This window comes from Silene latifolia, chromosome 1 (assembly GCF_048544455.1).
Source record: "Silene latifolia isolate original U9 population chromosome 1, ASM4854445v1, whole genome shotgun sequence".
In the NCBI taxonomy this organism is placed as follows: domain Eukaryota; kingdom Viridiplantae; phylum Streptophyta; class Magnoliopsida; order Caryophyllales; family Caryophyllaceae; genus Silene; species Silene latifolia.
In genome coordinates, this window is record NC_133526.1 from 95,396,311 (window position 1) to 95,468,399 (window position 72,089).

Consider the following 72,089-nt stretch of genomic DNA (forward strand, 5'->3'; position numbering starts at 1 on the left):
ATGCTTTTAGCTAATTGCTAATCTTTCTAAACGGTGGATAAGCTATATCGTCTGTGATGAAAATTTCAAAGCTATTGGTATGTTGGGTAGTCATGTTTCAAAATAAGTTCTTAATTTTCACATACATTGGTTTGGTAACGCTACGTTTCATGAACTCATTTTTGGGTTGTTTTCACTTGGTGTACTCCTATGCATACATGTCATACAAGTAACATGAATGCGGTAATATGGTAATTGTTGGTCTCATCATATGTTAAATTGTTTCGTAATATCGGGATTATGTGAAGTTATCATTTCATGTAGTGTTTATATCTCGTCTTAAAGGTGAACTTCGGGGACGAAGTTCCTTTTAAGAGGGGAATAGTAATGTCGCACGAGAAAAATGACAAATATATGACAAAATATGACAAAAAAATATCATGTGTTGAGTAGAATGTTGGTAAAATTTTACAATGCTGTTCTCCATTTTGTTAACTTAAAATTTAAACTTTGGTTGCGTGTCGGTAAAGTATGTAATTGTTAAGTAAAAAATTTATTAAGTAATTTGAATTGTTAAATGGTTGTGCAATATAAGTGTTGTGTAAATGCTTTAAATGAATGTTAAATCAGTTGTTGTATAATTGACTGGTAAATTACTATTCATGAGATGTTAATAATTAATTGCCGGTGTGGACATGGGCCACGTGTTATGGGTACATGGGGCACCGCCGATCCGTGGAAGTAGGCCACCTACACGCCAAGCCAATCTGTGGACGTATAGCGGTCGGGAAGCAACGTTTGGAGGCGTAGAAATGCTTTCGACCGGATCGCTTTATATCGGTCGGTTTCATCTCGATAAAGGTCTCGAAACAATGCAGAGATGTTCGGAGTTGCCACCAAGCAGTTATGGGATGCCTGGAAACCGTTCGAATCCACTTTATACTTAGGTCAATCAAGGCAAAACGCATTAGCGGCCTCTACTGATCGATCGTGGTTGTTTATGTGCAAAAGTTGATAAAACGGTTTAAATGCATGAATGCGGATCCAAAAGTTTAACCTAACATGTGAGAATTTCCTAAGTCGGTTTGTTTATCCATGTACCAAGAAATTGGTATCAAAGAGCTTCTGTCTCAGGCCAAAACTCGGTTTTGGCTCATCTAACCTATATTTGAATCGTGTTATGCATTGTTCATGCTTATAAACTCATAAAAACAGTAAAGACATGAAATAAATGGAATATTTACACCCTCAAACTTACGTGTATTGATGTTTGCGAGGTAGACGACTTTAGAGACGGTTTTCTCGTTGTGACTACTCGCGATCAAAGAAGTTTAAAAGAGTGCCATAAAAAAGGATTTTGTTTTGAAAATGAGTTGAAAATATATTGTTGAAAAATATGTTGATTAATGTTGAGTTGGTCGAATGGGTCGGTCAAATGCACGACGACGGTACCAAACAAAATGTGTAAGGCTTGTGTTTTCGATCGGTAGGTCGAAAACACGTGTCGATTTTTTGACTTAGGAAGTCGAGTCTAGAAGTTTAAGGGAGATGTGAGGGGGCAGACGCTCGCGTGGGATTATGGTGTGTGAAGGTTGGTATTTATAGAAAAATGTGAAGTGGTAGGTCGGTTAAGTTTGCTTGGAGGCTAAGGAGGTAGCCCATTCAGGCGCGAGCCATCTAGTGATTCAAAGGGGTGTACTGTCCCTTTCAATTTGGACGTGGCCTTTGCTCCATCTATTATTTGGTTGGTTTGATTTGTGGTAATCAAATAGGTTGTCGTGTAACAACATGGGCACCTAATAAGATGATTTTGGGTGTTACTTGTGGTAGGTATTTTGTGTGCTTGACTCGGGATTGATCCGTGTGAGTCGGGATTTGAATTTTGAGTCGGTTTTTTGCCTGGTGTCGGTTTTGACGCTAGTTAGTGTTATTTTAATGCAAATGGCAAGATAAAACCATTCATGGCATTATTTTCAACATTCGAGATTCGGGTTGACTCGGGTTGAGTCAGGTTGACTCGAGTTGCGGGTTTTTGAGTCGGTTTTGGGTCCGAACACGGTTTTAACTCCAAATGGTGTTGCTTTAATGAAAATGAAGTTAGAAAACCATTTTTGAAATCATTTTTCATATCCGAGTAAGGCATTAAACCGTCTCATGTATAGCCAATCCACGCACGCATATCAAAAACGCGTTATAGTCCGATCATCATGGGTGGTTTCTGAAAGGTGTAGATACTGGGTATCTACAGAGCCCTCACTTTGACTGAGGCTTGGACGGGGCGAAAGTCAAAGTATGGCCTCCAGGTCAATCGAAGATTACAACCTGAAGACCATTGTGACATCGAGGCGACTCAAAAGGGTTTGAGCCGAGGACCTGCCGTCGGGAAGGGCGACGTCGAGACGACTCGGGGATTCGAGTCAAGGACCTGCCGTCGGGAACATTTTAGAGTCTGTCGAGTGTCGATGTGGGTCGTTTAAAGTCCTTTAGACTACGTATAAAGGCTCGCCAGCCATAAGAAGGGGTCATACGTGAGGCATCTTCGGGATATGTCCTTGAATTGTTTCTTATTTGCGCGCAAAGGCTCGCCAGCCGTGTTGAAGGTACATTTTGAGGCTCGCCAGCCATATTGATGGTGCATTTTGAGGCTCGCCAACCATGTTGAAGGTGCGTTTTGAGGCTCGCCGGCCATGTTGAAGGTGCGTTTTAAGGCTCGCCAGCCATCGATGGTCGAATGATCGACTGTGGGAAACAGCCTGAAACATCGGGCTTATTTCAAGATATTTTCTGGTAATGACTTCCAACCAGGTTGACGTTGATTTGTTCGGCTAGAGAGCAACGAACTCCAACTTGATGGAGGTCTTAAATGAACTCTGTGGGGATAAATCATCTAAGCAAGGTGATACGGTCGTTTCTGTACCAAAAATAAACCTAAAAACAACTAACAGAAGCTAGCAGCAAGTAGGGTCGATCTCCACAGGGAGGCTATTTTGCTAATTATCTCTTTAACTTAGTCTGTCAGGATGTCACAGAGATGGGGGTTTAAATGTGATTTTCTAAACTAATAAGAATAAGGAAAAGAGAATAAGAGAAGGGGATTAACCAGATAGAGAGAAACAGCTAAAACAAATAATCATCCGGTCAAGTAATCTAGGTCTCAGGTCAATGCAAATACGGTCTAAGGGGTAACGAACGTCACCTTTCGGTCCTTAATTCACCCTAAAGTGTAAACAGCTTAACTTTCGCCCTCACTGCAATACTCTATTGTTCGCTACTAGTCTCGCCTCTTCCAACCTTTCGGTCCAGGTCGAGGATCACTAAGAAATAAATGCCTAATTGTGTCAACTCAATCAGACGGATACAATTAACTGCAGCATTTAACCAACAAAGACAATACCAGCATTAACCCAATAAATCGATTACTCTCCCTTCATAATTATGGATCCCCTATAGTCTTAGCAGAGGGGAATTAGCTACTCATAACTAACGAATTAATAACAACAAGAAATAGATAATTGAAGTTCAACATTATAAAAGACTAATAAGAATTGAATTAAAATAATTACGATAACTAATATAGGGAAGAAGGATTTAAAGCAATAAAAAGGATTAAAGGATTAAAGAGAGAGAAAGAAATTACAATCCAAGCGAATCCGGCATAAAGAACACAAAATCCGAGTGAAAATAATCCCGAAATAAAGTAACAGTGAAGAGGAATAAAGTCACGTTCTAAAGTTTACAGTAGAGTGTTTGATAATATGAAATATGATCCTAAATAACCTAGTAAAGTGTGCTTAAATAGCAAAAGAAACAAGTTTAGCGAAATAAAACATCACGCGGGCTAATTAAAGCCCAAACCCATCAAAACCACTCGATCGAGTGGATTAAAACCACTCGATCGACCAAACTAGAGCTTAAACCACTCGATCGAGTAGAAAATCTACTCGATCGAGTAAACCATAAATTGAATCTACTCGATCGAGTAGAAAAAGGGCTCGATCGACCAAAATTTTACTCGATCGAGTACTTTCCAGCAACAGTTTCCTGCTTTGCGCACTGAACTTCAAACGGCTGCCATTTCTTCGTTACTTGGGCAAACAGGGTGATTCCGGTGGCGTTGGAAAGATAAGAGGACAAGCTTTCATCTCCAATTAGAATAACCTGGATATCTGTTGTAGAACTCGAGATATGGCTTTCCAAAGTAGGCACTAGCAATTTGAAGTTCTTCCTTTGCTTGCCTAGCTATCTTCCTTCCTTGCGCATCTCAAGATAGCTACATTCCCGCTCCAAATTCACTCTTCCTCCAAATTCATGCTAAAAGGACGGTAAAAGGCCTGATTTCACTACTTTCTGATTCATTCCTGCAAATAAGACAAAACAAACCAAAGTAGCATATTCGGGGCATTTCGTAGCATAAACTACGATAAAAGCATGGAAATACGTGCATAAAATAGGCTAAAAAGGCTATATAAAATGCACGTATCACAAGGCTCTCTGAAAAACCATTTAGGGAGAGCGTTGCGTCGGGATCATGAATGATGTTGTGAGGATCTTTGAACGACCTGTGTGACTTCCATTTGAAAATCGGCACTCGCTGGGGAGTTAGAAACTTCTCAGGACTCGCTGGTGATATGAGTTGTCGCTCGTTGGGAGGTAGCATATGCCATGTAATCGAGCCCTTGGACTTGGCGGGTCGGCGTTTGTTGGGAAGAACCCAGTACTCAGTTGGTGTACGTTTGTCTTCTCAAGATTATATGCATGGTTAGTGACCACACAAATCCGCAGTCGCATAGACAAGCATGTAGCACGCAAGCGTATATGGACATAAGCATGTAAGCAATTAGCACGTAATATCCCACGTGAGGGGAGATAGGAGTTTTGAAAGTTGTGAAGCTTAATATTGAGTCTTGTTGCTTGTAGATCCGTGATTTGATAGATTGGAGACACGTGACCATTACGACATTGACTCACATGGACGCATAATGACAGACTCACAAATAGACGGTCGTGAACGTGATACAAACTTGGTATCGACACGGGGGTGACTTTGATAGACTTTGCTTATATGTGTGCAACTCCTTAGCCAAGAAATAGGTGACAATGCGCATCAGATCATTAGAGTAGAAGGTCCGCTTGGCTGAGGAATACGAATTGTTTATCTTCTCCAGACATCTTTGCCCCTGTTTGCTTGTTTGAGATCCCTTCTCGAGGTATGATGATTCGGAGAGCGGAACCAAGACCTTGTCATCGTCCGAACCAAACACTAGGCTATGGGCGGTTTTATTTTGGACTGTAGTTGAGACTCAAAAGATGTTTGAGGATAAAGGACGGGTGGCATCTCGAAAGAGAAGCCCCCAGAGTGAGAAGGTGAGATTTTGGCAAAAGGAGGAATGGGCGACGTCTTAAGGAAGAAGACCCCAGTAAAGAGGTATAAGATTAATTTTTGCAACTGGGTGGGCTGCTTTTGAGGATTGATGCTGATGGTTGAGATTGAAAGGGATATGCGGTTGCGTCCTCGCTGGGGGACTGTCTACGTATTCGCGTGTTTGCGAAATCAAACCAGATCATAGTTCTGCTGGGTGTGAAATGGATCGCAAATTGAAGGTGTGAAAATTGAATGTGTGTGGGGGTGTGGTTGTGCCCTCGTATTAGGACTGCCTACGTATTCACGTGTTTGCGAAATCAAACCAGATCGTAGTACTTGCGTGTGTGTTGATAATTGATTTTGAGGTATATGGTTGCGTCCTTGAAGGACTGCCTACGTATTCACGTGAAGGGAAATCAAACCAGATTGTAGTTTTGAATATGTGTGCCTAAGCTAACTATTAGGACCTTAAAGTTTGAGAGTCACGACGGTAAATGCCGTTTGTTGACTCGAAAAATTGATTTGAGAGAATCCCTCCTTGATCATGAATCGAAGAGGTGTAATTTGTGAAAATGTTCCTTATCATGTCAGCACACTAAAAAGTGGACCCTAAGGGCAGACTAGGTATGTCCCGTTCTCGGTAGCAAAGCATTCGAGGGCTCCGTATCTGGGTCAGGGTGAAAATGGCTTCGACATTATGGAATGTGAAGCTTGGTAATAATAGGTTTGTTTGACAGATAAAAATCTGGAGCTGAGTGGTGTGATCGGTTTTATATGCTCGTCGTCAAAAGCTACCTAACCAAAACAATATTTATAACTTCACAAACTACTCTTAGTAAAGAGGTAAGTAAAGGTCGGATCCCAAGGGACGGGTATTGATGTAGGATTTTCAATTGCAAATGGTTGTGTCTTAGGGTGTCACAATTTGGGTTGAGATAGGAGATCAACTAAACTAATTAACAATATGAAAGCAAAGTAATAAAAACAAGCAAGGTGATTAAAATGAGATGTAAACAATTGATTAAAAGCACTAGGGTGTCATGGGTTCATAGGGGATTCATGGGAGTTGATCATACAAACATGTTTTCTACTAGATGCAAGCACTTATTGTTGTGATGGGATCGAGTTGGTGTATAAGCTTACAATCCCTAAGAAGGTTTGGGTCCCGGAGCCGAATCAATTAGATTGTACAACACCTACAAGTCGACTTAGTCCTTCCTATTCAACTATATGCATGGTCTAATGAGAATCGAGTTGGTGTATTTGCTTACAAGTCTCATTGAAAAGATAAGTGATGGGTAAAAAATGCAAGGATTCCTAGGCTCGCATTTCATCAAACATAACATGTGCATAAGTTGAAATCACAACAAGCAAGCAAATTAATTATAAAAACATATTAGATTAAGCATGAATCAATCCTCATGTTGGTTTCCCCTAATTCCCCATTAACCCTAGTTAAGGAAACTACTCACTCATTATTAAGTTTAACATGCTAACAAGGTTGTCAATCATATTAGCAAGGCAAAACATGATGAATAAATGAAAATGATTAATAATTAAAACAAGGATTAAGAGAATTATAGCTATGGAGATTCCAAATAATAAAGCAAAGAATAATAGAAGTACTTGATGATTGATGGAAGGTTGTCAATCCTCCAAATAAACCCAAATAATCTTCTAATTACCCAAAATAAATGAAGAACAAAAGAGAAATTAAGGAGAGATTAAGTATTGAGATTTGTATTAAGACTAGATTAAAAGTTGATTACAAGATTAAGGAATGATTAGAACTTGATTGAGAAAGTATTAAGAGAGCATGCCAATCTAATTAGTACAATAGGGTATTTATACTAAAGATTAGGTACAAGGATTAGGGTTACCAAGGGCTTAAATGACTATTAAGTCCTTAAGAAAAGTTGAGGAAATGCTCCTCTCTAAGGAAATGAGCATTTCCGTTTTGCTGGTCCCGTATGGATATGCTCGTCCCGAGCGGCTTGAGTCTTGGCACGGTGGTTTCTGTCCTGTGATCCGAGCAGATCATAGGATAGACGCTCGGATCCTTTGGCTTCAAGACGAGCGTCTTGACTGGAGGACGCTCGGTTAGTGGTCTTTGGGAGACGCCCGAATTGATGGCAATCCGCTCGGATCCTGGGTCAAACAACTTCTTTTCTCTTCGTTCCTCAACAATCCGTGGAGATCTTGTTGAGGATGCAAGGATCCTTTCATCATTGCCCAATCTACTTTATTATCTACGTAGGCTATCTATTATTGTCTTCTCCTTGATGCTTGGTCATTAGATGCGATCAATTTAGCTCCATTTCGCCATGTAAATGCAAGGTTAGCACTCCTTTCCTACCAAGGGGGACAAAACCTCAAAGAATACGCAAAATGGGAAACTAAGGATAGTAAATGACCCAATTATACACTATAAAGCATAGGAACGAAGCTAATTCGGGGACTAAATGTGCTCAAATATGAGTCACATCACTGAGGGTGTAGATACCCAGTATCTTCTCCTTCCAAAAACCACCCGCTGATGATCGGACTATAATGTGTTTTTGATATGCGTGCGTGGATTGGCTATACATGAGACGGTTTAATGCACTACTCGAATATGAAAAATGATTTCATAAATGGTTTACTAACTTCATTTGAATTAAAATAACACTATTTAGAGTTAAAACCGTCTTCGGACCCAAACCCGACTCAGAAACCCGCAACTCGAGTCAACTTGAGTCAACCCAAATCTCGAATGTCGAAAATAATGCCATGAATGTCTTTATCATGTCATTTCCATTAAAATGACCCTATTTAGAGTCTAAACAGACACAGGACCAATAACCGACTCCAAATTCAAATCCCGACTCAACACGGGTCAAACCCCGAGTCAAGGACACAAAATACCTACCCCAAATAACACCCAAGAGCATGCTTACATGGCTAAGCAACCATATAAGACCACAAATCACAACCAACAAAACATTGGTTAGAACAAATGGAAAATCCAAATTTGCGAAAAGGACAGTACACCCATTTGGATCACTAGGTGCCTCGCGCCTAAAGGGGCTATCCTGCTTAGCCTCTAAGCAAACTCAGCCGACCTACCACCCCACATTTCTCTATAAATACCCACCATCACACGACACAATATTCACGCGAGCGTCCGCCCCCTCACATCTCCCTTAAACTTCTATAGTTGACTTCCTAAGTCAAAAAATCGACACGTGTTTTCGACCTACCGATCGAAAACACAAGCCTTACACATTTTGTTTGGTACCGTCGCCGTGCATTCGACCGACCCATTCGACCAACTCAACATTAATTAACATGTTTTTCAACCACATGTTTTCAACTAATTTTCAAAACAAAATCCTTTTCTAAGGCACTCTTTTAAACTTCTTTGATCGCGAGTAGTCACAACGAGAAAACCGTCTCTAAAGTCGTCTACCTTGCAAACATCAATACACGTAAGTTTGAGGGTGTAAACAACTCTCCCTTCATAATTATGGATCCCCTATAGTCTTAGCAGAGGGGAATTAGCTACTCATAACTAACGAATTAATAACAACAAGAAATAGATAATTGAAGTTCAACATTATAAAAGACTAATGAGAATTGAATTAAAATAATTACGATAACTAATATAGGGAAGAAGGATTTAAAGCAATAAAAAGGATTAAAGGATTAAAGAGAGAGAAAGAAATTACAATCCAAGCGAATCCGGCGTAAAGAACACAAAATCCGAGTGAAAATAATCCCGAAATAAAGTAACAGTGAAGAGGAATAAAGTCACGTTCTAAAGTTTACAGTAGAGTGTTTCATAATATGAAAGATGATCCTAATTAACCTAGTAAAGTGTGCTTAAATAGCAAAAGAAACAAGTTTAGCGAAATAAAACATCACGCGGGCTAATTAAAGCCCAAACCCATCAAAACCACTCGATCGAGTCGATTAAAACCACTCGATCGACCAAACTAGAGCTTAAACCACTCGAACGAGTAGAAAATCTACTCGATCGAGTAAACCATAAATTGAATCTACTCGATCGAGTAGAAAAAGGGCTCGATCGACCAAAATTTTACTCGATCGAGTACTTTCCAGCAACAGTTTCCTGCTTTGCGCACTGAACTTCAAACGGCTGCCATTTCTTCGTTACTTGGGCAAACAGGGTGATTCCGGTGGCGTTGGAAAGATAAGAGGACAAGCTTTCATCTCCAATTGGAATCACCTGGATATCTCTTGTATAACTTGAGATATGGCTTTCCAAAGTAGGCACTAGCAATTTGAAGTTCTTCCTTTGCTCGCCTAGCTATCTTCCTTCCTTGCGCATCTCAAGATAGCTACATTCCCGCTCCAAATTCACTCTTCCTCCAAATGCATGCTAAAAGGACGGTAAAAGGCCTGATTTCACTACTTTCTCGTTCATTCCTGCAAATAAGACAAAACAAACCAAAGTAGCATATTCGGGGCATTTCGTAGCATAAACTACGATAAAAGCATGGAAATACGTGCATAAAATAGGCTAAAAAGGCTATATAAAATGCACATATCAAATCTCCCCAAACCAAACCTTTGCTTGTCCCCAAGCAAATATGAATGCAACTAAGAAACAACAGTGGAACGGGACCAACGCATCAGCTACAAATCACCCACTAAAACCAATTTGATGCAACAAAATGACAAAGTGGCAAATGAGAAGTACAAACGAGTTAAATCAATGTTTCAAACTTACTGAACCGTCGACCTTGCAAGATTCAAAAGATATCGGACTCTCACGGGTCGCTCGTCACTCAAAATTAGGCACAAGGTGAGTATATATGTGAAAGATAGAAAGAAGTAAGACACTCACCTAACTCGACCTATAAGAACATGCATGCAGTTAACATGAATAAAGTCTCTACAACCGTACTTATGCATTCCAACCATACTAATGACCAAGACACATGCCGAGGACTTACATTTGGGTAAGTGAGGTAATGGATAAGAAGGGGCTAAAATGAATTTGAATATGTGGGGTTAATAGCCAGGCTAGCAACAGCGAATCCAAATATAAACTGCATCCCAACTTCGTACTCAATATAGCAAGATGAAACGGTGCAAAACTTATGCACTAAACTCACAAAACACCAAGAATCGTCAACTCCCCATAAGATATAAATAAGACTTGGGAGTGAAAATCTTTGTACAATTCTCATTTCTTTTTCACATGATTTTTTCTTTTTTCTTTCTTCTTTTCTTGTTTCGTTTTTTTTCGTTCTCTTTTTTTCATTTTCGTTTCGTTTTTTTTCAACAGTTCTTTCATTTCATTCCCTTCGATTCTTCCACCATCCTCTGAAATCAGATAAAATAACCATATTGCAATAGAACATTCCAAAAACTACTCGTCACTAGCTCGGCTAGGGTAGGAAGTATTATAGAAAGTAGTTAATAGGACAAAAAGGCAATTTGGCTATGTGGGGTTCATGGGTAGAATGAAATAAAGGGAACTGCCTCTCCTAACATGTGTCACCATCCACAGACCGAATGCATACAGGTATTAAGAAGACTAGACTCATGCTTATGCAAATTGATGTTACATGCCTTAAAGAGAGTACTACTCACATCCTAAATGAAACCGGTCATGAATGTCACCAGTTTATAAAGCTCTAACCTCAGAATGTAATGTAGCTTGCCGACACAATGAATCAAGTCTATTCGTTCAGATAAGAGAGAAACAAAAACTCGTAGATTATGCACATAATCATGCCAACTAAATGTCAAGAATATGCAGGGCTCAAGTAAGGGTTCAAAGTAGCGTCAATGTTCAAACGTTCCGACTCAATTTAAACATGAAATTTTTGAAATTTGTTTTGAATTTTATGATTTTTATATGATTTTTTGAATTAATTAAAACAACAATGCATGCGAGAATAAATAAACGTGCAAGCGAAAATGCAAGAAAACATGCAGACATAGATATGGATGCATACCTCCCCAAACCAAACCGTACAATGCCCTCATTGTACCAAAAATAGGGAAGGAAATGCAAACTGAAGAGAAGAGGATAAATGGAGTCAGAAAACTTACAAAACGTCATATAGAGGGACCTCCCCAAACCGACCATGAACATGGGAGGTCAAAGAAAGTCAAACAGTAGCTCCATAGACGGAAAACATCAGCTGGGAGTCAAAACTACTCGATCGAGCACTTGGAACAGCTCGATCGAGTAAACTGGCAATGGGAAGGATTCGATCGAGCAAAAAACCGGTCGATCGAGTAAACTTGCATTTGCTTTTGGTCGATCGAGGACAATTATCACTCGATCGAGTGATAACTGCCCCAAAAAGTGCTCGATCGAGGACAAAACCACTCGATCGAGTACTTGGTCCTGCATAACACGCATGCCAAAGCTAAAAAAGCATAAGGAGTTCATAATACAGCGTCTAAAGTTCAACAAAAAGCTAAAGAGAAATAAATAGTTCAACAAAAGTTCAATAAAACAGTCCGGGCTGCCTCCCGGAGAGCGCTGGTTTATGAGGTCCCGCACGACTTTTTTCCAGATCATCCAAAAGCACAAATCATCGGCCTACTACTAGGCCTCTGACTGGACACGGTAGCTTCAGCAATCGTTAAGCGGACATCCGGCCTCCACAGCTTGGCAATGTAAGAACAGCAGCTTCCTACAGTATCCGGGTCCCAATCTATCACCTCATCACGCAGCTTTTTCCTAGACGGTGTGGCTTTATCAACACCTCCTCCTGGTCGTCTATCCAGGCAGTTCCGGACCTCATGCTAAGAGCACCCATCTCACCTCCCGGGTCTTTGAACTTGTCAAGACCTGTAGAAAGAGAAACAAAGACACGTTCCTCCACCCGCTCCCGAATGGGGCGGAGGTGTCATAAAAGCAAAGAATAATATGTGACTCAAAAGACGGCTCGGACGGAATGTCAACGGAGTCTACAAGGGGAATATCATTGCAAGGTATGATAGGTATGGATTCCCTAGGGTCATCGGACTTAGTAAAAACCAAGTCCTCTCCTCCGACCTGAAAGGTAAGTGTCTCTACCCCGACATCAACAATTGCGCCAGCAGTGCACAAAAATGGTCGTCCCAAAATAATGGGAACATTGCGTTCTTCGGGTATGTTTAAGACAATGAAATCTGCGGGAATATAGAAATTCCCGATCCTAACAGGTACGTCATGTAAAGCTCCTTTGACCCGTACATAAGAGTAATCACCAACCGGGATAGTCGTTTTAGTGCGCGTAAACTTAGTCAATTTCGGTTTCAACGCCAAATGATAAAGATAAAACGTTGACACTAGAATCGAGGTCACATAAAGCATTATCAAACGAATGGGTCCCTATAGAACACGCAGAGGAAAACGACTTGGGTCGGACATATTAGGGGGTCCCATTCCGAAGAAGTGTGCTACACTCTTGATCATAGCTACATTCATTATCGTCTCACTAGCATCCCTCTCGCACCAATCAATTTGAGAAATAAAATTAGCATAAGTGGGTACCGGGTGATCATCTCATCGTAATGAGCAAATGATATTGAAATCTCGTATGCGGTCCGTAAATCTACGGTGTGGCGTGAATCGTTGTGGATAAGGAACTTGAACAGAATAGGAGTTGACCGTATGTTCCTTTGTATCGTCACTTGGAATAGGTGTTGGTGACGATTTAACAGCTTTCCGCAGCTTCCGGGTTGATCGAGCATGTCTATTGGTCGATCGAACTGTTTCCCCTTCGTCTTCAGTCGATCGAGCAGAATTGTTGCTCGATCGACCACTTTCCTCCTGAATTCCACTCGATCGAGCATATTTACTAATCGATAGAGCACTTTCTCCTGGAAAATCACTCGATCGACCAATGTTAGTCACTCGATCGAGTGATTCCTCCTTTACAGGGCTTAAATCTGCGCATAAACTCTTGAAGTACGATAGGAATTCGTCATCCGAGTCATAGAAATCATTATCAACATTGGGTGACACGGTTTCTTCATGAGACGGAATGGTGTCGGTGTCGATAGCATACACCGTCTCACATTGCTCTTGCTTGGTAATTAATTGATCACACCGAGCCTCTAGCTTCTTCATACGGCTATCAATTTCCGCACCAGAATTATGACACTGTAGTGCAAGCGCCAATATCAGTGACTTAACTTCTTCAGCCTCATCATTCCTAGCAAGTGGGGGAATTGGTTGCGGTGAGAAAGAATAACAAGGTGGTGGGTAGCCTTGTTGCAGCAACGGTTGTGGTCTAGGCCTCGGTGGAGGAGCAGCGTCGTAATGATTACCACAACCCCAAGATTCTTTCCTCTCCCAATTAGTAGATCTTTCAGTTTGAAGCTCAAACTGGGCAATAAGTCGAGAGACGGACGTCATCTTGGCAAAAGAGTCGAAGGTACTCAAGCCTTCCCTTCGACAATCTCTTTCTAAAATCTGTCAAATAGACCTGTAGGACCTATCAAAACAGCACTAAAGAAAAAGATTAGAACGGCCTCAAGGTACTTAATCTTCCCTTGAGGCGAAAAACAGACAAAATTAAAACAGATAAAAAGCGTCGCCTCCCCGGCAACGGCGCCAAAATTTGATACGGTCGTTTCTGTACCAAAAATAAACCTAAAAACAACTAACAGAAGCTAGCAGCAAGTAGGGTCGATCTCCACAGGGAGGCTATTTTGCTAATTATCTGTTTAACTTAGTCTGTCAGGATGTCACGGAGATGGGGGTTTAAATGTGATTTTCTAAACTAATAAGAATAAGCAAAAGAGAATAAGAGAAGGGGATTAACCAGATAGAGAGAAACAGCTAAGACAAACGGTTCACCATAATCATCCGGTCAAGTAATCTAGGTCTCAGGTCAATGCAAATACGGTCTAAGGGGTAACGAACGTCACCTTTCGGTCCTTAATTCACCCTAAAGTGTAAACAGCTTAACTTTCGCCCTCACTGCAATACTCTATTGTTCGCTACTAGTCTCGCCTCTTCCAACCTTTCGGTCCAGGTCGAGGATCACTAAGAAATAAATGCCTAATTGTGTCAACTCAATCAGACGGATACAATTAACTGCAGCATTTAACCAACAAAGACAATACCAGCAATAACCCAATAAATCGATTACTCTCCCTTCATAATTATGGATCCCCTATAGTCTTAGCAGAGGGGAATTAGCTACTCATAACTAACGAATTAATAACAACAAGAAATAGATAATTGAAGTTCAACATTATAAAAGACTAATAAGAATTGAATTAAAATAATTACGATAACTAATATAGGGAAGAAGGATTTAAAGCAATAAAAAGGATTAAAGGATTAAAGAGAGAGAAAGAAATTACAATCCAAGCGAATCCGGCATAAAGAACACAAAATCCGAGTGAAAATAATCCCGAAATAAAGTAACAGTGAAGAGGAATAAAGTCACGTTCTAAAGTTTACAGTAGAGTGTTTGATAATATGAAAGATGATCCTAATTAACCTAGTAAAGTGTGCTTAAATAGCAAAAGAAACAAGTTTAGCGAAATAAAACATCACGCGGGCTAATTAAAGCCCAAACCCATCAAAACCACTCGATCGAGTCGATTAAAACCACTCGATCGACCAAACTAGAGCTTAAACCACTCGATCGAGTAGAAAATCTACTCGATCGAGTAAACCATAAATTGAATCTACTCGATCGAGTAGAAAGAGGGCTCGATCGACCAAAATTTTACTCGATCGAGTACTTTCCAGCAACAGTTTCCTGCTTTGCGCACTGAACTTCAAACGGCTGCCATTTCTTCGTTACTTGGGCAAACAGGGTGATTCCGGTGGCGTTGGAAAGATAAGAGGACAAGCTTTCATCTCCAATTAGAATAACCTGGATATCTGTTGTAGAACTCAAGATATGGCTTTCCAAAGTAGGCACTAGCAATTTGAAGTTCTTCCTTTGCTTGCCTAGCTATCTTCCTTCCTTGCGCATCTCAAGATAGCTACATTCCCGCTCCAAATTCACTCTTCCTCCAAATGCAAGCTAAAAGGACGGTAAAAGGCCTGATTTCACTACTTTCTGATTCATTCCTGCAAATAAGACAAAACAAACCAAAGTAGCATATTCGGGGCATTTCGTAGCATAAACTACGATAAAAGCATGGAAATACGTGCATAAAATAGGCTAAAAAGGCTATATAAAATGCACGTATCACAAGGCTCTCTGAAAAACCATTTAGGGAGAGCGCTGCGTCGGGATCATGAATGATGTTGTGAGGATCTTTGAACGACCTGTGTGACTTCCATTTGAAAATCGGAACTCGCTGGGGAGTTAGAAACTTCTCAGGACTCGCTGGTGATATGAGTTGTCGCTCGTTGGGAGGTAGCATATGCCATGTAATCGAGCCCTTGGACTTGGCGGGTCGGCGTTTGTTGGGAAGAACCCAGTACTCAGTTGGTGTACGTTTGTCTTCTCAAGATTATATGCATGGTTAGTGACCACAAAAATCCGCAGTCGCATAGACAAGCATGTAGCACGCAAGCGTATATGGACATAAGCATGTAAGCAATTAGCACGTAATATCCCACGTGAGGGGAGATAGGAGTTTTGAAAGTTGTGAAGCTTAATATTGAGTCTTGTTGCTTGTAGATCCGTGATTTGATAGATTGGAGACACGTGACCGTTACGACATTAACTCACATGGACGCATAATGACAGACTCACAAATAGACGGTCGTGAACGTGATACAAACTTGGTATCGACACGGGGGTGACTTTGATAGACTTTGCTTATATGTGTGCAACTCCTTAGCCAAGAAATAGGTGACAATGCGCATCAGATCATTAGAGTAGAAGGTCCGCTTGGTTGAGGAATACGAATTGTTTATCTTCTCCAGACATCTTTGCCCCTGTTTGCTTGTTTGAGATCCCTTCTCGAGGTATGATGATTCGGAGAGCGGAACCAAGACCTTGTCATCGTCTGAACCAAACACTAGGCTATGGGCGGTTTTATTTTGGACTGTAGTTGAGACTCAAAAGATGTTTGAGGATAAAGGACGGGTGGCACCTCGAAACAGAAGCCCCCAGAGTGAGAAGGTGAGATTTTGGCAAAAGGAGGAATGGGCGACGTCTTAAGGAAGAAGACCCCAGTAAAGAGGTATAAGATTAATTTTTGCAACTGGGTGGGCTGCTTTTGAGGATTGATGCTGATGGTTGAGATTGAAAGGGATATGCGGTTGCGTCCTCGCTGGGGGACTGTCTACGTATTCGCGTGTTTGCGAAATCAAACCAGATCATAGTTCTGCTGGGTGTGAAATGGATCGCAAATTGAAGGTGTGAAAATTGAATGTGTGTGGGGGTGTGGTTGTGCCCTCGTATTAGGACTGCCTACGTATTCACGTGTTTGCGAAATCAAACCAGATCGTAGTACTTGCGTGTGTGTTGATAATTGATTTTGAGGTATATGGTTGCGTCCTTGAAGGACTGCCTACGTATTCACGTGAAGGGAAATCAAACCAGATTGTAGTTTTGAATATGTGTGCCTAAGCTAACTATTAGGACCTTAAAGTTTGAGAGTCACGACGGTAAATGTCGTTTGTTGACTCGAAAAATTGATTTGAGAGAATCCCTCCTTGATCATGAATCGAAGAGGTGTAATTTGTGAAAATGTTCCTTATCATGTCAGCACACTAAAAAGTGGACCCTAAGGGCAGACTAGGTATGTCCCGTTCTCGGTAGCAAAGCATTCGAGGGCTCCGTATCTGGGTCAGGGTGAAAATGGCTTCGACATTATGGAATGTGAAGCTTGGTAATAACAGGTTTGTTTGACAGATAAAAATCTGGAGCTGAGTGGTGTGATCGGTTTTATATGCTCGTCGTCAAAAGCTACCTAACCAAAACAATATTTATAACTTCACAAACTACTCTTAGTAAAGAGGTAAGTAAAGGTCGGATCCCAAGGGACGGGTATTGATGTAGGATTTTCAATTGCAAATGGTTGTGTCTTAGGGTGTCACAATTTGGGTTGAGATAGGAGATCAACTAAACTAATTAACAATATGAAAGCAAAGTAATAAAAACAAGCAAGGTGATTAAAATGAGATGTAAACAATTGATTAAAAGCACTAGGGTGTCATGGGTTCATAGGGGATTCATGGGAGTTGATCATACAAACATGTTTTCTACTAGATGCAAGCACTTATTGTTGTGATGGGATCGAGTTGGTGTATAAGCTTACAATCCCTAAGAAGGTTTGGGTCCCGGAGCCGAATCAATTAGATTGTACAACACCTACAAGTCGACTTAGTCCTTCCTATTCAACTATATGCATGGTCTAATGAGACTCGAGTTGGTGTATAAGCTTACAAGTCTCATTGAAAAGATAAGTGATGGGTAAAAAATGCAAGGATTCATAGGCTCGCATTTCATCAAACATAACATGTGCATAAGTTGAAATCAAAAACAAGCAAGCAAATTAATTATAAAAACATATTAGATTAAGCATGAATCAATCCTCATGTTGGTTTCCCCTAATTCCCCATTAACCCTAGTTAAGGAAACTACTCACTCATTATTAAGTTTAACATGCTAACAAGGTTGTCAATCATATTAGCAAGGCAAAACATGATGAATAAATGAAAATGATTAATAATTAAACCAAGGATTAAGAGAATTATAGCTATGGAGATTCCAAATAATAAAGCAAAGAATAATAGAAGTACTTGATGATTGATGGAAGGTTGTCAATCCTCCAAATAAACCCAAATAATCTTCTAATTACCCAAAATAAATGAAGAACAAAAGAGAAATTAAGGAGAGATTAAGTATTGAGATTTGTATTAAGACTAGATTAAAAGTTGATTACAAGATTAAGGAATGATTAGAACTTGATTGAGAAAGTATTAAGAGAGCATGCCAATCTAAGTAGTACAATAGGGTATTTATACTAAAGATTAGGTACAAGGATTAGGGTTACCAAGGGCTTAAATGACTATTAAGTCCTTAAGAAAAGTTGAGGAAATGCTCCTCTCTAAGGAAATGAGCATTTCCGTTTTGCTGGTCCCGTATGGATATGCTCGTCCCGAGCGGCTTGAGTCTTGGCACGGTGGTTTCTGTCCTGTGATCCGAGCAGATCATAGGATAGACGCTCGGATCCTTTGGCTTCAAGACGAGCGTCTTGACTGGAGGACGCTCGGTTAGTGGTGCTGGGAGACGCCCGGATTGATGGCAATCCGCTCGGATCCTGGGTCAAACAACTTCTTTTCTCTTCGTTCCTCAACAATACGTGGAGATCTTGTTGAGGATGCAAGGATCCTTTCATCATTGCCCAATCTACTTTATTATCTACGTAGGCTATCTATTATTGTCTTCTCCTTGATGCTTGGTCATTAGATGCGATCAATTTAGCTCCATTTCGCCATGTAAATGCAAGGTTAGCACTCCTTTCCTACCAAGGGGGACAAAACCTCAAAGAATATGCAAAATGGGAAACTAAGGATAGTAAATGACCCAATTATACACTATAAAGCATAGGAACGAAGCTAATTCGGGGACTAAATGTGCTCAAATATGAGTCACATCACTGAGGGTGTAGATACCCAGTATCTTCTCCTTCCAAAAACCACCCGCTGATGATCGGACTATAATGTGTTTTTGATATGCGTGCGTGGATTGGCTATACATGAGACGGTTTAATGCACTACTCGAATATGAAAAATGATTTCATAAATGGTTTTCTAACTTCATTTGAATTAAAATAACACTATTTAGAGTTAAAACCGTCTTCGGACCCAAACCCGACTCAGAAACCCGCAACTCGAGTCAACTTGAGTCAACCCAAATCTCGAATGTCGAAAATAATGCCATGAATGTCTTTATCATGTCATTTCCATTAAAATGACCCTATTTAGAGTCTAAACAGACACAGGACCAATAACCGACTCCAAATTCAAATCCCGACTCAACACGGGTCAAACCCCGAGTCAAGGACACAAAATACCTACCCCAAATAACACCCAAGAGCATGCTTACACGGCTAAGCAATCATATAAGACCACAAATCACAACCATCAAAACATTGGTTAGAACAAATGGAAAATCCAAATTTGCGAAAAGGACAGTACACCCATTTGGATCACTAGGTGCCTCGCGCCTAAAGGGGCTATCCTGCTTAGCCTCTAAGCAAACTCAGCCGACCTACCACCCCACATTTCTCTATAAATACCCACCATCACACGACACAATATTCACGCGAGCGTCCGCCCCCTCACATCTCCCTTAAACTTCTATAGTTGACTTCCTAAGTCAAAAATCGACACGTGTTTTCGACCTACCGATCGAAAACACAAGCCTTACACATTTTGTTTGGTACCGTCGCCGTGCATTCGACCGACCCATTCGACCAACTCAACATTAGTTAACATGTTTTTCAACCACATGTTTTCAACTCATTTTCAAAACAAAATCCTTTTCTAAGGCACTCTTTTAAACTTCTTTGATCGCGAGTAGTCACAACGAGAAAACCGTCTCTAAAGTCGTCTACCTTGCAAACATCAATACACGTAAGTTTGAGGGTGTAAACAACTCACTTATTTCATGTCTTTGCTATTTTTATGAGTTTATAAGCATGAACAATGCATAACACGATTCAAATATAGGTTAGATGAGCCAAAACCGAGTTTTGGCATTAGATAGGAGCCCTTTGCTATGCAAAGAGGCTCGCGCCTCAATGGGGTGTCCAGGTCAGACTCAAACGTGGTTGAGTTCGTCTTTCCTTCAAAACTTTCTTTTATTTTTACTTCTTTCCTTTTACGGTTTTTACCATTTTAATTGATTTTTATGTCAAATATTTTGACCATTACGAAAATCATCCTTGGTTCCTTATACCATGACGGTTTATTCCGTGACTCGATGATATTATTGGTTTACTACATTTTAATGGGTATTTTAACACCCTTTTCTTTTATTTACCATTTTTCTTATTTATTTACACTTGCAAATATATTAGTCATAATTCATAATCATCCTTGGTTCTTTATACCATGTCGGTTTAATCCGAGTACGATGACAAACTTGACTAATTACAAATAAATAAACTTAACATAATTAGTTCAAATCAAATATTTTCCTTTCACTTTTATTTCATTTTATTTTTATCTTTGTCTTGGCCATATTGCATGTCACCCTTGGTTTGAATAAATACCATGTCGATTTAATTCGAGTACGGTGATAAAATGGTTAAGCACACATATTTTACATTTTTATTTGTAAACTATGCTTTTCGAACTTGCAAATCCGACAAAGAATATTACTAAGATAATAGTAATTATTCCGAGTCATGCAAATCATTTAATCACAAATACGGTTTTAAACAACCTTTTTAACAACCAGGAGACGCCCCTTGGGTCGTCGTCTGACTCGCGCCCCAAGAGGCCGCCTGTTTTCATATTTTATGACCTGGGCAGAGCCCTTTCCCTCGCCAATAGGCTCACTCCCCAATGGGACTGCCCGACACCGTTCTGTCTCATTTCAGCACTTGTCTAGGACGATCCCGATTACGGTTAACCCGAATCTACATGGATCATATTGACGAGTTAACAATCTTTTAAACATTTTAACATTTTCTTATTCATCCTTTTATTCTTTCATTTTAACAATAAATGGATCGTGTTAAGCATCATAACCCGAATTTGGTAAATGGATGTTTAATTTTCGTTTTCACATGCAAATCAATCTAAATCCAACTTGGACATCAATTTCATGCTACGTGGATAAACAAACCGACTTAGCAAACTTTCACATGTTAGGTTAAACTTTTGGATGCGCATTCATGCATTTAAACCGTTTTATCAACTCTTGCACTTAAACAACCACGATCGATCAGTAGAGGCCGCTAACGCGGGCGGGATTGGGTGTCCGATTAAAGGGCTTCCCAATACGTACCCTCACCCCTTACTCAGAACCTTTGGATAGTGGATGGCCTTATCCAGGGCGTACGAGAGTCATTTTAGGCATAGAATGCTAAAAGGGGGACGAGTCCTTATCTTTAGTACCTATGTCAAACACTTCTTTGTGCTTCGTTTGACCGAGGTATAAAGTGGATTCGAACGGGTTCCAAGCATCCCACAAATTCTTGGTGGTGACTCCGAACATCTCTATATCGTTTCGAGACTTTTGCCGAGACGAAACCGACCGATCTAAAGCGATCCGGTCGAAAGCATTTCTACGCCTCCAAACGTGGCTTTCCGACCGCTATACGTCCACAGGTTGGCTTGGCGTGTAGGTGGCCTATGTCCACGGATCGGCGGTGGCCCATGTACGTGTAATGCGCGGCCCATGTCCACAATTTGGCGACTCTGCTGGGGAAAACTAGGACACTTGTGTCTTTGTGATCCTTAGATGTGAAACTCGAATGAGATCGTGGTTAAAGTGCATTAATTGATATTACGGTTATAAGTCGGGTTCCTTGTCCGGACCCATAACCTAACCTTTACCGACCAATTGGCTCGTCCCGTCGGCGTGAGTTTTCTCATCCCCGCGTGTCAAATCCCGATTGCATCAAGCATACCGTTGACGTTACACATTTTTGTTTCGTCAAAGAGCTTTCACTTCCTTCGTGCACGAGGCTAGGGCACCCTCCTTACACATTTTATTTGGATTGGTATCCCTCTCGAAAATCGGGGTTCGATCGCTTGGTGTGTAACCCACCCTTTTAAGCCAAAACCCGTGTTAGCATTATGCATAATATAATGAACTGTGAGTGCTTATGTGTTATGTGATCATAAGTCCTTCCGTGTCATTTCCAACTTTCAAAATACCCTTTTGCGCCGTTATAATGGCCATTTCAAACCTCGGTCTTTCGCCTACCGTTGCAAACCCTTTTTTATGCCGTGTAAGAAGAAGATGTGCGGATTCATGAACAACGGCATCGGGTGATGCATACAAAGCTTTCTCCTTAAGTATATGACTAGGCTTTCACTGGAGAAAAGGGAATTGATACAATAGTTGGTCGCCGGGCGAGAGCCCAAGCATACTCTTTCCAGAGGGCAGAGTCTCATCAATCCTATCGAGGGGATTGGTCTCGTAGAATAGTCACAGCTCGTCCTGAACTTCATTCTACCACGAAAGGATCAGGGTTTAGCCGCATGAAAATAGGAGAGTAGAATAGGATCAGGGTTTTGACTACTTTCAAAACCGGTTTTCTACAACCGTTTCAAAAACACATTTCGCGCCGTTATAATGGCCGTTTTAAATCTCGGTCTTTCGCCGACCGTTGCACACCTTTTTAGGCCGTCGTAGTGATGTGACCATTATTTGAGCATATTTAGTCCCCGAATTAGCCTTGTTCCCATGCGTTTTAGTGCATATTTGGGTCATTTATTGTCTTTAGTCCTTTGTTTTGCATATTCTTTGAGGTTTTGATCCCTTGGTAGGAAAGGAGTGCAAACCTTGCATTTTCATGGCAAAATGGAGCTAAATTGATTGAATTCAATGACCAAGCATCAAAGAGAAGACAAGACTAGAAGGCCTTTGTACATATTATAGTAGTTGGACAATGATGAGAAAAGATCATTGCATCTCCGATGAAATCCCCAAGGATTGTATGAAGAGAAAGGAAGAAAAGAAGAAAGGAAGAAGCTGATCAAGAATCCGAGCGGATTGCCTACTGGACGCCCGTCCAGCACAAGGAATCCGAGCGTCTTCCTCAGAAGGACGCTCGTCCAAAAGACCCACAATCCGCTCGTCCCGTGCCCTAGACGCTCGGATTGTGTGACAGCTATTTCATTTTCTACTTGTTCTATGAAGGATGCGCATACCTCGGGAAAGACTAGCAAAAAGGAGACTCGCATATTTTTCTGAGAGGAGCGATTCCTCAAGGACTTAATCGTCATTTAAGCCCTTAGTAAACCCTAATTTGTGTACCTAATCCCCACTATAAATACCCCATTAGTCTAATTAGGTTATAAAGTTCTTCTTATCAATCTCTAGTGTAGTTTATATCAATCTAATCTCTCTTTAATCTTGTAATCAACTTTTAATCAAGTCTTAATACAAATCTCATTTCTTTAATCTCTCTTTTGTTCATCTTTTATTTTGGGTAATTGAAGATTATTTGGGTTATTATTGGGAGATTGACAACCTTCCAATCAATCATCAAGTACTTCTATTATTCTTTGCTTTATTATTGGAATCATTAGTAGGTATAATTCTCTTAATCCCTTTTTAATTATTGTTAATCATCTTCATTTATTCATCATGTTTTACTTTGTTGGTATGATTGACAACCTTGCTAGCATTTCAACATGATAATGAGTGAGTAGTTTCCTTAGCTAGGGTTAATGGGTAATTAGGGGAAACCAACATGGGGGATGATTCATGCTTAATTTAATATGTTTTCATAGTTTATTTGTTTTCTTGTTGTGATCTCAACTTATGCACATGTTATGTTTGATGAAATGCGAGCCTATGAATCCTTGCATTTTTTACCCATCACCTATCTTTTCAATGAGACTTGTAAGACATAAACCAACTCGAGTCTCATTAGACCATGCATGTAGTTTAGTAGGGAAGATTAAGTCGACTTGTAGGTGTTGTAAAATCTAATCGATTCGGCTCCGGGACCCAAACTTTCCTAGGATTGTAAGATATAAACCAACTCGATCCATCACAACAATAATTGCTTGCTTATAATTTGAGAATATGTTTGTATGATCTTATTCCCATGAATCCCCTATGACCCCATGACACCCTAGTGCCTTTTATCAATTGTTTACACCCCTTTTCAATCATCTTGCTTGTTTACTTTCATTGCTATTTAGTTTAGTGATCTTCTATTCAAACCTCAAATTGTGACACCCCTAGACACCGCTACTTGCAATTGAAAATCTCACTTCAATACCCGTCCCTTGGGATTCGACCTTTACTTGCCTCTTTACTAATTGTAGAGTTGTTTGTGGAGTTATAAATATTGTTTTGGTCTAGGTGCTCCTAACGACAAGTACCGAAAACTAAACCTCTCAAGAGGTCTCGACCAAAAATGGCGCCGTTGCCGGGGACGGTGTTAACTTGATTTAGATTTTCTTATATTGTTATTAGTTGTGTCTTTCTTTGCCTTGGGGAAGTAAAACTCCTCAAGGTTTGTTCTAATTATTTTCGAGTTGTTTGATATTTTGCATGTCTAGAAGATCACAAGGTAACTTGTTACCCTTTGATCACGAAATTGAAAGGACTTTGACAAACAATAGAAGACTTGCTAGAAGAACTTTGAGAGGTATTGGTGAGGTTTTATATATTCAACCAAACGCTATTGAGTTCGTCAAACCTTTTGCAAGAGAAGGTGAGGAGAACCCAACACAAAATCCAACACAAAATCAACCCACAATGCCTAAGTTTTCATCACATTCCGTACCAACCGAGGAGAACCTACCCAATGGTACTCCCACACCACAACACTTAACCGGAAATTTCATTGCCAAATCCGCATTTATCCAATTAGTCGAAAGAAGCCAATTTGGGGGGATGCCTAGAGAAGACCCTCACTCTCACATGGAGACTTTTTGTGACTATTGTGATGCGATTTCTCAAACCGGTGTAACTCAAGACCAAATTCGATGGGTCTTATTTCCTTTTTCTCTAATTGGCACCGCAAAATAATGGTTGAAAGGCCTTGATAAGGCTACTCTCGGAATTGACTCTTGGAAGAAGTTGGCTCTAGCTTTCTACAAAAAGTTCTACCCACCGGAAAAGACTAACATGCTAAGAGCTCAAATTACGGATTTTAAGCAAAGAGATGAAGAATCCTTGTATGAAGCTTGGGAGCGATTCAAGGGAATTTGTCGCTCATGTCCTCATCATGGACTTAGCGAGTGGTTCTTGGTACAACAATTTTGGAATGGTCTTTATGAAGACTCAAGAAACATTCTCAACATGGGATCAAATGGTATGTTCACCGAAGTTGACGATAATCAAACTTGGAACAAGATTGAGGAAATGGCGGTCCATAATTCACAATATAGTAGACCTCGCAAGGCTACTAGAGGAGGAAAGCATGAAGTGGACTCTATTACTCAATTGGGTGCTCAACTTAGTGCCCACATTGATACCATCAATTTGAAGTTCGAAAAAGCTATGGCTAGACTTGAAGAAGCATCAAAATCACCAAAGCATCATGTTAATGCCATGACGGCATCTTCATCAATCCCAAGTGGGATATGTGAGAATTGTGGAACTTTGGGACATGACCAAAGTGAATGTAGGGGAACAAATGAACAAGTGAATGGTTTTCAAGCATACAAGAGTGGTAACCCTTACTCAAATTATTACAATGAAAACACCAAATTCCACCCAAATCTCTCATACAAAAGCCAAAATGTTCAAAACCCTCAACCAACATACACCCCACCTCCCATGAGAAACCAAAATCAAAGACCCTTTTACAACCAAAACCAAGGTTACCAAAATCAAACTCCATACAATCAACAAAATGACCAAGGTTTTGATGTTCAAAAAGCGGTCCTCCAAATGCAAAAGAATCAACAAGAGTTTTTCACTCAAATGCAAAAGGATAGTCAAGCAAAGGAAATCACCATCAACAACATCCTAGCCCACACCAAAATGTTGGAAACCCAATTGACTCAACTAGCATATTCAAGCTCACAAAGATAAAAAGGGCAATTACCACCTCAAAGTAATCCCCCGAGACATGAAACGGTTAGTGCCATTCACTTGAGGAGTGGTATGAGGTATGAAGCACAAAAAAGGCAAGTTGAGGATGAAGTTGTGGAAGCTAGTGACAAAGAAGAAGTTGTGCAAAACTCCAAGGATGGAGAACCATCAAAAGAAGAAGTTTCAAAGAAAAATGAAGACAAGGCCAAGGAGAAGGAACCCATTGTGATTAGACTTCCTTTTTCAAGTCGTCAAGCTAAGCCCAAATTTGATGACCAACTTGGAAAATTTATGGAAATTGTGAAGAATTTGGAAGTCTTGATTCCTTTCACGGAATTAATCAATCACGTGCCGGCCTATGCAAAGTACATGAAAGACATCCTTACGAAAAAGAAGTCGATCCGGAAGCTTGAAACTATCACCTTCACTAAGGTGAGTAGTGCAATCCTTCAAAGGAGTTCACCTCCGAAACTTAAAGATCCGGGAAGCTTCTCAATACCGTGTACCATTGGCGACACAACGATCAACAAAGCCCTATGTTATCTAGGGGCTAGTGTGAGTGTTATGCCGTATTCGGTGAGTAAAAGGTTAGGGATGGGAGAGCTTAAATGTACCAATATCACACTCTAAATGGCCGATAGATCGACGAAGACACCATTAGGGATATGGGAAGATGTTCCCGTAAGAGTTGGGAAATTTTTCATCCCGGTGGACTTTATCATTGTTGACATGGAAGAAGACTCCAATATTCCAATCATTCTAGGTAGACCTTTCTTGCACACCGCGGGTGCGGTGATAGATGTGAAACATGGAGAGCTCACTCTAGAGGTGGGAGATGAGACCATAACTTTCAATCTCGACAAGACCATGAGAGCTCCCCGTTTGCATGAACCATGTTTTATGGTTGATCATTATAACCGGAAGGATGATAGGAAGAAGTCGGAATTCCAATGAAAAAAGAAAGTTGATGATGCTCCATTCAAAGAGCAAGAGAATAGCAACAAAGAGAGCTTGAAAAGCTCACCCATGACAAGTGAAGAGGATGGCCTCATTGGCCAAAACAAGAAAGAAGGAGAGTTGTCTCTATCAACTAAAGAGATTTTTAATGATCAAGTAGACGAAGTTTGTGGTCTTTGGGACGATGAGTTTGAAGGGATTTTCAATCCCTATATTGGTAATGCTATCGATCAAGACCGACATGAAGGAAAACAAGTGCAAAGATCTATTGAGGATCTTTATCATGATAATGAACAAGCTTTTGACTACTTCTTCAAGGTGTTGAGTAACATCAACAACACCTTGAACATGCCCCCATGACATCTCACTAAGGATGAGAGTTTGGTGGAGTCCTCTCCAAACCACCATTTGTAAATATTTCTAACTCCCTAACTTGCATTTTAATTTTTACATTGCATTTTTGTCATTTTTGGATTTTTGTGCCTTGATCAAGATATTCATCATTTTTGAGAGAAGTGAGGGAGGGACTAATGATTTTATTGATGTGTAGTGCTTTAGCTTAGTGTGGGGATAGCAATTGCCTAGGCTATTCATGCCTTTGTAGTGCCCCTACAATGAAGAACACGGGATTTGAAGAATGGAAATGACACGAGATATGCAAGTGCACGGATGGACCTAAATCCGGGTAGACCAGGTGGAATCTGAGCGGCTTAAAGGTAATCCGCTCGTCTTATAGGAATCCGAGCGTCTGTGGAAGAATCCGTCCGTCCAAATGAGCTGCAAAACGAAAAATTTTGGTCTGTAAGAGAATCCGAGCGTCCTAGCTGAGAAGACGCTCGTCTGAAACTGGCCGCTCGTCTTTGCAGAAAGACGCTCGTCTTTCTGCCAGTGCAGATTTAGAAAAGTTCCTGTAAGAGAATCCGCTCGTCTTTGAGGAAAGCCGCTCATCCTGAATTGCAGAATCCGCTCATCTTCTCTGAAAGACGCTCGTCTTTAGGCGAGTTTTCCTGAAGCCAAATTGAGCAGAATCCGAGCGTCCCGACAGGAATCCGCTCGTCTTCCCCTGCAGGTTTGAATTTTTCGGGTGTTTTAATACCCCTTCCTCAACCAAATTCAACACTACCCATAAACCCCAAAACCCTCATCCTCTCCATCACCAAAAACAAAATTTCCTCAACCAAATTCAACAAAATCAAATTCAAACTTCCTTACAACAACAATTAATCACTCCTTTTGCAACAATAATCAATCCAAGCACCAAAATCTTCAACCTTTGAGTCAAATTTTGAAATACAAAGACAAATCCTTTCATCTTAAATCGATTTGGGTATAATTAGAAATTGAAGATTTTCAATCTTTTATTGGTGTAATCAACAATGGCAAGAACAAAAGGAGCAACAAAGGCACTCAAGGCAAAGACACTTTCGAAAAGGCAACAAAGCCTTCAAGCAAAGAAAGCTTCAATGGCTATGGTGGTTTCTAGTGAAAACTTGGAAGTTCAACAACAACAAGATCCTCCCTTGGAAGCAACAACAACAACAACTCCGGAAATTGCTCAATTATCAAACTATCCGGAGGTAATTTTCATTTCTAACTCCCATAGGGATACATTTGCCAAGTATGCTAAGAAAGCCATTTTGCCCACCAAATTCATTTGTGAAGATGCCTTGAACAAATTGGGTGTCCTTGAACAAACAAAAGCCTTCTTTGAAGCCATGGGGTTAGGTAAATTGTTCACCACAAGAGAATTGACATACCCCTCCCTTACCTTGGAATTCTTAAGTTCATTGAAAGTGACTAAGGTAGAGACTAGAGAATACATCGAGTTTCGTCTTGCCAATGTGAATAGGCGCATCACCTTTGATGTTTTGAGTAAGGTATTAGGCCTTAGTGATACACCATAATATCACAAGATGCCCGAAAAGTATGACCCCGCTCCTCTTTGGGAGGCGATTTCCGGGAAGAAATTTGTGAGCTTTCATGCTTGTTGCGCTCTATTAGTCCACCATCCGGGCATTAGAGTATGGCACAAGGTCATCGGGAATACTATAATAGCAAGAAAAGGCACTAATCACTTTACAAAGCTCGATTGTGTTCTACTTGAGCCGGCCTTAAATGTTGAAAGGGAATTCACTAAGCCCTACAATGTTCTAAGGCTTTTGATGGAAAGATGGCTTAATGTTGATTGTGGCAAGGAAGGCACCGCTCATATTATAAATGGAGGTCTAGTTACTCTCTTGGCCAAGCACTTTGACGCAAATTTCAACAAGGATAACAACTATGTGGCGATCAAAGGGGGTCATCTCATTGACATGGACGCCATGATTTACAAGTAAAAGTGGGTCAAGCATAACTCTCTTGACACCAACTATGGGTGGCTAACCAATGATGCTAGATCTTTCACTTTGCCTTCCAAGATATGCCGATTAAGTGCTCATCGAACAAACTACCTTCTTTCACTCTCCAAGGGCGCCGAGTACATCATCCGTCAACAAAGGGGCGAAATTGAAGAGCCCTCCTCCTACATTATCACACCACCCTACCCATTCAAATATCAAGAGTTCAAACCCAAAGATGTTGAAGTGGGCAATGACTACATGACTCTCCTCATGCAAGAGATGCACAAACAAGCTTATAATGATTGAGTAGATGCATACTTGGCCCAATATCCACCCCTCCTTCATTTAGCTAGGCAAGGACTACTTGATCCATCGTGTCCTTTTCCTAGTTGGGCGGATAGGGAAGTTTTATTTCCAAGCACATCTAGGGGTGAAAGACCGGGTGAAGATGAGGTTGTTGATGATGAGGGTGTTGATGAAGAGGTATATGAAGAAGAAGAGGCTAATGAAGATGATGAAGGAAGTGAGCAAGATCAAGGAAGTGAAGATGAGAGTGGAGATGATTCCACTTCCATGGAGGAAAATGATGACAATGATGATATGGTGGAGGACTAGCAAACTTTGGAGGCTCCTACCCTCTTGAGGTTTGTCTACTTCTTTCTTTGTTTTCTTTATTTTTATCTTGATCATAGTTTGGAGAGTCCTAGCAACATGAGGACTAACACCTCGGCCCCATTGAGGTGTTCTTTTATTGTTCCCACATGAAAAATCCAAAATGACAATATATAGTTTCATGCATTGCATCTTGTGTGCATGAACTACCCCAAAATTTAAGACATTAGAAATAATGTCTATCTCGGTTTGGGGAAGTACATGCATACACAACGGGAGGTAATCTAAATTACGCTCTCCATCATAAACAAAAACCCATGCATCATGTAGTGTAGCCTAGTATAGCTTGCATTTAGTATAGAAATCATGCATCATCTTTGCATAATTTCCTATCATATTGGCCATTGAGGACAATGCCCATATTAGTGTGGGGATGGGAAATTATAACTTAACTTTTATTCAAAAAATCCAAAAAAATCAAAAATTTCGAAAAAATCAAAAAAATTGAAAAATTGAAAATCCAAAAACAAGTTCATTTCCTTTGTAGTGTAGACTTATATATATTGCTTGTATATATTATGTTTGTCTATCCTTGTTCACATTGATCGACTACGCCACATCCGAGACATGAGGATATTGAAGACCGCATGGTATAATCTTTCCAATATCCTTTTTCCTCTTTATGTTAATGACTATGTGGCTTTATTTTGATTGATGCGGTATAAACAATGTGAATCTAGGACTTGCATTTAGTTTATTGGGCATTCTAGTTGGAAGAATCATATGCATTAGGATGTATATATGTTAGTTGCATCATGGCATGTAGTTTACATGTTAGAAAAATTTTGTGAAACCGTCTACTTGGGAAGCTTGACAAGTGTATATAGGCCCTAGTATATGCTTTTTCTTCTTAAGACTTTACTTGTTAGAATACTTGTAAAACACCCTAGGATGTGTCATGCTAGTATCCTTTGGCCCATGGATTAAGGCCTAGTCAAGAGTACCTTGTGGTGTGATAACTCCTTGGCAACCGTTTATTCCAAGGTGACCCTTGAAACCATGCAACCATCATTCATCCATGTTCTACCATATATTTTGTCATCAAAGGGAATGGGCACAAAAAGAAATTGTTCAAAAATTTGAGTTCAAGAAATGAAATGAAAGTAAAAGAAAGTTTGCAAAATGCATCAAAAGAAAAGAGGAGCAAAAATAGAACTCCTATGCTTCAAATATAAGGCACCCTCACTACATATGGGGTGACTTTGAAAATGTTCAAAAGAAAAATGCAAAAAGTTGAAAGTTGTCAAGTATTGAAATGCCAAACATGAAAAGAAATGGCAAAAGAAAGTGTTCTCAAATGTTATATGCCACAAGAAATTGGGGGGAAAAACAAAAACAAAAGCAAACTCCCAAATGAAACTCAAATATCTATTTATCCCTTTATCCATCGTATCCACTTTTGTGCATGGTAGAGAGGGGACGACCCTTCTTCTTGTCTAGGCAAGAGGGGGACTTCCGCGATCCTCCAGTGTTTCTAACACCATAGGGAGTCTATTCTTGACGAAAGCATTTAACGATTGAGGACAAAGGTACCCTAGCTTGACACAACTTGGAGGTGATTTATTGGTATCCTTCTAGGCTTAGTAGTTTGAAGAAATTGCATCTATGAAGGAGTGTGTACCCTTGAATTGCTTCCCTTGTAGATAACTTCCGTCACTTAGATGAGGAAAGTGGCTATTCTTTTGTAGATGCATCCATTACTTGATTTTATGTGCTTTAATATTTGGATGTGTCGCCATTTTGGCAAGACCCACCTTGCCTTGCAAGAAGGCATCCTACCTCATGGTTGTCTTGTTGTGAGTTGAAGGGGCGGAGTGAGACCCGCTAATTGTCTCATATCGGCTATGCTATTAGGTTAGTTTAAATAACGGTCCTAGTCTTTGTCACCTCTTTACTCGGGATGAGCAAAGGTTTGGTTTGGGGATATTTGATGTGACCATTATTTGAGTATATTTAGTCCCCGAATTAGCCTTGTTCTCATGCGTTTTAGTGCATATTTGGGTCATTTATTGTCTTTAGTCCTTTGTTTTGCATATTCTTTGAGGTTTTGATCCCTTGGTAGGAAATGAGTGCAAACCTTGCATTTTCATGGCAAAATGGAGCTAAATTGATTGAATTCAATGACCAAGCATCAAAGAGAAGACAAGACTAGAAGGCGTTTGTACATATTATAGTAGTTGGGCAATGATGAGAAAAGATCCTTGCATCTCCGATGAAATTCCCAAGGATTGTATGAAGAGAAAGGAAGAAAAGAAGAAAGGAAGAAGCTGATCAAGAATCCGAGCGGATTGCCTACTGGACGCCCGTCCAGCACAAGGAATCCGAGCGTCTTCCTCAGAAGGACGCTCGTCCAAAAGACCCACAATCCGCTCGTCCCGTGCCCTGGACGCTCGGATTGTGTGACAGCTATTTCGTTTTCTACTTGTTCTATGAAGGATACGCATACCTCGGGAAAGACTAGCAAAAAGGAGACTCGCATATTTTTCTGAGAGGAGCGATTCCTCAAGGACTTAATCGTCATTTAAGCCCTTAGTAAACCCTAATTTGTGTACCTAATCCCCACTATAAATACCCCATTAGTCTAATTAGGTTATAAAGTTCTTCTTATCAATCTCTAGTGTAGTTTATATCAATCTAATCTCTCTTTAATCTTGTAATCAACTTTTAATCAAGTCTTAATACAAATCTCATTTCTTTATCTCTCTTTTGTTCATCTTTTATTTTGGGTAATTGAAGATTATTTGGGTTATTATTGGGAGATTGACAACCTTCCAATCAATCATCAAGTACTTCTATTATTCTTTGCTTTATTATTGGAATCATTAGTAGGTATAATTCTCTTAATCCCTTTTTAATTATTGTTAATCATCTTCATTTATTCATCATGTTTTACTTTGTTGGTATGATTGACAACCTTGCTAGCATGTTCAACATGATAATGAGTGAGTAGTTTCCTTAGCTAGGGTTAATGGGTAATTAGGGGAAACCAACATGGGGGATGATTCATGCTTAATTTAATATGTTTTCATAGTTTATTTGTTTGCTTGTTGTGATCTTAACTTATGCACATGTTATGTTTGATGAAATGCGAGCCTATGAATCCTTGCATTTTTTACCCATCACCTATCTTTTCAATGAGACTTGTAAGACATAAACCAACTCGAGTCTCATTAGACCATGCATGTAGTTGAGTAGGGAAGATTAAGTCGACTTGTAGGTGTTGTACAATCTAATCGATTCGGCTCCGGGACCCAAACTTTCCTAGGATTGTAAGATATAAACCAACTCGATCCATCACAACAATAATTGCTTGCTTATAATTTGAGAATATGTTTGTATGATCTATTCCCATGAATCCCCTATGACCCCATGACGCCCTAGTGCCTTTTATCAATTGTTTACACCCCTTTTCAATCATCTTGCTTGTTTACTTTCATTGCTATTTAGTTTAGTGATCTTCTATTCAAACCCCAAATTGTGACACCCCTAGACACCGCTACTTGCAATTGAAAATCTCACTTCAATACCCGTCCCTTGGGATCCGACCTTTACTTGCCTCTTTACTAATTGTAGAGTTGTTTGTGGAGTTATAAATATTGTTTTGGTCTAGGTGCTCCTAACGACAAGTACCGAAAACTAAACCTCTCAAGAGGTCTCGACCACGTAGTGACGATTTTTAAAACCGGCTTTTCACCACCGTTTCAGACCTCGGTCTTTTGCCGACCGTTGCACAACTTTTTATGCCGTTATAATGGCCATTTCAAAACCCAGCTTTTATAACCAATTTCAAATGCACCTTTTCATACCATTATAATAACGATTTCAAACCTTGGTTTTCACAAACCATTTCAAAATACCATTTTACGTCGTCGTAATGGCCGTTTCAAACCCCGGTCTCTCGCCGATCGTTGCATTTCTCAAAGCGCCCTTTTACACCGTCGTAATGACGAATTCTACCCTCGAATTTTCAAAATTCGAAATCAGTTTTCAAACAAAAATGTTTTTTAAACCGTCGTAATGACGATTTCAACCCGTGCAACTTTCCAAATTTCAAATCTCGTTTTCGAAATCAAATTTGGCTTTTCTAAGCCGTCGTAATAACGATTTCAATTCTCACACTTTTCGAATTGCATACCGTCTTTCAAAGGTTAAAACGGTTTTCTAACCCATTGTAATGACGAACTCAATCCTCATAATTTCCAATTTCAAATCATTGAAAACAATTTAAACTATTTCCAAATTTCCAATCAACACTTAATCATTTGAAAACAAATTTAACCGTTTTCAAATTTCAATTCAAAATCAAATCTTTGAAAACAAATTTAACCGTTTTCAAATTCTCCAATTTCAAAATTCTTTGAAAACAAAGTTAACCGTTTTCAAATTCCCCAATTTCAAATCATTTGAAAACAAATTTAACCGTTTTCAAATTTCAGTTCAAAATCAATTATTTGAAAACCAATTTAACCGTTTTCAAATTTTCAACCCGATTTTAAATTCTTTGAAAACAAATTTAACCGTTTTCATGGCCATTGTGATGACGTTTCCAAATTTTTCAATTCTCGATTTTCAAATCCGTGATTCGGAATTTCAAAAACCGTCTTCGGAAACAACACATTGTTTTCAGAGCCACCGCAATCTCAACTTAAACCGTCTTTTGAAAACAAACCTAAGACAACCCTTTCAACTGGTCGACCTTCTAAAGATCCCTACTCTTCGGAAGCCGTCCAAAAACGACAAATGAATCTTTTTGAAAATTTCTATTTTTCGAAAACTTCAGTCCACCTTTCTGATTCAGCCTCGAGTCGATTAGAGTCCAGTCGATTTCAAGTCAAGTCGTCTAGATAACGTCGAATCTCCGCCGAAGTTAGTACCTACCTTCTGTTCCAAGTCGTGTCGCCTAATTGACGAGACATCTTCAATGGCGTTAGCATAGTCAAAACCTCTCGGGTATTAAACCCGTCTTTCCCCTACATTACGGGTCAAAGGTCAAGTTTGTGTACGTGTCTTGTCCAACGGCGTCACGCCAGCAACACACATCCAAACCGAGTCAGAAGTCGTCTGTCTAGGCATCACTATGCCAAAGTCAACACTCGAGTCTAAGTTCAAAGTCATGCACCAAGAGTTCAAACACAAGAGGTCATTCACGATCTTTAATGAACTCATAACCTAGTCACACTGTCGCGTCCTCACGACATAACTGCCTTTTGTACATATGTGTCGTACTTGCCTTTGTTTGTGCGATCCCTTACCAAGACATGTTATAACGCCTATCGTTACGTCAATTAGGAATTCCTTGGGTGCCATCGATCGTCAACAAGGAACTCAAGAAGCCGATCAATCTGCGTTTTCCATGACTTCCGCCGAAATCAGCAACATGGTTCTTCGACTCCTAGCTACCGTGGAAAACTTGAGCACTCGTCTCTCCCAAGTTGAGGACAAAATAATATCCGGGAATTTTCTCTCTTAGATATTGAGCAAAGGGTTAAGCTCCTTGAAAGCCGACTACTTGCCAACAACAAAAACAACCCTCCAGAAAACCCTATTGGACACAACCAAGAACTTTCCTTGGATTGCTCTCATCTCACCCCTCCCGACGATGAGAAAATTCGTGCAATTAATGAAGATGGACTACAAAGCGATATACCCACGCTCTCCGTCTCCATCAACTACATATGCTCAAAGCTGCAAGTGGCTATCGATGACTTGAACACTCAGGTAGCTAACTTAGGGAAAAGGATTGGTAATGCCGAAAATGAACCTGACCACCAAGGAGAAGGCCAACACCCAATTCCCCAACAAACAAATGCTGAAAATGAGGAACCGTCTGATGGTTCGCACACCCAAGAACCCACCAACAAAGAACATGAAGTTGCCTCACCGAAATACCCTTCAAAATATCAAGCAACATCCCCAAAACTTTCCATCGGCAAGGACCAAATCTTGTTTCCGCCCGGGGTAAATAAAAATAAAGCTCCCAAAAACATCCCAAAAAACATCCCAAAAAACACCAATGTTGGAACCCTAGGAAAACATCAAAGGGAATTCACAGATCTGGGAGTGACATATGGCACCTCTCTAAGGATACTTTCTTCAGAAAGATTACTGCAACTCATTGGTCCGACTCCGGGCCCACCGGAAGATATGAAAACCCAATTCTGGGATGGTAATGCATACTGCATGTACCACCAAGACCGAGGTCATGACACAGAGACTTGTTTTGATTTAAAACAAGTTATTCAAGATATGATTGAAGCTGGTAGAATCTTAATTGCACCTCGCAGCCTTGACAATCCTCTTGGGTGTCTTAAGTCAAACAACAAAGTGGAACGTCCTCAAAGGATATTCACTAATCTCAGCACAACTTATGGCGTAGCCCTTCGAAGGCTTATGACTGAAGGGAAGCTACAACCTATTGGTCCCACTCCGGATCCAGAACCGGAAAACATAACCCAATTTTGGAATAGCCACGCATACTGTCGATATCACAGAGGCAAGGGGCATAACACTGAAGCGTGCTACGAGCTCAAGCACGCCATACAAGATAGAATTGAGGATGGCAGGTTTTTCTCCTTACTCCTAACCACTCCAGACAAAGAAACTGGGCGGCCTTATAGGAAGTTCATCGATTTGGGTGATCGAGAAGATGAGTATTCTACCAATCATTTGCTAAAAAGGAGAAAGGTAGACTCAACACCATCCTATCAGTCAGGAGATGGAGCTTTAGTTAAACATGTCATTAACTGCCTTCAGCCAAATTATGCATCTCGTTTGAAGGTTTGTAACATCAAAAGCGTCGAGGACCTATCAGCAGAAATTTCTCGCATCGATGAAACCATTAAAGGAGGTTCAACATCTGCGTCCCCTCCCGAAAAGCAAACCTTCCGCATTACCGAAGTAAAATTTGTGGAGCCTTCGCCAGAAAGAGCCACACATCCGCAAAGGCCGTTTTCAGACTTGGGCATGCCTTATGCCATTGCTTTTAGAGTGCTTGTCTCTGAAGGACTAATCCAACCGATTGGCCCCACTCCAGATCTTGCACCCAAGAAAAGAGACCGCTTTTGGGACGGTTCCCAATATTGCCTATTCCATAGGGGTAATGGGCACGACATAGAGATGTGCTGGAAGCTCAAACATATCATCCAAAACATGCTCGATTGTGGCAAGTTGTCTTTATCAACCCTAAATCATTTAATGGAAAATAATAGTCCCCATGGGCGTCTTACTCCTCAAAAACAGGACAACCTTCTAGGAGCTTATCCTTCTGGCGTCCCAAACAACGAGAGTGAAGTGCTCAAGTGGGTCAATGCTCAAGACCGAACATTCAAGCCCCTGGATGCTACGAAAGAGACCTTCGAGGAGGAAAGTGATGATTAGGAGTCCGTATCTACGATTGAGTCCAAGTCCGAGTCCGAGTCTTAGGCTTTCTCATATCTATCGTAGTGTCTATCCTTTTATTCCTAAGTGACAAACTGGGGGCTGTCCTCATGAGTCACATGTATTCATCGAGTCTGTGCTAACATCTTATTTATCTAAATAAAAGCACAATTTCCAACTATCATATATTCTCCCCTTTACCATTTCCCGTTGACAACGAGAATTGATTTGAGAATTGATTTATAACAAACAACATGCTCCAGTTCAATGTGAGTACACTCAAGTGACGTTCCGTACTAAGTAAGCAAAGGACCCGAAACTCCGTGTCCAATTTCTTTACCTATTCCATGTCTGGCAATATAAACCTTTAATTAGCACCCAATCTAGAACGAACTCTTATCAAAGGGATTCTACGAAGAAACCAGATAACAACCCGGAACATCTCTTTGTTTATGATCAATGATGGAAGGCAGGCCCATTCCCCACAAAAAACATCCCATCACCAAAACGTTCCACCAAAAGCACAAAGCTAAAGCAAAAAACCAAAGCTAAGGCGAAAACCAAAGCACAAAGCCAAAGCAAAAAAACTAAAGCTAAGGCGAAAACCAAAGCCAAACCAAAGCCAAAGTCAAGGCCAAAAGCCATTCACCCAGAGCCAAAGCAAAAGGCCAAAACCAAAGGCCCAAGCCAGAAGCCATTCACCCAAAGCTCGAGGCCAAAGCAAAAACAAAAGCTAAGGCGAAAACCAAAGCCAAAGCAAAAACCAAAGCTAAGGCGAAAACCAAAGCACAAAGCCAAAGCAAAACCAAAGCCAAGGCCAAAAGCCATTCACCCAGAGCCAAAGAAAAAAATCAAGGCCAAAGAAAAAACCAAAGCAAAAAGCAATTCACTCAAGGCCAAAGCCAAAGTCAAAGCAAAAACCAAAGCTAATTCACTCAAAGCAAAAGCCAAAGCCAAAGGCTACTCACCCAAGGTCAAGGCCAAAATCAAAAGAAAACCAGATTGAAACCCTTCTTGAAAGGCCGAAATCCAAAGAAAACACCAAACTTGATGTGAAAGAGCTAAAATAAAAGGTCAAGACCAACAAGTACAAAACACAAAGACACCAAAACCTTATGTCAAAGAGCTAAAATGATAGCTCATGACTCGTCAACTAACAACAAACCCAACCTTTCTTCACCCTTAAATCCTTCCAGAGACTGTAATAACGAGACCTATCTAGAATCCTTGGGATTCCCCTCAAGATCATAACCAACACTGCTTCACCCCTAAGTCCTTCTAGAGACTGTTATATGGAGAACTATCTAGGCTTCTGAGGATTCCCCTCAAGCTCGTAATATCACACCTTAACCTTTAAGGTCTAGACATGGGATTCTTATCCCAAATTATTTACCAACCATTTCGTGCTCAGGCCACATCAAGCTTGAGACCCCATTCCGCACCACATTACAAGCCGTAACCCATCGGCCTAAACACCACAAATACAAGCTCCAGATTTTTATCTGTCAAACAAACCTATTATTACCAGGCTCCACATTCCATAATGTCGAAGCCACATTCACCCTGACCCAGATACGGAGTCTTCAAAAACATTGCTCCCCGAATGGGACATGCACATTTCATTCTTAGAGTCTACTTTTTAGTGTGCTCACATAATAAGAAACATCTTTCAAACCATGCCTCTTCGATTCATGATTAAGAGGGATATATCTCCAATCAACCTTCGAGTCACCAAACGGAATTTACCGTCGTGACCCTAAACTCTAGATTTTTATCTATCAAACAAACCTATCATTAGCAAGCTCCACATTCCATAATGTCGAAGCCGTTTTCACCCTGACCCAGATACGGAGTCTTCGAATGCTTTGCTACAGAGAACGGGATATACCTAGTCTACCCTTAGGGTCCACTTTTTAGTGTGGTCACATGATAAGGAACATTTTCACAAATTAGACCTCTTTGATTCATGATCAAGGAGAATTCTCTCAAATCAATTTTCGAGTCACCAAGCGGCATTTACCGTCGTGACCCTCATACTTTAAGGTCCTAGCAGTTAGCCTAGGCACACACACTCAGAACTACGATCTGGTTTGATTTCACATCATGTGAATACGTAGGCAGTCCTTCAAGGACGCAACCATACACCTCAAAATCAATTATCAACATACTCAGAACTACGATCTGGTTTGATTTTACATCACGTGAATACGTAGGCAGTCCTTCAAGGACGCTACCATACATCTCAAAATCAATTATCAACACACACGCAGAACTACGATCTGGTTTGATTTCGCAAACACGCGAATACGTAGGCAATCCCCCAACAAGGACACAACCACATACCCCTTTCACAACCGCATACCCCTTTCACAACCGCATATCCATTTCAATCTCAACCATCAATATCAATCCTCAAAATCAGCCCACCCAGCTGCAAAAATTAATCTTATACCTCTTTACTGGGGGGCTTCTTCCGTAAGACGTCGCCCATTCCTTGTTTTGTCAAATTCCCACCTTCTCACTCTGGGGGCTTCTCTTTCAAGATGCCACCCGTCCTTTATCCTCAAACATCTTTGGAGTCTCAGCTACAGTCCAAAATAAACCGCCCATATCCTAGTGCTCGGTTCGGACGATGACGAGGTCTTGGTTTCGCTCTCCGAATCATCATACCTCGAGAAGGGATCTCAAACAAGCAAATAGGGGCAAAGATGTATGGAGAAGATAATCAATTCGTGTTCACCAGCCGAGCGAACCTCATACTCCAAGGATCTAATGCGCGTTGTCACCCCTTTCATGGCTAAGGAGTCGCACTTACATGTGTAAAGTCTGTCAGAGTCACCCCTGTGTCGTGTCGGTACTGAGTTTGTATCACGTTCACGACCGTCTCTTTGTCAGTCTATCAGTATGTGTCTGTGTGAGTCAATGTCGCAACGGTCACGTGCTTATGTGCTTACATGCTTATATGCTTACATGCTTATATGCTTCGTTCGTTGGTTTTGTTACTCGTCGTCAAAAGTTACCTTGACCAAAACAATATTTATAACTTCACAAACTACTCTACTCTTAGTAAAGAGGTAAGTAAAGGTCGGATCCCAAGGGACGGGTATTGATGTAGGATTTTCAATTGAAAATGGTTGTGTCTAAGGGTGTCACAATTTGGGTTGAGATAGGAGATCAACTAAACTAATCAACAATGTAAATAAAGTAATGAAAACAAGCAAGATGATTAAAATGAGATGTAAACAATTGATTAGAAGCACTAGGGTGTCATGGGTTCATAGGGGATTCATGAGATTTGATCATACAAACATGTTTTCTACTAGATGCAAGCACTTATTGTTGTGATGGGATCGAGTTAGTGTATATCTTACAATCCCTAAGAAGGTTTGGGTCCCGGAGCCGAATCGATTAGATTGTACAACACCTACAAGTCGACTTAATCCTTCCTATCCAAATATATGCATGGTATAATAAGACTCGAGTTGGTTTATGTCTTACAAGTCTCATTGAAAAGGTAAGTGATGGGTAAAAAATACAAGGATTCATAGGCTCGCATTTCATCAAACATAACATGTGCATAAGTTGGAATCACAACAAGCAAGCAAATTAATTATGAAAACATATTAGATTAAGCATGAATCAATCCCCATGTTGGTTTACCCTAATTCCCCATTAACCCTAGCTAAGGAAACTACTCACTCATTATCAAGTTTAACATGCTAACAAGGTTGTCAATCATACTAGCAAGGTAAAACATGATGAACAAATGAAGATGATTAACAATAAATAAAAAGGATTAAGAGAGAATTATACCTATAAAGATGATTCCAAATAATAAAGCAAAGAATAATAGAAGTACTTGATGATTGATGGAAGGTTGTCAATCCTCCAAATAAACCCAAATAATCTTCTAATTACCCAAAATAAATGATGAACAATAGAGAAATTAAGGAAAGATTAAGGAAAGAGATTTGTATTAATACTAGATTAAAAGTTGATTACAAGATTAAGAGAGTATTAAGATAAGATTAAGATTGTATTAAGATGACATGCTAATCTAGGTAGTACAAAGGGGTATTTATACTAAAGATTAGGTACAAAAATTAGGGTTACTAAGGGCTTAAATGACTATTAAGACCCTTAAAAAAAAGTTGAGGAAGTGCTCCTCTCCAAGGAGATGCGCATCTCCGTTTTGCAAGTCCCACGAAAATATGCTCGTCCCGAGCGTCTAGGAAGCTGGCACGGTGGAGTCTGTAAGGGGATCCGAGCGGATCGTGGGGGAGACGCTCGGATTGCTTGGCTTCAAGACGAGCATCTTGGCATCGGGACGCTCGGATTGGTGGGCAGGGAGACGCTCGGCTTGGCTGCAATCCGCTCGGATTGTGAGTCAGGCACTTTTCTTCTCTTCTTTCCTCAACAATCTGCGGGGATCTTGGCAAGGACCCTTTCATCATTGCCCAATCTACTTTATTATCTACATAGGCCTTCTAGTATCGTCTTCCCTTTGATGCTTGGTCATTGAATGTGATCAATTTAGCTCCATTTTGCCACGAAAATGCAAGGTTTGCACTCCTCTCCTACCAAGGAAAAAAACCTCAAAGAATATGCAAAATGGGAAACTAAAGATAGTAAATGACCCAATTACGCACTATAAAGCATAGGAACGAGGCTAATTCGGGGACTAAATGTGCTCAAATATGAGTCACATCAATGCTTGTCTATACGACTGCGGATTTGTGTAGTCACTAACCATGCAAATAATCTTGAGAAGAAAAACGCACTCCAACTGAGTACTGGGTTCTTCCCAACAAATGACGACCCGTCAAGTCCAAGGGCTTTAACGGCGTCGATCACATGGCATACGCTACCTCCCAACGAGCGGCAACTCATAACCCCAGCGAGTGCTGAGAAGATTCTAACTCCCCAGCGAGTGTTGATTTTTAAATGGAAGTCACACAGGTCTTTTAAAGATCCCCGCAACATCATTCATGATCCCTACGCAACGCCCTCCCTAAATTGTTTTCCAGAGAGCTTTTCTTAGATGATTTATCCCCACGGAGTTCATTTAGGACCCCAGCAAGTTGGAGTTCGTTTCTCCCTAGCCGAACCTATCAACGTCAACCTGGTTGGAAGTCATTACCAGACGATATCTTGAAATAAGCCCGATGTTTCAGGCTATTTCCTACAGTCGATCATTCGACATTCAACATGGCTGGCGAGCCTCAAAACGCATCATATTCAATATGGCTGGCGAGCCTCACTACGCACCTTCAACATGGCTGGCGAGCCTCAAAACGCACCTTCAACATGGCTGGCGAGCCTCAAAACGCACCTTCAATACGGCTGGCGAGCCTTTGCGCGCAAATAATTCAAGGACGTATCCCGAAGATGCCTCAGGTATGACTCCTTCTTATGGCTGGCGAGCCTTTATACGTAGTCTAATGGACTTTAAACGACCCGAATCAAATGTCGACAGACTCTAAACTGTTCCCGACATCAATTCCTCTACTCGAATCCCCGAGCCGCCTCGACGTCGCCCTTCCCGACGGCAGGTCCTTGGCTCAAACCCTTTTGAGTCGCCTCGACGTCGCAATGGTCTTCAGGTTGTAATATTCGATTAACCTGGGGGCTATACTTTTACTTTTGCCCCGTCCACGCCTCAGTCAAAGTGGAGGCTCTGTAGATACCCAGTATCTGCACCTTCCAAAAATCACCCGATGATGATCGGACTATAACGTGTTTTTGATATGCGTGCGGTGATTGGCTATACATGAGACGGTTTAATGCACTACTTGGATATAAAAAATGATTTCATAAATGGGTTTCTAACTTCATTTGCATTAAAATAACACTATTTAGAGTTAAAACCGTCTTCGGACCCAAAATCGACTCAGAAACCCGCAACTCGAGTCAACCTGAGTCAACCCGATTCAACCCAAATCTCGAATGTCGAAAATAATGCCATGAATGTCTTTATCATGTTATTTCCATTAAAATGACCCTATTTAGAGTCTAAACAGACACCGGGCCAAAAACCGACTCCTAATTCAAATCCCGACTCAACACGGGTCAAACCCCGAGTCTAGGACACAAAATACCTACCCCAAATAACACCCAAGAGCATGCTTACACGGCTAAGCAACCACATAAGACCACAAATCACAACCGACAAAACATTGGTTAGAACAAATAGAAAATCCAAATTTGCGAAAAGGACAGTACACCCATTTGGATCACTAGGTGCCTCGCGCCTAAAGGGGCTATCCTGCTTAGAGACACGTCTGTCGTGTACCTGTCAAAAATAAACTAACTAAACTAACTATATAGCTAGGGAAGTCAAGTCGATCTCCTCAGGGAGGCAAGATATCTGTAGAAGTCCGTCTATATGGTCACAAATGGAGGGGGGGGGGTTGTTTGAATTATTTTCTAAGCTACGAAGTATAAAGGAAGAGAAATAGAGACAAGAGCAGTAAAGGTAGAGAAATTAGGATTAAACTATCAGATAGAGAGGGACATGTCAGGATTTCGGTTCACTACGGTAGTCCAGTGACTCAGCTGTAAATGACTCAGACGAATTAATGCGAGACGGATACGGGAAAGGTCCTTTCGGTCCACTTTCTATCCTAAAATACCACTAACTTAACTTTCATTTTCGTCAGGGTAGTCTACTGTTCATAGCAGGCCTATTTAGTCCAATCTTTCGATATAGGATTAATTTTAGCCAGATTAAAGAAATAACTCAGAAGCGTGCACTCAACTAAGTCGATAAATACAATTAAATTGCTATGGTGACAGAATCTCACAATTAATTCATCTAATTCATTTACTACATCGTCACATTCCTACCGCAGATCCCCTAATCCCAACATCAAAGGGGTTTAGTTACTCATATCGCTAATTAAACTGTCAAAACTAACAGCAGACAAATTACCAGCATTCAACATATTAAAACTATAATTAAATTGCATAAAGAGTAAATTAGGGCAAAGGAAACAAATGAAGTAAACAAGAAATTAAAGCAAACAAACGATTAATTATTATTAAGAGAAGAGAAAGGAATTACAATCGTGCGAATTCCGGCGTAAAGAACACAAAATCCGAGCAAAGTAAATCCGAGAACAAGGTTACAGTGAAGAGGAAAGTTTAACGCAGTAAAGTTTTGACAGTAGGAAAATTAGATAATGAAAAGATGATAAAAAGATGCCTAATAACCTAGTTAACGTAGGTTTAAATAGGAAAGCAAGTAAGTTTAACGAAATAAAACACTCACGGGCTAAATAAAAGCCCATAACAGCGAAAACCACTCGATCGAGTGGAATAAAACCACTCAATCGAGCAAAACCTCAGCATAATCTACTCGATCGAGTAGATAGTTACTCGATCAAGTAACTGGACTTTCAGCAACTTCAGGATCGAGTAGGAAACTACTCGATCGACCAACAGGGGACGTAAAAACCACTCGATCGAGTGGTAAAACTACTCGATCGAGTCCTTTGCCTTCAAATCAGCTCAAGTCCATGCCCGACTGCCTCGTAAACCGTGCCTTGACGGTTCCCAACGCAATATCTCACTCCATAAAATCCCGTCTCCTCTAAATGCATGCAAAAAGGACGAAAAAGGGTACGATTCCACTACTTTCGCGTTCATTTCTACAAAATGGACAAAACGAACCAAAGTAGCCAATTCGGGGCAAAATACCATAAAAACAGTATAAAAATGCATGGAAATACGTGCTGAAATAGGCTAAAAAGACTATATATTATGCACGTATCAAATCTCCCCAAACCGAACCTTTACACGTCCTCGAGTAAACTAAAATGCAACTAATGGAACGGAAACGAAAACTCAGAGCTAGCTTAACTTGTCTACTTGAACCAATTTAATGCAACAAAACTAACAGTTAAAGCTAATCAGTCAATACGCAAACGAGTTATAAGCTGTTTAGAAATATAGCCAACCTATCGACCTTGCAAGACCAACAAAATCGGACTCTCTCGTGGTCACTCTTCTCTCATGAAGCAAAGGGTGAATGTTATATGTAAAAGAGAGAAGAAAAGACAGTCACTCACCTAACTGCGACCTACATAGCATGCATGCAACAAAAATGAAAGACAATTCAAGTACTAATGCACACACTCCAACCAATAATGTCCGTCACAGCCGAGGGCTTACAAATAATTTGGGAATAGTGAGGTTCAGATGAGAAAGGCAAAACATGTTATGGAAATGTGGAGGTAAAAGCGTCAAGCTAGTTCCTAAACAGGACCATATAAGACCGTCTGAATCTCAACTGACTAAGAAATAAACACAAGTGCCCTTCTTTGGCACAAAACTCACTACCCAAACACAATCTCCTCAAAAATATAGAATAAGAATGGAGGATTCAGACGGTCACAAACTTCCCTTTTTTAATACCGTCTGAATGAACTAACTGAGACAAAACAAACTTTTTTCAACTTTTTTTTTTTCTTTTTTCCTCACGTATCAGCTTCTCTCTTTTTTCTTTTTTTTTTCTTTTTTTTTTCTTTCTTTCTCTTTCTTCTTCCACGTATTTCTTTTTTCTTTTCAATTTTTCAATTTTTTTTCTTTTTCCTCCTTCCTTAATTTTCCAACAACTCCATACAAGAAATACGGACCAAACTGCAGATGGAAACTCATACCACAAAAGACATACTAACTGGCATGACTAGGAAGGCTTAGTTTGGGATGTAGCTAATGGGTCAAAAAGGCAAGTTTTGGCTTATGTGGAGCTAAATGGGTGAAAAATATAAGGAAAGGGAAATTTGCAAGCACCTCCCTGCATGTGACACCAACCACAAACCCGAATATGTGCATTTGACAAGAAATTGAATGTCATAAAAGTGCAAAAAAAGATGAACATGCTATGCAAGGAGTACTACTCTCAATTCCTAATTAACTGGTCATGAATGTCACCAGCTATGGGCTCTAAAACTCAGAATTTATCAAGTAGTTTGCCAATTTATAGGTCAAGTCTAAACAGTCAGCTATATTTGAACAGAAACTCGTAGACTATGCGTATGACAAAGCTAATAACTATCAATAAAGTGCAAGGCTCAAGTAAAATGACAAGTTATAGTGCATTGTCATCATGGAAATCTACCGTTCCGACTCAACCTATATGCAGAAATAAACGTGAATATTTTTTGATTTTTTAAAAATTTTCTAATTTTTTTGGATTTTTGATTTATAATGAAATAAACAACAATGCAAGCGGAAAAATATAAACGTGAATGCAAAAACAAATGCAAATGCAGACTCAAAAGGATGCAATACCCTCCCCAAACCAAAACGGACAACGCCCTCGTTGTCCTCCAGCATACACCAGCAGATATATACAGGGGAACGGGAATATACAACTAAGAGGAAAATAAAAACAATAAATAAAAAGGAGACAAAATAAAAAAGTAAGAGATACATACAAAATACGAACTTCCCCAAACCAGCCAGAAAACTGGGGAAGTGAGTAGACCAGTAGCTACTCGTCAGCGTCGTCGCCGTCGCTGTCACAGATGTCCTCCACCCTGAACTCCGGATCCTCCTCCTCCTCTCTCCTCCTCCGCTCCTCAGCTCGAGCTCTCTCCACTGCCACCTCAGGGTCCTCCTCCTCCTCCTCGTCAGCAGACTCCGGGTACCCCTCAGCTGGGTACCGGAAGAAGGAAGGGTGTGGCCAACCTTCTGGGATGGGACGGTGTCGCCTCAAGTGGTACTCGTACAGAGGGTGCAAGGTAAGCGCTAGGTCCCTCTCCATACGAGCCTGTCGCTCTGCAATCTCAAGCAACAAACCGTCACGGCGCCCTTGGTCCATGACCGCGGACGCCACAAAGGGTGGAGGTGGTACGAAAGTAGCCGGTAGAACCGGCTGAGCCTGTGTCTGGTCAGTGGGAGGTGGAGTGAGAGTAGGAGTGGTAGTAGTAGTGGGAGTAGGGGTCGGGATGGGAGTAGCCGTGGAAGGCTGGGTACTCCCTGAAGGTGTGGACCCCTCTCCAGTCTCAAGGCGCCGCTTCTTGGCGGCGGGTGCAGCGGTAGGTGGTCGTGGTCGGAGTGGAAGGTGAAGGTCAGGCAGTGGTGGCAGACGGGCACCCCTACCAACAGTGGGCAAGGGCTCTAGACGGGGGAGAGTGTCACAAGGTAAGTCCACAGACAAGGAACCGTCTATCTTCCATGTCTGGTAGTCTGGGGTCAGCCAATGCTGAGAAAGCATGGCATCCAGACTCAGTAGCCTCTCTCCCTCGAGGTACTGCAAGTCACGAGGCCAAACGGGGAAGAGGGCACGGGCAAGAATGGTGGCTATGCCACCGCAAGCAATAGTTCCCGTCTCCTTCAGCCCCTGGCTCTGGAGGTACTGGGCGGTCAAGTAAGCTATGTTGAGGGTAAAAGGACCCTCACAGTCGATGTTCAGGTAACCGCCCAGGATGGAGAGCTCGGTTATTGTGATGTTGTTTGGCTCCTTTCGGCCGAAAATAGTGCTCCCCATCAATCTAAGAAAACAACGGACAGGGGGAAGGTGGACCTATTGGAGCTTTCGCTCCCTAAAAGTGGTCTGGGCCAGGGTCCGCCAAAGCTGACGAAAGACCCTCCTAGGGGCGGCAGTCTCGCCCATAGAGGAAAGGCCAAGTATCCTACCAAACTCCCCTAAAGTCATCTGAAAGGTCCGGTTAAACAACCGGAAGGACACTGAAGAACTAGTGGGGTCAGCATCGTGTGCCCCGGAGGAGAAGGTAAAGGAGCAGAGAAACTCAAGGCTCAGCTCCAGAAAGGTACGGCCGCTCATAGTGATGAGTCCGGCCATGCCCGTGCCCCGTAGTAAATCACAAACCGACTCGTAAATGCCGAGTCTCACAAGTGCCGATTTCTCTAGAAATCGGGAAGGTACAAACACGCAGCCTAGCAGGTATTAAAACTTCTTGCGATGTAAAGCGTTAACAAAATGTACCTGCGGATAATCTGGGTGAGAGTCGAGGGAGGTGTCCCCTCGGACTGTGACCGTGCCAGAAGTAGAAGGAGCAGCAGCTGAAGTAGAAGTAGTAGCAGAAGTAGAGGTGGTTGGAGCTGGCGTAGAACGGGACTGTCTACGACCCCGGCCTCTGGAACCCAAAGCAGAAGCCCGTGCAGTGACGGTGTGAGGAACTAGGGCTGCTCTAAAGGCAGTTGCGGCTGCTGGCGAGTCCACCACAGGCGTGAAAACGGCGGCTGGTGTAGAAGTAGTGGCTGCTGTGGCCACCACTGAAGAGAGACTAGCAGCAGTGCTAGTAGTGGTGGTGGCCGTAAAGGAAGTGGCGGCGAAATCGAGCTAGCTAAGAGCTAGGCGGAGTAAAAATTGTACTGCAAATGAAACTAGGAACACCGGGTCATGGTAGTGACTAAAGTGGAGGCGGTGGCAACAGCAGGGGCCACCGTCTCAGTCGAGGATGGGCTAGAAGTGGTACTGGAAGAAGGCAATGAGCTAGACTCCATCCTGTAAACATAGGGCAGGGGGTATGATAAGAAAACAGCGGCTAACAGCATGAAAACCAGCAGGATACAGCATGATAAACCCCTAACCAGTCGAAAAATTCGACTACAGCCCTAAAAATTCCCAAATTTCCTCAGACAAATTCGAATAACAGCATGTAAAAGGCGATAAGGCGGGCATAACAGGTAATGACAATAGCAATTAAGCAACAATAAAGTTACCAGGCAAATTACAGCAACAAGAACCATAATGACAGTCGAAAATTTCGACTGTCCTGAACCCATATCGCAAAAATCGTGTAAAATTCGAAATAAACATGCAACAACAGCGAGGAATGGGGATTGATCATCAAGCAAGACAAGTAAGGGCAGACAAAGATAATTAAAGTCGAAAAATTCGACTAAATCGACAATTTCGAAACCCTAATTCCATTTTACCTTATAAAATTGCAAAAGTAATGAAATCAAAATGCAATGAAGGTAGAGGAATCACTTACTTGATGAGAACAACCTACAAATTGCAAATAATCTTCAAAGAACAAGCAAGAAAAGGCGATTTTTCGATCTAAAAACCGCGAACCCTAACCCGCTTAATAGACCGTGAAAACGAGCACAAATCAAGGGGGAATTAAGGGGCTTTGAAGGATTAAGTAGCAAGCAATAATTTGTAGGAGACGGATTTGGTATTTAGAGCAAGAAAATGGGGATTTGGGGGAGTTTTGATCGCAAATAGGGAAGGGTTCGACGAAAATTGGGGAAAATGAAATTAGAATCAAAACAAAAGAGTTTAAGGAAGAAACTCCCTGCGTCCTCTGCGAAATCACTCGATCGAGTGGTTTAAAACTACTCGATCGAGGACTTTGATGATTCACCTACTCGATCGAGTAGAATTCTACTCGGTCGAGAACTTCCCTTTATTGCTTTACTCGATCGACTGAAAAGAAGCACTCGATCGACCATTTTTCACTCGATCGAGTACAAAAAGTACTCGATCGAGCTCTTTTCTCGCGTAAGCTCTTTAATTTCGTCTTTCTTCCTTTGTATTTGCGTAAAACTTCCCCAAACCTGCATAAAAACACATTCAAAAATATCCCAAAATACCAAATACGCATAAGAACAGTCTATAGTCTTAAATCTACGCTAAAAATTGTCTATAAACTAATTGTCCTAATTAAAAGCAATAAAAGAAATTCAACGGAAATTTAAAAATTGTTTATTACAAGGTGTTACACGGGGCATTTCCCCGCTCACTTCCCAAAGCAATTCAGTAGCCCCTTGAAGGGCTCCTGACTGGAAGACGTCATCTCATCAACATTGATTGTCCTCTTCAACTTCCATGAGCTTGATTTTGAATCATTTAAAACAGTAGGAGGGGAATAGTTCACATCCACATAAGCTCGAACTTTCCTCATCCTTGCTCCTCTATCACCGTCTTTAGCATCCTCACTTCCAATTTGATTGACAGTAATTGCACCATGTCCCTTGACAGCTCCTTCATTGCTTTCATCTGTACCTGCAGCAAGGAAAACAGACGAACTTTCCTCCTTTTTGCTCTCAATCTGAGGCGGAGGGATAACAATAGCAGCACAATACTCCAAATTTTCATCTGGAGTGTCAATAATAGGATCAATAGAAGAGAGGGCATTGCAAGGCTGAGCTTGCATGGGAGCCCTCCGGAACTTAGACTAATGAAAAATCAGCTCCTCATCCCCTACCTGAAAAGTCAACGTCTTACCCCCGACGTCTATTACTGCACGGGAAGTAGACAAAAATGGTCTCCCTAAAATAATAGGGGTATGTGCATCTTCAGGGATGTCTAAAACGACGAAGTCAACGGGAATAAAGAACCTCCGGATCTTCACAGGTACGTCTTCTACTATACCTAATGGCCGTGATATGCTACGGTCGGCCATCTGGACAGTCATGTTGGTGCAACTCAGCTTTGTCAAACCAAGTCTCTTAGCTAGAGACAACGGTAAGACACTCATACTAGCGCCTAAATCGCATAGCGCGTTATCAATCAAATGGGTACCGATATGACACGGAATTGAAAAACTACCCGGATCTGACTATTTGGGAGGTAACTTATTTTGAAATAGGGCTGACCCCACCTCAGTCAAAGCTACCGTCTCATTATCACTAATATTCCTCTTACGCGATAAAATTTCTTTCATAAATTTAAGGTAAGAGGGTACCTTTGTCAGCAACTCGGTGAATGACACAATGACTTCTAAGCTTTTCAGAAGTTCGACAAATTTGCCGAATTGTTGATTGGCTTTAGTATTCTGCAGACGCCTCGGGAAGGGAACCGTGATGGGTATCTCGAGTCCCTTGTTTCTCTCTTCCAATGTGTCACCCGGAGCAAGCTCTGTATCCTTTGGATGCTTCTTACCTCTCGAACGAGGTCTTTTCGGTGATTTCTCGCTTAATCGAGCACTAGCAGGCTCTCGATCAAGCTTCCCGTCATCTAAACTACTCGATCGACCAAAATACCCATTCGATCGAGTAGTTTCTTCAATGATATCACTCGATCGAGTGGAATTTTCACTCGATCGAACAGCTTCACTTTCCTGTTCACTCGATCGAGTAGAAAAACTACTCGATCGACCACTTTCTTCACCAAATCTGCTCGATCGATCTCCAGAAACCAGTCGATCGAGCACTTTCTTTGCCGTGAGCTCATTTCCTTCGTCAGAACACTATTCATCATTAGTTATAGCCTTCCTCGGGTCTGATTTTTGCATTTCCAGTCCCTCATATGAACGACCGCTTCTCAAATTGATGAAATTACCGTCTCATGTGGATTCTTCTCATTTTGGGTCGGTAATTGACCCTGCTTTCTTGTGGATTGATTCGTGGCTAGTTGGGCAACTTGAGTTTCAAGTGCCTTAATGGACGCATCTTTCTGTTGATCACTCAATTGCCACTGCTTCGTAAAGGACTGAAACATAGACTTAAGCTCACCAATTTCACTCACCCCACCGGAAGATGATGCACCGTGATTAGGAGGAGTGAAGGAAGGTGGCTTCTGAAAGCCTTGTTGATTCTTGTGTAGAGGAACATACGGCTGCTGCTGGTGCGGAGGAGGAGTAGGATTGAGCACATTTTGATTAGTCCATCTCAGATTGGGATGAACTGCCCCTTGGTTATTGTAATAGGAACCACCTCCTTGCCTATATTGTTGAAAGGCAAGGACTTGTTCCTTCTCCACAAGACAGCCAACAGCAGTGTGGCCATCATTACTCCCACATCTCTCACATGTGACGGTCTCCCCCCTAGTAAGAACATGGACCGTCTGAGGCTCCCCAGCAGCTTGTAACTCCAACTTGTCAAATCTAGCATTCATGTCTTCCAGCTGAGCCACAACCTGCTTATCGACTGCATGAACTGTTCTAATCCCATCCCTCGGGTTTCCATACTCAGCACTATGATTCACCATCTCTTCAATAAGGGACTATCCCTTATCATCATCTGTATTCTCCTGGAATCTCCCACTAGATGCCACATCAAGTATGGCTCTGTGGTCATCATACAGCCCATTGTAGAACTGATTAGCTATAAACCATGGGTCAAAACCATGGTGAGGAATAGACCTCACCAACTTCTTGAATCGTGACCACGCCTCATATAAAGTCTCATCGGGAGCCTGTCTGAAACTAGTAATCTTGGCCCTCAGCAGATTGGTGCGTTGTGGAGGGAAATATCTCTTGTAAAAGGCAAGAGCAAGAGACTCCCAATCAGAACCCCAAAGAAATGTGTGGTCCAAGTCGATCGACCACTCCCCGGGCCGAGTCGATCAAAGAGAAAGGAAATAGAACCTCCTTAATCTTGTCTTGAGTTACCCCCTTAGTGGCGGGGATAGTAGACCAGTAATCTGTAAAGATCTCCATGTGCTTCCTCGGGTCTTCACCTGCTACACCTCTATAAAGGTTTCTCTCCACCAGATTGATGTAAGAAGGACGGATGTCGAATGTATTCCCATCCTCAGTCTGGAGATTGAAACCATTTGGAATTGAGGTTGTTTTAGGCACTGAATGACTAGAAAGTTTAGGCATCTTTACTGTAGAAATCGGACTGTCTTTTTCAAAAAGAGAGTGATGTAGCTCTGGCTCGAAAGTACTCAAGTCTTCCTTTCGTGATTTCCTCTGCAGACGGAGTCTATGCCTGAATAATCTCTCTGGTTCTGAATCAGCTGAAACTAACTCAAACCTGTCTGACCTGGGCATAAACAACACTGAAAGGAAATAAATAAGAACTGCCTCAAGGAATAGAAATTCCCTGAGGCGGAAAATAAACGAACGAAAACAGATAGGGCAATTGCCTCTCCGGCAACGGCGCCAAAATTTGACACGTCTGTCGTGTACCTGTCAAAAATAAACTAACTAAACTAACTATATAGCTAGGGAAGTCAGGTCGATCTCCTCAGGGAGGCAAGATATCTGTAGAAGTCCGTCTATTTGGTCACAAATGGGGGGGTTGTTTGAATTGTTTTCTATGCTACGAAGTATAAAGGAAGAGAAATAGAGACAAGAGCAGTAAAGGTAGAGAAATTAGGATTAAACTATCAGATAGAGAGGGACATGTCAGGATTTTGGTTCACTACGGTTGATGCGTGTCTTTTATATGATGTTTTACATCCTATTTTCCACGCATTTCAGAGCTCATTCATGTAGTTTATGCTACATTTCTCCCTATTTCCGTCTACTTCCGTATTTTTGTACATTATTGCAGAAATGTGAAGAATTCAGCGGAAATCAAGCTAAATCCGTCCCCGAGTATCCTGCATTGCATTTGACGTGAAGTATTCGCTAAAGGAACGAGCTTGGTGCGCAATCCAAGGCCCAAAAGACAAATCCACGAGATTATAGAAGTCAAGTATCAGCTAAAGCAGTCGATCGACCAGTACCCTTAGTCGATCGACCAACTTGCGGGATCCAGAAGCTACTGTGCACTGCTACTCAGTCGATCGACCACTACCCTTAGTCGATCGACCAAGCCGCTATCCCAGACGAGAATTAAAAGATCGAGGAAACGCAAGCCCATTGTGTTTAGGTTTTGATAATAAGTGTTACGTATATTTCCTATATAACGTAACCTAGAACATCAGATTATTCATCTAGTTTTTACCTAGTTTTACATTCAGTTTAGTTTTATCAAATAATTAGGGTTTGGGAAACTATTTTCGCATTGGATTTTCGTTGTGCTTTCAATCATTCCGTTACAATCCTTCTGCAATTTCGGTATTCACTTACTCTTATTCCAGTTCATCTTTATTGCGTTGATAGTTTAGAAATTGCTAGTTAGTTTCCCGAGACCGTAATCATCGTTTTATGTTAATCGTTTGTTCTATTATTTCAAGCATGAATCCTTCTGTTTATTTCATTAATTTTAGTCGTTATCGTTCTTAGTATGAGTAGCTAATTTATTCGTGCTAGTATGTAGGGGAATTATAGTGTAGGCGGCAATAGAATGAATACGGCCTGAATCGCGTGTCAGTCGATCGACTGCCTTACCTGGTCGATCGACTGACCACGTGAGGTTTACCTTCGTTTTAATTGATTTAAATGTTGTGTTTGACGAATCGAATGCATGCGACTAGTTGAATGCTTAATTTATGACTGACCCATTAGATCGAGAGATAGGGACAGTTGTTAGATCACCAATTAAAATGACTAAACTATGCTGAGATCGAAAGAGAGGTAAAGTTTAGACCGTTAGTCACTTTTCAGGACGAAAGTTAGTATTAGTGATATTAGGGACCTATAGCGAGATCGAAACATGCTATTTGTTAAGAGTGGACCGAGAGGACCTCTTTATTTCCCGCCTCATGTGTTTGATTTAGACCTAATTAGTATGTTGCCGCCGAAACTATAACGAACCGACCATCCTAGTACCCCTTCTTTTATCTGTTTTACCTGTTTATTTAGCTTATTGTCTTTTATTGCTATTAGTATAGACCAAATCAAATCAAACCCCCACTTTCGTTACCTTAGACTAAATTAGACAATTAGAAATTACATTCGCCTCCTTGTGGTTCGACCCTGTTACCACTAGCCTAGGTTAGTTTTAATAGGAAATTATAAATCTTATTTTTGGTACTCACAACGACGGGTACCAAATTTTGGCGCCGTTGCCTAGGAGGCAATTGTTCTAATTTTTAGTTGTTTTTATTTAGTCTTTCTTAGTTTAAGGGACATCCGTTCCTTAAACTTTTCTTATATTCTTTTTGTAGTTTCTTCTTATGCGCAGGTCACGGGGTGGTGAACTAGTACCATTCAATCCTGAGATTGAGAAATCCTTGCGCGAGTTGAGACGATCACAAAGGGTATTACCGACAGAGGAAGAGCTGAGTACTCTGTCAAGTTACTACGAGAACGCTCTGTTCGAAGAAGATCCACCTACATCTCCCGCCTCTACTTCTTCAGCTGAGACAGTCACTTCTCCGAAAATTCCAAATCATGGGTCAAGAAGCAACTATTGCTAGTCACTCGGAGCGGCGGTGCGAATCTCTACAAAGGATTCGAACTACCTGGGGAGGCGAGAAAATTGGAGCCGAAGCCTTCCTATATTAACCTGGTTGAGAGAAACCAGTTCGGGGGAGCTGCAAATGAAGATGCAGCCAAGCATATGGAGATTTTTATTGATTATTGCTGCTCTATACCCCCGCCGACCGGTGTGACCCAAGACCAGATCAAGGAGACCATGTTCATTTTCTCTCTTCATGATGCTGCAAGGGAGTGGTATAGAGATCTGGATCGAGCCGCTCATGGGATCACCGATTGGAATTCATTGGCCTTGGCATTCTACAAGAATTATTTTTATGCCTCGAAGACCAATGCCATTAGAGCTCAGATCACGAGCTTCAAACAGGGACCTGATGAGAACTTTCATGAAGCATGGGTCCGTTTCAAGAAGCTGGTGCGAACCATACCGCACCATGGGTTCGAAAAATGGAGTCTCTGCAATCGCCTATAACGGGTCATGACGATCGAGGGCTATTTTGGATGTCATGACCAATGGCCGATTTGCTGAGAATATGGGAGAGACTAAGGGGTGGAAGATCATAGATGACTTAGCCACCCATAAAGTCAATATGGGAATTCCGAGAGGCAATCAAAGGAGAGTCTGCTGAATCTTCCTCTCAGAGCGCACTAGAAGCTCTCACTGCAAGGTTTGACAAATACGAATTGTGAGGAGCTTCAAAAGGAGGGATGTACCATGTTAATGCTTTGTTTCGACGGTCCTTTCGTCTCGTAGGAGATGTGGAGCCGAGGGGGACATGTTTGAAAAATTGTCCTAGTCCCTTCGAGTCTTGTCTTTGCCTTTCAACATTATAGGCAGACAAACACGTACTATGAGCCGAATGTCCATCCCAACTTGAGGTGGAGTAGCCGAATGTCTTGAATCCGACTCAACCTCCACAAAGAAGAAGAAGAAGCAGCGCCTTATGTGCCTCCACATAAGCGGCCATATCAAAAGCCTCCGTATGTTCCTCAAAGAACAAAGAACAATGCCAAAATTCCGAGTTCACCGAGTTGAAGAACTTATTGCTGAAAGAGTCCCAAGCTGGAGAGGCCGGGATGAAGATGCTAGAGAGCCAAATTGCTCAATTGGCTAGCAAGAATACCACTCGAGCTCCGGGACACTTACCGACTCAAACCGACCAAAAGAAGACCCTTAATGCCATCACGTTGAGGAGTGGGTCCACCCTGGAGGGGCCTGCTATGGTCGAGGACGATGCTGCAAAAGATGAGGTGAAACCGAGTCAAAACAAAGCTGGAACGAGCAAAGGAAAGAAAAAGGCGTCTACCAGGTATATCAGTCGATCGACTGACATACCCGGTCGATCGACTGAAGTATGAGTTACAGAAGCTTCTGGCCCTGTTCAACTCAGTCGATCGACTGACATCACTGGTCGATCGACTGAGATCGCTGCTGATAGTGAGCCTTTTCGTCCTCCGATGCCCGACAACTTGAGGGATCATTTGTTTCGGGGTACGACAGTCCCGAAAATATTGGGGCAAGACCCGAGTGCTGATGGGCCGTCCCGGCTCCGAGATACGACCCAATGTCGATCAATGGTTCATATTTGAGACGGTCTGAAGAGGGGTCAAGCTTCAACAAAGAGAAGGTGGTGGACTTTCAGCCTAAGTCCACGGATGCCGTCATGCGCGATTTAGAGGAGAGGGCTAAGCTACTTCTTACAGCCCCATATCCGGAAAGACTAGTGCCGACGAAGGAACAGGTATCTTTCAGTAAATTTGAAAAAGTTATTCGTAGCTTGAATGTACAAGTGCCTTTCCTTGAGTTAGTTAATCAAGTGCCTGCTTACACTAAATTCATGAAACAACTCTTGTCTAAGAAAAAGTCACTTGAAACTGTGCATACTGTCGCATTAACCAAAGAGTGATGCTCTTATTTATCTCACACTGCACCTCACAAACTAGAAGACCCGGGTAGTTTTTCTGTTCCTTGCAATATAGGTACCTTCTCTATTGAGAAGGCATTATGTGACTTAGGAGCTAGTATAAGTGTAATGCCCTTGAGTCTTGCTAGGAAGCTCAAATTGACTAGGTTCACAGTGACCGACATGACAGTACAGATGGCTGACCGATCTGCGGTCCAGCCAATAGGGGTCTTAGAGGACATCCCCGTGCAAATAGGGAAGTTTTTCTTCCCTGTTGACTTTGTGGTGCTCGATATGCCCGAAGATGCCCACATTCCCATTATTTTGGGTAGACCATTTCTGCACACTGCTGGTGCAGTCATAGATGTTGGTTCGGGTACTTTGACCTTTAAAGTGGGGAAGCACTCCATTGTTTTTGCCCAACCTGCTAAGAAGAAAGACCCTATGTGGCCTGTCACATGCAATACGGTTTCTGAAAAGAAATCGTACTTTATACTTCCTGATATGCCTGTCCCTATTTCTACTCCTGTTGTGACACCTCCGCCCCAGACTGGGAGCAAATTGGAGGAAGATTTGTCTATTTCTGATATTGCAGGAGCTGGTTTGGGGAAGGAAGAGCCGCATGTAGCTCCAGCTGCGAAGGAGCCGATCATTTCACGAGGAGGTCTTGGTTGCCTTAGCTATGGCACTGATGAGGAAGTTGATGACGAGCCGGTCAAAGTGAGAGAGTCCGATTTGGATTCCGACGAGTCCGAAGAGATCATTGACTGGGGCAATATAGAGGCTTTTGACCCGTTGAGTTTGGCGGATGCTGAAGTTGAGAAAGGTGCAGCCAAGAAGATACGCACCGTTGAGGCTACCTCTTGTAGCCAGAAGCCGACGAAGTGGGCCACACCGTGGCCGTTCTTGATCAACTATTAGTTGATCAAATGCTTTATCAAACATTTACTTTATTGCTTTTAAGACTATTTACCGTATTTTGTGTGCGCGAGACTTCGCATTTATTTTTGTTGTTTAGGATTTTTAAGCACTTTAGACTTTACTTTGGGTTTTGCGCAATTTTGGGCGCGTATTATTGTGCATTTGCAGGTTTTTAGAACTCATTAGCTCACGTTATTGAGCAAATACGAAGAAATCCGAAGTTACAGCAGCGTTTTCGGTCGATCGACTGGAACCATTGGTCGATCGACTGGTCTGCAGCTTCCAGGAGCTACTGTTCATCTCACCTTGGTCGATACACTGGAACCATTGGTCGATCGACTGGTCTGCAGCTTCCAGGAGCTACTGTTCATCTCACCTTGGTCGATCGATTGCCATCTATGGTCGATCGACCACTGCCGCTGCTGTACCTATTCACGACCTTTCCCCTGCTATGTTGGGTCGTTTTGCGGGATTAAGGGAGTTTTCTAATCTATCTTATTTCCCGCTCATTTCTGATTTCTTCTATTTTCTCAATTATGCACATAATATCGCTTCATTATTGCTTTCTCGATTTTAAGCGTGGTACTTTGTTTGTCTTTTCAGGTACTTATTAGTAGCACTGCTAGCTACTGAAACCTCCTAGCTCATGCTGGTTTGGGGAGGTTTCCTTTGCTGGCTTAAAGTCTTGTGAGTTCCCAAGTTCCACTTCATGTCATATTTATTTGTTTATTTTCTCGCAAATTCCCATTTCTCTTTTCTTCATTACATGATTTTTGCACAATGGGGACATTGTGCGATTTGGTTTGGGGAAGGGTTTTGCGTTGCATTTCATTTGTTTGCATTCACGTTTTCATTTTGTTTTGCATTGTTTATTTCATTTCTCATATATACAAAATTCAAAAAAAAAAAATTTGAAAACAATTTCAAAAATTTCAAAAAATGCACGTTTATTTTAGCATTTAGGTTGAGTCGGAACGGTAGTATTTCCATGATGACATTGCATTTGCAGCTGTTTTTGCCTGAGCCTTGCTAATTAACATGTTATTAGTAGAATCTTATTGCATAGTCTACGAGTTTTCGTTAATTTATCTTACTGAACTTGAGACTTGACTTAGATTTTTGGCAAACTACTTATATATTCTGAGTTATTAGAGCCTATAACTGGTGTCATTCATGACCAGTTTATCTAGGAATGTGAGTAGTACTCCTTATGAGACATGTTACATCAATGTGCATAAATATGAACTTAATCTGCTTAATACCTGTATGCATTCGTTTTGTGGTTCGTTGACACATGTGGTAGAGGTTTTCCTTTATTCGTTTTGCCCATAAGCTCCACACTGCCAAAAATAGCCTTTTTGTCCCATTACTACACCCTACATATAGCCTGCCCTTGTCAAGCTAGTAGTTTAGTTGTTGGGATTGTCACTTCGTTTTTGGTAGCCTTTTGCTCGATTGAGATGTTGTTGGGAGAATGAATAGAAAAGGAAAGAAAGAAAGAAATAGAAAAGAAATGGAAAAGAAAAAAAAAAGATGAAAAATGATTCGAAAAAAGAAAAAAAAAGGGGAGAGTTCTGTACTGTAGAAGCAGTCGATCGACTGGCATCATCGGTCGATCGACTGGGGTCCGAAGGAAAATCAATTCGCATAATTCTAGCCTTTATTTTATGGCGATTTTTGCTTCCATGTTTCATTAATATCTTATGGGGAGTTAGTTGATTACTGTTATACCGGAGATTGTGAGTTTTGTGCTTGCTATAGCACCGTTTCGATTGATTTTGAGCAAGAAGTTGGATGTTGCCACATGGTTCCGTTTTGGTACTAGCTTGATCACCTGTACCTCCTCATTTCCATAAATGATTTGCCTCTTCTTACCCATACCTCACATATCCCATATATACCTCGGCATGTGTCATGGTCATTTGTTGGTTGGAGTGCATATGTACGGTCATAGAGATCACTTTCATATTATATTGCAGGCATGTTCTTATAGGTCGTAGTTAGGTGAGAGTCTCTACAAAATAAATTCTTTCTATCCTCTTATATATTCACCTGTGCTTATGTGTGATATGAGCGACCCGTGAGAGTCCAATTTGATAAGTCTCTATAGTTGACGGTTCAGCAGTTTTTAACGACTCCATAACTCGTTTGCATGATTCATTTGCTAATTGATTGTTGGTTGTGCATTAAATTGGTTTAGGCTATACATGTTGCAATTCGCTCTGAGATTGAACTCGTTCCACTAGGTCATTAGATCGAGTCTAGTTATTGCTTGGGGACAAGCAAGGGTTTGGTTTGGGGAAAATAGTTTCCCAAACCCTAATTATTTGATAAAACTAAACTGAATGTAAAACTAGGTAAAAACTAGATGAATAATCTGATGTTCTAGGTTACGTTATATAGGAAATATACGTAACACTTATTATCAAAACCTAAACACAATGGGCTTGCGTTTCCTCGATCTTTTAATTCTCGTCTGGGATAGCGGCTTGGTCGATCGACTAAGGGTAGTGGTCGATCGACTGAGTAGCAGTTCACAGTAGCTTCTGGATCCCGCAACTCAGTCGATCGACTAAGGGTACTGGTCGATCGACTGCTTTAGCTGATACTTGACTTCTATAATCTCGTGGATTTGTCTTTTGGGCCTTGGATTGCGCACCAAGCTCGTTCCTTAAGCGAATACTTCACGTCAAATGCAATGCAGGATACTCGGGGACGAATTTATCTTGATTTCCGCTGAATTCTTCACATTTCTGCAATAATGTACAAAAATACGGAAGTAGACGAAAATAGGGAGAAATGTAGCATAAACTACATGGATGAGCTCTGAAATGCGTGGAAAATAGGATGTAAAACATCATATAAAAGACACGCATCAACGGTAGTCCAGTGACTCAGTTGTAAATGACTCAGGCGAATTAATGCGAGACGGATACGAGAAAGGTCCTTTCGGTCCACTTTCTATCCTAAAATACCACTAACTTAACTTTCATTCTCGTCAGGGTAGTCTACTGTTCATAGCAGGCCTATTTAGTCCAATCTTTCGATCTAGGATTAATTTTAGCCAGATTAAAGAAATAACTCAGAAGCGTGCACTCAACTAAGTCGATAAATACAATTAAATTGCTATGGTGACAGAATCTCACAATTAATTCATCTAATTCATTTACTACATCGTCACATTCCTACCGCAGATCCCCTAATCCCAACATGAAAGGGGTTTAGTTACTCATATCGCTAATTAAACTGTCAAAACTAACAGCAGACAAATTACCAGCATTCAACATATTAAAACTATAATTAAATTGCATAAAGAGTAAATTAGGGCAAAGGAAACAAATGAAGTAAACAAGAAATTAAAGCAAACAAGCGATTAATTATTATTAAGAGAAGAGAAAGGAATTACATTCGTGCGAATTCCGGCGTAAAGAACACAAAATCCGAGCAAAGTAAATCCGAGAACAAGGTTACAGTGAAGAGGAAAGTTTAACGCAGTAAAGTTTTGACAGTAGGAAAATTAGATAATGAAAAGATGATAAAAAGATGCCTAATAACCTAGTTAACGTGTGGGGTAATATCCGTATACTACCCTTCTAATAAAGGATTATAACGCAAAATTTACATGTGATTATAGTCATAAAACGAATAACAAGATGAAACGATTAAGCAATAGAAATAACCTTCGGTCCTAGTGCAAAATGGCAATGAGAGATCAAGGTAGATCTCCTCCTAATTGTTGCACCCAAGATAGTCCGAGAAATGCCCTTGTGCTAGAGAGAATCCCCTAATTGCCTTGCAATATTGAGGGGATTGTTTTGTGAGTTTGTGTTGGATGAGAGATCCGAGTTTCGAGAGGCACAATTCCCAAAACCCTAAAAATGTTTGCAAAAATGAATTAGGGTTGAAGTGAAGGAGAAAGCTCTCCTTTTGACACCTCTAATTCGGCCAAACCGAGTTCTAGAGAGGGAATGGGCTTTTCCATTTCCTCTTTATTTAAACTCGCGGTCCGACATGCAATTTTTTTAAATGTATATGACACGGTCTGATTATAAACTGTCATCGGTTATCGGATATTAAAGCATCAACTAATTACACGGATTAGTTGAATTATTAATACGTGTCCGACAAAACAACAAGATATTGTATAATTATATTCAATATACATTTAATTAAATATAAAACGCTTATATTCAATTTTACGAATTAACCGCTTAATTCGTCTTAGCCATTATTATTTAATCCGTATTAAATAAAATATCTCAACATCACATTTTCGACTAATTATTAGTCAAATAACTCAGACTAACTGGTTAGTCAAAATTGGCATCTACATGACTGTATTTTCATACCGTCACATCTCTCAAACGTATCCTATAGGTGTGACTTTTAGGGACCAGTTGATCACCGCCATCTGTATGACAATAACGTCAAACTTATCTAGCAAGCCAACCGTTATTGATAAACGTGGATCAACTGATAATAATACCAAAAGTATGCCCTTTGATCCTTTTAGAGATTTATAAGTCCTTGCACTAACTGTTAAGGACACCAACCCCAACAAGCTCCCACTTGTCCGTACAAGTGTATGTGCAATGACGTTATCCGCACTAACTGGAGGACACAAGCTCCAACAAACTCCCACTTGTCCGTACAAGTGTATGTGCGATAACCGATTCTCATATTCATTTAAAATTTCTCCCACTCAATGTAAAACAATTTGCAGATCTGGATCCACAAAGGTCGTATTTTACAATCGATCTGTATCTAGAGTGGTTTCCCCGACTAGAGAGTAACTTAACTGATAAAACGAATCCGTATCCGAGCATGGCCATGCATTTCGATTCTGACTCCTCGAGTGGCCCCGAGAAATATCTAGTACCGATAAAGGCTGAATATTTCCTTCAACTCGACTCCTTCCGATCTAAGCACAGCATGAAATGACCCAGAAAAAATCTACTTGGCCCCCTGTTACGGATGACCGTGAGAAAGAAACCAAAGTCACCCAAAATCTGCCTTAGTCTCAAGAGACAGTCGATAGTCAAAAGAATCGACTCTTAGGATCACCATGGGTCCTATCCACGACCGGGCAGCGAATGTTATAAAACATTTAGGACTCCACGTCGATGTCACAATGGTGTCCTACGAAATATCCGTATAAATCGCCTCTGTGATTGGTCAGTCAACCGGTTGACTTATGGCTCGTTGAACCCACCATCAACCAACGTCACAAAATAATTGCCGAGTTATCACTCATGTGGGCAATTAAAGACCGAAAAATATAATGTTCGTTCAGTTCACTTTGTGGTGTTCAAAATTTGTCGTACAAATCCACATGAAAAACAAAATATATATAAAATATCAAAACGATGATGTTGTATAGAGTACAAAAGCGAATGAATCTAATCCATAAAAAGAGTACTACAACTTAGGAACACGTTTAATTCCCATGGAATTAACGTGCCCTTCATGCTTATCTTGTCGTAATGCTTTAGTGAGAGGATCTGCTATGTTCTCATCTGTAGCAATCTTTTCTATCACTACTTCCTTTTGCTCCACGTAATCTCGGATTAGATGAGCTTTCCGTTGTACATGTCTAGACTTGTTGCTAGACTTTGGCTCTTTAGCTTGGAAGATGGCACCACTATTGTCGCAATAGATGGTTATCGGGTCATTCGAACTAGGCACTACGGATAGTCCATGTAAGAATTGACGCATCCATATCGCTTCCTTTGTAGCTTCGCACGCGGCATAGTACTCGGACTCGATCGTAGAATCTGCTTAATAATTGTTTCGAACTCTTCCACCGATCGCAGCGCCATTAAGAGTAAAAACGAATCCAGACCGAGATTTTGAGTCATCTCGATCCGTTTGGAAGCTAGCATCTGCAGAATCGGTTGCGCATAGCTTTTGAGAGCCTCCATAAGTCAATGCCCAATCTTTAGTCCTCCGGAGGTACTTAAGAATGTTCTTGACAAAATGCCCAATGTGATTCACCTGGATGTTGTTGGAATCGACTTGTCATACTCAATGCATATGCCACGTCCGGACGTGTGCATATCATGGCATACATGATTGATCCTATAGCCGAAGCATAAGGGATCCGTGCCATGCGCTCTTTCTCTTCCGTGTCTCCGGTGCCCGAGACTTGCTCAAATGTACCCCTGGAGCCATAGGAAGAAACCCCTTCTTGGAGTTAGTCATGCTTTGAATCTCTCTAGGACTTTGTCTATGTAAGACTCTGATCGAGAGATAACATCCGTCGTGATCTATCTCGATAGATACGGATGCCTAGAATTCTTTGTGCTTCTCCCAGATCTTTCATCCGGAAATGGTTTTTCAACCATACTTTCACCGAAGTTAAGAGAGGTATGTCATTCCCAATCGGGAGTATGTCGTCAACATACAATATTAGGAAGACAATCTTGCTCCCACTCGACTTGATATATAGACATGGTTCCTCGACGGATCGAGTAAATCCATTTTCTTTTATCACTTGGTCGAAGCGATGATTCCAACTCCTTGATGCTTGCTTAAGTCCATAAATGGAACGCTTAAGCTTGCACACTTTCTTAGGATGTACTGGATCGATGAAACCTTCGGGTTGTACCATGTACAACTCTTCCTCCAAAAAGCCGTTTAAGAAGGCGGTTTTCACGTCCATTTGCCAAATTTCATAGTCATGAAAAGCGGCAATCGCTAAGATAATCCGAATGGAACGCAGCATGACTACGGGTGCAAAAATCTCATCGTAGTGCAAACCTGGCACTTGGGTGAAACCTTTAGCAACTAGTCGTGCTTTGTAGATATCTTGTTGACCTTCCACAGAATGCTTTATCTTGTAAAGCCATTTGCATTGAAGGGGACGAACCTTAGCAGGTAAGTCAACAAGATCCCACACGTTGTTCTCATACATGGAGTCCATCTCGGATTGCATGGCCTCAAGCCATAGCTTTGAGTCGAATCGGTCATGGCACCTTTATAGGTTGCGGGTTCACTACTCGTTAAGAGTAGAATGTCATCTATGTCATGTTCCTCGACCAGACCAATGTATCTGTCCGGAGGAATAGAGACTCTTCCCGACCTCCTAGGTTCCTCAGGAATGTTAACCGCAGCCGGGATTGAAGGAATAGGTTCCTCCAATGATTGCTCGGTACTTGGTTCTGGAATCTCCGACAGTTCGAAGGTTCTATCACTCTTTGCATTCTCGAGAAATTCCTTCTCTAAGAATGTCGCACTAGCCGCAACAAAAACACGTTGTTCGGTTGGCGAATAGAAGTAATGACCAAGTGTTCCTTTAGGATAACCTATAAAGTATGTCTTGACCGATCGCGGGCCGAGCTTATCCTCGTGTCTCCACTTGACCCGTATAAAGGACAAGTTAGGGACCGTTCCCTTCCATAGTTCATATGGAGTCTTGTCAACAGCTTTAGACGGACTTCGGTTAAGTATTAGAGCGGCTGACAAAAGAGCATAACTCCATAATGAATCAGGTAAAACCGTGTGACTCATCATGGATCGAACCATATCAAGTAGTGTTCGATTTCTCCGTTCGGACACACCATTCAATTGAGGTGTTCCAGGTGGAGTTAACTGTAAGGCAATCCCACAGTCTTTGAGGTGTTGATCAAACTCGTGAGAAAGATACTCGCCACCACGATCCGAACGCAGTTGTTTTAATCTTTCTACCCAATAGGTTCTCAGTACCTATTCTCGGTATTCTTTGAATTTCTCAAAGGATTCACTTTTGTGCTTCATTAAGTAGACATAGCCATATCTACTTAAATCGTCCGTGAAAGTGATGAAATACCTATAGCCTTCTCGTGCGGTGATTGACATAGGGCCACATACATCCGTGTGTATGAGTCCTAATAGGTCGCAGCCGCGCATTCCAACACCTTTGAAGGAAATCCGAGTCATCTTACCGATGAGACATGATTCACACGTGCCAAATGATTGAAAATCAAAGGCCGAGATAGCTCCATTTTTGATGAGCTATTTTACGCGTTTCTCATTAATGTGTCCCATACGGCACTGCCATAGATACGTTTGATCTTTGTCACCAACCTTTAACTTTTTATTCATTACGTGTAATATTTCGGTGGTCCGATCTAAAACATAAATTCCGTTCATGGAGACTCGCCTTGTCAGAATCATATCGTGTAATGAGAAAATGCAAGTATTATTTTCTATTACAAATGAAAAACCAAGTTTATCAAGTGCGAAACCGAAATAATGTTTTTCGAAAGACTAGGAACATAATAGCAATCATATAATGACAACTCAAATCCGCTAGGAAGCTGGATCACATATGTCCCCTTTGAGATGGCAGCCACTCTTGCTCCATTCCCGACACGCAGTCCACCTCACCCTTTACGAGGGGTTCGATGTTTCGGAGCCCCCGCACATGATTACACAGATGAGAACCACAACCAATATCAAGTACCCAAGTTCCGTAAATTGCGTGGTTAATCTCAATCATATGAATAAAAGTAGAAGAGAGAGAAGACATACCAACAGGTTTAACACGACCTGCCTTTAAGTCCTCATGATAAACAGGACATGTACGCCTCCAATGCCCAGTCTTGTGGCAATGATGGCACTCCATGTTTTCATTCTTGCTCTTTGTCGTGCCTGATGAGGTGCTCGACTCACTAGGCCCACTCTTACCTGAACCCGACTTCTTGAACTTCGGTTTACCTACTGCTAGGTTTGCCTGAGCTTTGCCCTTACCTTTCCCTTTGTTGGACACAACGAGAACATCCTGTTTCAAGCTCCCACTGAACTTCATGTCCTTCTCGGTGCATGCGAGAAGGAGTGCGATTCATGTGGGGTTTTCTTCAAATCATTCATATAGTAATTCGCTCTAAATTGCGAAAAACCATCGTGGAGTGAATGAAGCATGCGGTCGATAACAATGTTCTCGCTGATGTTACAATTAAAGGTCTCCGACTTCTCGACATTCTCAATCATGCTTTGAGAATGTGTGGGCTAACTGGTTGGCCCTTTTCGGAGTCTCGCATCAAAGAAGCGAGTGGTATGCTCATAGGTCACGATTCTCGGTGCTTTCGAGAATTCCTTAGTGAGCGTGGTGAAAATCTTGTTTGCACCATGGGCTATAAAGCGTTTACGCAAATTGGATTCCATTGCAAAAATGAGTACGTTTTTAATCGCACCCGCTTCCATACGAAAATCATTAAACTTGGTGATTTCAAGCTCTCTAGCCGTGGGAACTGGGTTTGCCGGGATGGGCTCTAATAGATATTTGAGCTTCCCGTCGGCAGCGGCATTCCGTAATGCCGCCTCCCGCCTCTCGGTTGGATCCATCATTCTTCGATCGAGTAGACCGATTCATCCGATTCATGAAGATCCGAAGCCGGGACTCACGGTCCAATGTGGCACTTGGCATTGGGTTATCGGTAGAACCACCATTTGTTATTTAGCAGTTTAAAAGTTCGTGATCTACACTTTGAAAAAGAAAAAAAACAAAATGAAATAAGCAACTCATCGAGGTGATTTAAGTCTATTTAAAATTCATTTTAACATGTAGACTCAATGCACTTGCATAATTGATCTCCCTCAAGAATGATACAAGTGATCCCAAGACTCAATTTCTGTAAATTGATAAGCCAACTGTTTAGCTAATTCTTCCGGAAGAACTCTTGGTCGATAGATTTCCGTAAATCCTATCTATAGTCCACCATAGTCACAGGATCGTACGAGTGACCATAGTGTTGAGATAAAATAGGTCAATCGGTTCCAACTTACCCGACGTAGAAGGGGTCATATTATGCCTACCGACGAAGAAGGGACTCATTGGAGTTTGACCTATAAAGACCGTTCTCAATTTTTGTTTATACGAGGAAGATCCCATCAACTAAATTATAATTCATATTAAGTGAACGAATAACTAGCGTCTGCGTGAATGAATTAATTTGGATGATGGCTTAAAATCGTGTGACATGAGAATGTCAATGAAAACTAACTCGTGACCTCTATATGTGTCAGTTTTCAAGCAATAATTAGGTGGTTTGGTTTTTAGGCGGAATATGATGCATATTATCGTTACGAAAAATAAATAAATGAATGCAATACGTAAATAAAAAATTCCTAGTGTGGCCTATCCTAATAAAAAGAACATAAAACAACTTTGGAATCCACCGTTGGACCCGAGAAGCTTGTCTTGATGTTCCATCTTGATCCATGTAGCGGGAGTGAGCATCCGGTCTCCATCTTTGGTCTTCTCAAAAATTACAATTAAAAGTTACAAATATAAACCTATTTACATTCTAAATAAAAACTGTAATTAAAAGAAATAAAAATGGAGATACGAGATCTCAAAATACAACCAAGACCGTGTTCCATCATTACGGTAACACGTTCTACTAAGGCCACACTAAGTTACAACCGTTTGCAAAAATAAATAAATACGTAATTAAAAGCATTCAAATTAAACAAGAACGATAAATTAAAATGCATCAACTAAAAAAAATAAATTTATTCGTGACATAATTCCGTAATTATGTTAAATTTTTATCCAAACCACCAAAGATAATTAAAATTACATGACAAAACCGCTTTAGTCAAGTTAATTTTAATCCGAGATAATCCGTTACAATAAATCGTTTTAAAGTAACTTTATTTTACGTGGGTGAACCGTTTCACTAACAAGCGAGAGCATAAAAACGTTTTATGCAATAAAAGGGCCGAAAAAAAACAAAAATTTTTTTTTTTTCTCTTCTGTACTGCTGTACGTGAACAGTACCAGTACCCAAAAAAAAAATTTTTTTTTTTTTAAAATAGATGCTCATGCCGTGAGCAAAAAAAGAAGGAAAAAATCGCTCTAACCGAGAGCAAAAAAAATCCAATGCCGAATCGATTTGACAAAAACCAATTGCAATTTGAGCATAATCCGGATTAAAACATAATTACAATTGACATGATCTTCACATATTGTTGTAATTATCGTTTAAAACAACAATTCGCAAAGAACAGATCGAAAACAAAACAGAAAATCGTCACAAAACAACCGTGTAAACTGGACACGGTTCCCAATGCACAAAACAGGCCGTGACATATAGAAATGTCGAGACCAACATGCCACACGGTTTTATCAAAATTTTATACAAAAAGTTATCGATTTGATAAAAACCAATTGCGATTTCACCTAATCCGTATAGAAATGAAATAGCAATTGATAGATCTTTAACACATTATATTGAATATCGATTACAAAATAATATGCAAAGATCAAATCGACAACTAAAACAAAACATGGCACGAAATTCAAAGCAGCCGTGCAAAAAAAAATTGAAAACCGTGAGGAAAATAAAATCTGCCGAGGGGAAAAAAAATCCAGCCGAGACATATTTTTTGAACAAAAATCATCGATTCAAAAATCATTTGATGAAAATCACATAGAAAAATTTACGTGGCCTCGCTCTGATACCACTTGTGGGGTAATATCCGTATACTACCCTTCTAATAAAGGATTATAACGCAAAATTTACATGTGATTATAGTCATAAAACGAATAACAAGATGAAACGATTAAGCAATAGAAATAACCTTCGGTCCTAGTGAAAAATGGCAATGAGAGATCAAGGTAGATCTCCTCCTAATTGTTGCACCCAAGATAGTCCGAGAAATGCCCTTGTGCTAGAGAGAATCCCCTAATTGCCTTGCAATATTGAGGGGATTGTTTTGTGAGTTTGTGTTGGATGAGAGATCCGAGTTTCGAGAGGCACAATTCCCAAAACCCTAAAAATGTTTGCAAAAATGAATTAGGGTTGAAGTGAAGGAGAAAGCTCTCCTTTTGACACCTCTAATTCGGCCAAACCGAGTTCTAGAGAGGGAATGGGCTTTTCCATTTCCTCTTTATTTAAACTCGCGGTCCGACATGCAATTTTTTTAAATGTATATGACACGGTCTGATTATAAACTGTCATCGGTTATCGGATATTAAAGCATCAACTAATTACACGGATTAGTTGAATTATTAATACGTGTCCGACAAAACAGTATTGTATAATTATATTCAATATACATTTAATTAAATATAAAACGCTTATATTCAATTTTACGAATTAACCGCTTAATTCGTCTTAGCCATTATTATTTAATCCGTATTAAATAAAATATCTCAACATCACATTTTCGACTAATTATTAGTCAAATAACTCAGACTAACTGGTTAGTCAAAATTGGCATCTACATGACTGTATTTTCATACCGTCACATCTCTCAAACGTATCCTATAGGTGTGACTTTTAGGGACCAGTTGATCACCGCCATCTGTATGACAATAACGTCAAACTTATCTAGCAAGCCAACCGTTATTGATAAACGTGGATCAACTGATAATAATACCAAAAGTATGCCCTTTGATCCTTTTAGAGATTTATAAGTCCTTGCACTAACTGTTAAGGACACCAACCCCAACATAACGTAGGTTTAAATAGGAAAGCAAGTAAGTTTAACGAAATAAAACACTCACGGGCTAAATAAAAGCCCATAACAGCGAAAACCACTCGATCGAGTGGAATAAAACCACTCGATCGAGCAAAACCTCAGCATAATCTACTCGATCGAGTAGATAGTTACTCGATCGAGTAACTCGACTTTCAGCAACTTCAGGATCGAGTAGGAAACTACTCGATCGACCAACAGGGGACGTAAAAACCACTCGATCGAGTGGTAAAACTACTCGATCGAGTCCTTTGTCTTCAAATCAGCTCAAGTCCATGCCCGACTGCCTCGTAAACCGTGCCTTGACGGTTCCCAACGCAGTATCTCACTCCAGAAAATCCCGTCTCCTCTAAATGCATGCAAAAAGGACGAAAAAGGGTACGATTCCACTACTTTCGCGTTCATTTCTACAAAATGGACAAAACGAACCAAAGTAGCCAATTCGGGGCAAAATACCATAAAAACAGTATAAAAATGCATGGAAATACGTGCTGAAATAGGCTAAAAAGACTATATATTATGCACGTATCAAATCTCCCCAAACCGAACCTTTACTCGTCCTCGAGTAAACTAAAATGCAACTAATGGAACGGAAACGAAAACTCAGAGCTAGCTTAACTTGTCTACTTGAAACAATTTAATGCAACAAAACTAACAGTTAAAGCTAATCAGTCAATACGCAAACGAGTTATAAGCTGTTTAGAAATATAGCCAACCTATCGACCTTGCAAGACCAACAAAATCGGACTCTCTCGTGGTCACTCTTCTCTCATGAAGCAAAGGGTGAATGTTATATGTAAAAGAGATAAGAAAAGACAGTCACTCACCTAACTGCGACCTACATAGCATGCATGCAACAAAAATGAAAGACAATTCAAGTACTAATGCACACACTCCAACCAATAATGTCGCCAAAATTTGACACGTCTATCGTGTACCTGTCAAAAATAAACTAACTAAACTAACTATATAGCTAGGGAAGTCAGGTCAATCTCCTCAGGGAGGTAAGATATCTGTAGAAGTCCGTCTATTTGGTCACAAATGGGGGGGTTGTTTGAATTGTTTTCTAAGCTACGAAGTATAAAGGAAGAGAAATAGAGACAAGAGCAGTAAAGGTAGAGAAATTAGGATTAAACTATCAGATAGAGAAGGACATGTCAGGATTTCGGTTCACTACGGTAGTCCAGTGACTCAGCTGTAAATGACTCAGACGAATTAATGCGAGACGGATACGGGAAAGGTCCTTTCGGTCCACTTTCTATCCTAAAATACCACTAACTTAACTTTCATTCTCGTCAGGGTAGTCTACTGTTCATAGCAGGCCTATTTAGTCCAATCTTTCGATCTAGGATTAATTTTAGCCAGATTAAAGAAATAACTCAGAAGCGTGCACTCAACTAAGTCGATAAATACAATTAAATTGCTATGGTGACAGAATCTCACAATTAATTCATCTAATTCATTTACTACATCGTCACATTCCTACCGCAGATCCCCTAATCCCAACATGAAAGGGG

General features: G+C 41.0%; 2 non-coding genes across 2 annotated transcripts; both read right to left on the reverse strand.

Annotated features, from left to right (window-relative positions):
- Nucleotides 1-25,050: 25,050 nt before the first annotated feature.
- On the reverse strand, nt 25,051-25,157 carry LOC141624273 (small nucleolar RNA R71). The gene has a single exon (XR_012534085.1). It is a non-coding gene; the product is annotated as a small nucleolar RNA R71 (small nucleolar RNA).
- Nucleotides 25,158-55,616: 30,459 nt separating this feature from the next.
- LOC141622107 (small nucleolar RNA R71) lies at nt 55,617-55,723 on the reverse strand. Its single transcript, XR_012532871.1, has one exon. It is a non-coding gene; the product is annotated as a small nucleolar RNA R71 (small nucleolar RNA).
- Between the last annotated feature and the right edge of the window lie 16,366 nt (nt 55,724-72,089).